This window comes from Genypterus blacodes, unplaced genomic scaffold (genome assembly GCF_046128005.1).
Source record: "Genypterus blacodes isolate CSIRO-AG114 ecotype Tasmania unplaced genomic scaffold, CSIRO-AGI_Gbla_v1 ptg000195l_1, whole genome shotgun sequence".
Lineage (NCBI taxonomy): Eukaryota > Metazoa > Chordata > Actinopteri > Ophidiiformes > Ophidiidae > Genypterus > Genypterus blacodes.
In genome coordinates this window covers 460088-532176 of record NW_027466995.1, presented here as the reverse complement: position 1 = coordinate 532176, position 72089 = coordinate 460088, and the positions used below count along the sequence as shown (strand labels likewise).

The following is a 72089-nucleotide window of genomic DNA, read 5'->3' as shown; positions in this document are numbered from 1 at the left end:
CTTCTGCATCCAATCATGAGGAAATTTATTGGCATGGGGAATATAGCCTTTGTATTTTGGGCAAGATAATGAGACTTGTGTGTGCTTCAACAAGAAACATGAGAAAGATCTGGTTGTAAATTTGCGTCGGGAAAGCGGCCAGATTCTGCCTAAATGTTTAATCATCTTCAGTGATGATAACATATGCTTTAATTTTTGCTTGTGAATGTCCTTATTAGACAGATGGGTCTGTGTGTGTGCGCGCGTGTGTGTATCTCTGTGTGTATGTGTCCAAGAGGGGAGTGTAGAAGCAATTAGAGTAATTCTTTCACAACTGTAATTTGATTATTAAGCATTAGATAAATCCATTGGCTTTCTGTTCCTTCACTCTATCCTTTGAAGTTCTGGGGAGAAAAAAAATCCTACAAATGTAACAGCTGTTTATATTTGACATTATTCTTTAATTCCAGCCATGGAAATTTACGTCCACTCCAGATGATTCCCGCTATTCACATGAGAAGCGATGATGTTTTTGACAGCGCAGCTTTAAGACACATGCTAACTATCCTCACCTGCCAATGCTCACCTGGAAATGGGAACTTTTAAAAGACATTACGCACATTAAAGACGGAAGACAATTGGCTAGGGAATGTTCTTAGGAAATGCCACGGGGCAATTTGCTCCACCAGCTCGGGCTGTTTGTACATTTCAATCCCTGTGACCGTGTGCAATAACAACATGGAGCTAGCAGGGGATGTTCCTGTTAGAGACAGCTGGGTTTACACGTGCACCACTGACAACAACGCTTGAATGCCTGCCACATATGTTGGTAATTCCTCATCCCTATAGGTGATTTACTGATAAAAGTGTTCTACAGCTTGGTTGATAGTCACTGAGGCTGGTTCTCAAAGTGGGGGCCCTTGACCTGCCGCTGCTCTGCTTTGGTTTGGTTAGGTGAACAGCAGACTCGGGCCCTGAAGTCAGAGTGGATTCACGGTGATCTCAGCTAAAGCACAGTTTAGCCCTGAATGAACTCTTGACTCCTGCAAAGGTGCAGTGTACAGACTGTTACACATAGCGGCAGTTACTCCTCTGTACGGCAGTGGACGGACGGGCCAAGAACAGCCTCTTATATATGAGTTTGAAAGCATTCACTCCTTGAATAAATACTGATTAACTGTCCTTAAAATAGTCAAACAAACGCTACATGTAAATGAACTCTATGATGCAATTAATTTAGAATGAATTGAGTAGTAGTGCACTGCATCAAGATTCCTAATCATCATTCTCTACAGCATTGTTATGTACTAGGCAAAGTAAAATGAGTAGAATGTATGATACCTGTCTATTAGCTTTTAAGAGCTAACAATGGGCCACCTGATATATTAATTACAATCACATAATGAAAAAGTATTTGATAACAGCATTTAAGAAATATGTCATTAATTATATATATTATTTTATTATAATTTTATAATAATATATAATTATTATGTATAATAAAATTGTATTAAATACTTAAAATCGAAGATGTCCAATAACACTCACATTTTAACAGCATTTGCTTGCGTATAAAGAAATAGGAGCTGAAATGACAATGGCGACGTACAAGAGGCAATCAAATGAATCCAACTGCTCAACTTCGTAAAGTTTGCGCAACTGTCCCTTGGATTTTTGTCAGTATTGTGCCTTTTGAACAGGTCAGGTCAACTTTATTGCCAAAATATCACATATAGGCTCTCAGGAAGTGTGAATTCTGAGGACGTGCACAATGAGCTCACTCCTTGGCCTGGGACTTATATGAGACAACCTTATAACGCATATGGATACACTGTATATTATTGGCTTAAAAGAAGGGCACTGCATCTAAGTTTAAAAACGGCACTGTAGGCCAAGTGCAGCCTCGCTGTGGTGGAAAAGTAAGATTCAGACACTTTCCGCTCCGCTGTCACTGCCATGATTTGTGCTCTTCCTCAGTTCCTAATAACAACTCAAAAACCAGACAAAATGACTACTGTAATAACTCTGATTCAAGATATGAAATTTAATAGCAGTGCGTGGCTCTGGTTTTCTTCCCCCGCTGGACATGGTGGAGGAAACGGCGCTGGTTATGGGCTCGTCAGGACACGGCAGCGGTTGTTGGCAAATTCCACTGAGGTATGAGCACAAAAATAAGAGCTTCTAAAAGGCTCTTTAAAGCGATCAGAGTCAGACATCCAGAGCTCTCTTCAACTTAAATAGTCTGTCTAGCAGGTTTATGAATTATGGAAAGTGTAGCTGGGAAAAACCTGATTGTAGGCCAGGTATTAAACTCAAAGCTCAGCAATCTTGAGCTCAGCTCTGGCGAAGCTTGTTCCAGCAGTGGCTGGTCGGTCGGCTCTGTTTCTCCTCTTGGATTCTCCGCCGGTGGCACATCAAAGAAGACACAGGCTGCACTGAAATCAGTAGCGGTCCTCTTTGTTACACGGAAGAGGCCTATTCAGCCATCAAGGCATATTTTGCTCCATCACTTCATTGTTCAAGACTCAAATCCACATTTAAATCCTCTCGCCTTTGTCTTCCAAGTCACGTGGTTTGCCTCCCACTCTGAAGGCTGTCATCCATTCCAGCTAACCGGCCTCGGCGGAGTGCACCGGGTTTTACGCTGGCCCCTTGCTGTGCCCAAAGCGCCCACAAAAAGCATCCACGTGCCTCACGGCGAATCGTTTGCTCCGGCACACTGCACCGTTGGCATCATGTCATTAAGCTTCACTAACAATTATCTATAAAATACTAGAACTCCTGAGGAAATTGTTTTGATCTTATTGTGCATTTTATTTGACTTAACATTGCAGCAGAGGCAATGGTTCTTTATGGGTTTCAAATTAAATGTAGGGAAGTATTTAAAATATTGCTGAAACAAAACGTGAACGAACCAATGTTTTCGATAATTTGCCATATCCGTGATTGCATTTTTAAATTATTCTTTATTTACATTTGCCCCAATATTCTATATGTCAAATACTTGCATAAAAATACTTGCGTATCTCTATAAGTTGCTAGTGTGATTTGTATAGAAGTAAATCTGATGGAATACCAAGACAAATGACCTCTGTTTGACCTTTTTGTGTTCTCTGCTCTCACTGGTAGCCGTTTGCTTTCACTTTCACAGGGACAGACACACGAGCACAAATCTCAGCCGTATTTTGTTCCAATCCCTATTTACGTCAAAATAAGACCTGCGTGATAAAGAAATAAAGACAATCACTCTCCCGTCTTTTTCATGTGTTAAGAGTTAAAACGTGTGTGTGAGACGCAGACCTCCAGACTATGGATTTCTTCAAAAAGTGAAGGTGTGTGATTTGTGGTTAGATGCGAGACAGATAATGCTTCCAAAATTACAATTAATTCTAAGTTAAGGCATTACATCAGCTACAGCTCTCCTCACAATTGCCATCTGGTGGTTGACAGTGACTAAGGGGAACATAATATTTATTTGGTTATGTCATGGTGGAGGACTTTTAGAGTTCACACAATCTATAGCCAAAGGAGTCGTAGTGGTGTTAATACATGAAACATCACAGAATCTCTATACGGCGCTCAAGACGTAAGCCTAATGTTTACAATACTTATGAGCATTGTAAAACATGAGATGATGAAGTGTTGTCTCCGGTTGGCCTCTGTTTTAAAAGCTTAATGGAGAGATCAGTTTGAGAGTGATAGCAGGTTCTCATCCTGTGTCCTGGTGTTTGGTAATGGGCGGCCCTGTTCTTGGCATTGAGATCACAGATTATAGATGGATATCATTTCATGTACATGTTTGTGATTTTAACAGATGGCTGACTTGGTGGCTAATAACAAATATCAGTGTTGCAGAGATACTTGGCTTGATAATATCAGGAAGGTTACAGCGTTAAGTCACAGACGCCTTCTAATAAAATTTGCTTTTACTGGAACGAGCTGAAGTGAACAGAAGCCAAAGTTAATTAAACCCACAAACAAATAAAACTGCTTGTAAAGAACGTCGCATTTAGTTCTTATGGTGGGATCAATGACGGTCACGTCTCCTCGCTCACATTCTACTGAGGCCCTCGAGTGGTTCCTTTAAATGCTCAATTTAACACAATGAAAGCAGCACCTCAACCACCTGGATGCTTCCTACGGGAGGAAACCAGGCAGAGGATCAAACTCTTCATCCTGGTAACTTAAACTGTCACGCACCTCCCTTCCAAATTTAATCTGATATGCATGCTTACTTATGATATCTCTCAACCCGTCGCTGGAGCTTTAAGGTGATTTGGACATCTGAGGGCCGACACACCAAATGCTGCCAACTATTCTTCTTAACGAAAGCGATCTAACCTAAATGCAGCTTATTGACAGGCAAAGAGGAGAGAGGAAACACAGTTAATGAGCACAAAATGGTTGTAACTGTGAGCTAAATATGCACCGTTTGGATAATTGCTCACTCAGTCTCTGTCTCTAGTTTTAAAAAGTACATAAATACTTGGTCATATTCTCAATCTGCCCCCAGAGGCAGAGAGCGGACATTTCTCCTTTGGTATTTGTGCTCATATGCACGGCTCCTTCTCCCTGGGTTATGTCAACCAGAACTAAAGATCTTGTTAATAAGGGCCAATTTCCATGTTATCTATAAATCCCTAATAATAGGGCAAGGGTAAAAAAAAAAGATGAAAAAGGGACACGGGGCTTAAAATCAAATAAATCACACCTGGATCCCTGGTCCAAACTGGCAGAGCACTCCTTTTATTACACTCAAATTACTCCATTTGTTCCCTCAGATATTTTAATCCTGACTGACCTCAAACTTCCCATGAACCAGGGCCTGAACAAAATGCCGCCCACTGTCCTCGCAGTAAATCTGTTGTCTCCCTTCTGGGCCCTCAACGGGGGATCATAGATCAGCACCGCTCTGCAGCTTGCTTCAATTTACTCAATTAACTCTGCTAAAGCACTTGTAAGTTCTGCAGATGTTTGGTTTATTATCGGGGCCTAAAATGTACAAGTGAGTTCAGGAGCCCGGGGTTGTGGCAAGGTTCACCAAAGGGGGGAAGGGCAAACTATTTTCAGCTCTACGCTGCAGAGGTTTGTGACAATAAAGGCGCCCGGCATCGGCACATATTGGATTGTGTACAGTGCTGTGTGCGCTATGAGGTCACAGTTACACAACAGCCGGATTCAGACTTTATTTGCTTAATTTTGCATCTTAAGTGACCCAAATCTAACGGCTGTGTTTATATAGTTCAGACTAGAAGTAAAAGGTGTGACTAAATACAATGTGATGCAATGATTTCATTACATTTTAAAGGTAGAAACTAAGGATTAGAACTTGTAGCTTGTATGCGTGTGTCAAGACATGTGTATGCATTTGAGAACATCGAGTTCCATGCTTGTACATGAGTCCTGCACAATTTATAGTTTGACCTGATTTGTGATCTAAAATGCTTGTTGTGATCCTACAAAGAGGCAGGGTGCTTCAGAGTTGCAGCGTCGCTCGTGAAGAAGCTCTAGAAGAGCTCTAGAAGCTTCATCGCAATCGCCCCAGAGCGCTGAAGTAAATGGTTTATAGCCGGTGGCGTACATGTAGCATAAGAGACTTGTCACTGAGCCTTCCAAAGGTGGTGATGAACAGATGTTTAAATTGAGGCAGTGGAGGGACAGAGACGCGCTACAGACGAGCACATAAACGACGATGTCAAACTATTTCCTCCGCTGCAGCTGCGAGACGATCAACCCCGACGTCTGCGAATGAAGTTCTCTCTCTCCTCTGAAGCTCTCGGCCACATGAAATGGCTCCGTCCTCTTAGCTTGAATCATTTGCAGATGACAAACCTCAAGAGGTTCGCCGTAAATCACGATCACAATATTATTGCAGCGCTAACAGTTGTCTCACAAATGACCTCGCGCCTGAATAATTTATGAAATGTTTTACATATTTATCTACTTAACCCTACTTATTATCAGAGGATCTGATTTGATAAACATGAAACTCTTTTTTTTATCCGCTTCTAACCTCTGGTGGATAAATCAAACTAAAGCTGACACGAGGAATGTAAAGTATACAGTTAGGAGGATGCTAATATTAACCAGCTGCGGTTACCATCACCATAAAACATTCTGCCGACACCATCCGTGCGTGCCCCTATATTTCCTCGCTCGGCCAACTACATTTCAATTAAGAGCGGCAACACAGGATGACATTCATAGCGCTCTAAAATAAGGTTGTGACAAATTATTTTCCTCCGTCAGGCTAATATGCTAACTGCAGGCTGGGCTCTGCTGGACCGGCTCTTATCTCGCGTGCGGTTGTTGAGTCACAGCTACTCTGGGAGGCTCTGCGCCCTGTTGAAACGGTTGATTTGGATGCTCTTACACAGGTTCTGCGCATATTTCTAATAACCTCACTCCTCATAAACACGTCAGACGCAGATCCTGGCGGCGATATTCCCTCGCCCGGACCGTTTAACGTCTCTTTTAAAAGGTCGAGTTTTCTTCGCCGCCGTCTCTGCAACCCTCAGGAATCCTGAGCTTATTACTGAGTTTGCTGAAAATGAGCTTAGTGCAGGTAGTTTGATAGAATGTGATCGTTTCAATGATCCATAATTTGACTTTAACCATAACAATCATTTTGCATTATAAGGCCTTTGTAGCCCGCCATGTCAATATGTATTAATTGTCTCCTTCTTCCTTCCTTCTACTCTCCTTGCTTCTTTCCTCCTCTTTCTCCTTTTTATCCTCCCCCTCTTCTCCCAAAATCTTTTCTCTCCTCTTCTTCCTCCTTCTCCTTTTTATAATTTTGAAGCAATGATCAGGAAATAATTGCCAACAAAATCCTGACACAGTAATAAAATATCATAGAATTTATTATAATTTGAATTTGAGTTGACTTTTGTAATATTTTCTTAGGGTGTTTGATCTCAACATAAAGGGGTTATGCGTTCACTACTCATCTACTGTAAAACTGATTAGTTCTATGCACATAAACCTGCACAATATCACCAGAGAGAGAAAGAGAGACGAGTATTAATGTAGATATTTTCCTCCATTGAAACTGTGAAACGTGAGTCTTTTGGGAGGCGATGAGAAGGAATTCCCTGCTAATGATATTCCCTGTGGGAAGAATCTAATTTATTCTGGCTAATGCGTCTTAGTTTCTGTTCAAGGTGTATAACACGGTATTACCAAACAAATTTAATTGTTAATCCATCTGCTTTGCAACAACCAAAGATCTTGTTCAATAAGCTCTGAGTCAGCTTGATCCAATTATGCTAGAACGGAGACATTTGTAATCATTTGCCATCACACCACCCCTGCAACCTACGCAGATACGCACACACACAAAACCCAGCTTAAGCTGTTTGGATGAAAGCATGAAAGTTGCGCTCGGTGAGCTCAAAGTAACACAAGTGTTGGAAATGAAGCGGTGACCCCGGAGAGTTTGAGGTCAAGAGTGTCTGGGTAAGAATTGTAAATGGCGTGTTCACCCTGGGGCTCCTTCTAATAACTTTTTGAGGAGAGGATGAGGCCCTCCCCATTTCTCCACCGTCCTCATTGACAGGTCTTTGGGGAGTGATATGCAAGTATGGAAGTGTAATGAACTTGTTTTCCTTCTCTAAACCCCCTCGCTGTCTCCTAAATCACTTGTGCAGCATATTAGCCGCGATGCTCTTCCCCACAGCTGCACGTGAAGCCGTGCTGCTCAAAGTGCTGCTGATTGTACACAGATACCGTCAGAAAGAATCATAGCGTACTTTTCAAGAACAGAGAAGTACTCGTGCTTGTATGCAGCTCTTTAGTTGGAAGATTGTGGAGACTGTGAGGGGAAGTGAGTGTTTCCACGTGGAGTTCATTTGGTAGAGAGGATTGGGAACACTGAGATTTGACACATCATTGATCCCAAATGTGTCATTAAGCACCACTGACAAATCGGTCAATTCATTCTGTGGTGTAAAGCGTTTTATGCTTAAAAGCTGAAGTTTCTTGGCCAGTCGGGGCGAACAAACTATGCTAACAACTTGAATTCTTCTCAGCGAGGCTTGTGAGGGACATGAGGTTGCCGTGTCCATGTCCGTGTCCGTGTCCGTGTCGTATCCTGCACAGGCTGCAGGTCTGCTCTTGGTTAGCATGACAGATCTTAATCTTCTGGGTGGAATGAGTCCAGCATCTGTGGTATCCTCAGAGGATTGATGGGCAGCATTCCTTGATTGTTCCCTCTTGCCCTTCCATGTGCCCCTCCCATGATGTAATGACAATATCAATTAGCCCTCATTAATTTACCAAAAACAAACACGCACCTCTGTCACCCCCCCTTCAACCATGTGGTTCTGATTTCCTGAATGTTTGTCAATGGCCGCTGTTTGGTTAATCCTTTGGCCGAGGTTGTGCAGCCAGAGGAGGTCAGGCCTTCCTCCTCCCTCCACTCCTCTTCCTCCCTGTCCTGTGAAGGATATCTCCAGCTCTTGAATCACATGGCACAACTCTTCATCCCTTTCCCTGAGTCCCTCACAGTTCCTGTAGCTGCAGGAGGCCGAAAGCCACAATTCTGTCAAACGCTAATTGGACACTTAATGAGGTTTTCGATTATTTATTTCAAACTTTATCATTTGTAAGCACATTGCGATGCAGCTGTAAGAGCATTTGTCAGGGGCAGAGCTGACACGGGCGCTGTTGCCAAGTGTACAGTAATCATATTTGTACTACACCTTTATACTTCACCTCTTCATGTTGCGTGTGATCTATAGTTCTGTAGTAGAGTCTGATATAAAACTGTCAACACAGCAGTATTTGAGAATCGTGTGGAGCGCATTCATCGGTAACGTAGTTAGGGAAAATCCATCCTGCATCTCCTGTAATTATCCTGTCATTCCTTCACATGGACGCTAACTATGACGCTACCCATCGGAAAATGTGTACAGAGGGAAGACGCCTTTTGGCCACATTATGTCAAACAGACAGGGAAATTCCAAATTGGAGACTGAATCCACAGACGTTGATTTAATAATAACATTATACGATGGAACACACATTTAGGACCTAAAGTTTCCTCTAACATCCCTGGACAAGGTAGACCTGAACCTCAAAATGACAATATAATAGTATGGATTTGTTATTATTTATAGGGAGTTTACGTTAAGCTAAAACACATTAAAAAGAGTGATGAGTAGCGAACAAGAGGAAGGGTTCACACATTAATACTCAGCCCCTGCAGGAGGTCGGGGCTTCCTCCCCCCGCCCGTATCTCCGTCAAACATATTCCACCCAGACAAAGGCGATGGAAAGTAGCCGGCTTTTTTTTCCTCCATATTAATAACAACGCTCGTAGATTAGACTACAATGTCTGCGGTTGTACAAAGACAAGAAAGGGAGAGAACAAAGAGAGAAGAGGTTCAGCTCGTTCGCGTTGTGACTGCCGCTGAAACAAACACGGTGTTTTGACCGTCGCTTCATTGCCCAAAAAGAGATTGGTGTTTTTTTTTGTTAATTACACTACAGCTTTAATTAGATAAGGAATAAAATCCAGAGATTGTGGAAGGAAGGAATGTGAATCGTCTCCCTGCAGCAGGAACAACATTTCCTCAGGAGTATGAAAGAAGAGTTGGATAATGAGCGTCAACATCTGAAAATGTTCTGCCTATACAAACCTGAACAAGGCGGCATTCAGAGAGCGTAATACCTCCAGCAAGGCCGACTAGCCTTCCAGTCGTAGACTATGATCAGCCCAACTGACAAGCCAACAACTGTTTTGATTCTAAAATGTCCTGTTCCAAAGTCATCAGATCGATTGATGTTTAATTTGTTGCACAGGTCCACCGATTTTCATTAATGGCAGCCGATTACAGCAAAAGGGTAACGAGAGATAAATGGCTTCCCCTCTGGATCACGTCCAACCAAGCCCATGAGTTTCAATTAAACATATCGATCGCATTCAGAATAAGAACGTTTAGAAAATGTGATTCATTGCTTCAAAATCGGAGGTTTAGCTGCTCTCTGGTTGGCCGTGGCGCTCCTCTCTGTTTTTACTCCAGAGCTCTGTTGTCTGCCTGCACGGTGTCGCACCGCCTCACTGAGACACTTTTTGGACGCCTCTTCAACTCGCAAGGCTCATTTACTAATGGAGACCGACTTTATTCTTTCACAGGACGCGGGTGCAGAAGTGGCGACGTGCTCAATACGTTGCTCCTAATGAAACTTCAAGTTATCGCTCTGGCACCATCAGGGGTTGGAAGAAGTTACGGGGTGGGGGTTATCTGGGCACAGATTAAATTAAAGAGCGGCAATTTTGGTTATGACAAAATCTTAATCTAGACTCCTGTGTTTTCATGATAGCGCCGCGCGTGTTGGTTGTGTGATTGCTTCCCCTGCCTGTCCTATTTACTTTAGACTGAAAGGAACAAATCTCCAGCCTCTCCTGCCCGGCTGCCACAAAGTAATTCCTGAAGAGAAATCAAGGACCTTGAAGCGTGTTAATGCTCACATATTGAAGTCTTACAGCATGGTTAAAGATACAGTACCTGAGAGGGAACACAGATAAGGAGGTGTGGACAGTGATGCGAAGTTTGTGTGCAGCATGTTTGTGTAATGTTTCATCTAAACACTTCAAAAAGGTGGTGGGACTCATGGCTGGACTTTGCTCTCTGGAGGGGAAGTATAGAGGAGATTTACGTATCACAAAGTCACGTTTGTGTTTGTTACTTGAGTAAATTACTACACACACCTGTGGTCGCGCTGTTCGGTTTTACAGAGATAAAAATGTAAGTGAAACAAAACACAATCACTCACTCATTGGTCAGGAGAAAGTCAGGGGGCGGGAGGAGGAAAAATGGAAAATCACGTATTAGTTTACGTGACGTGAAGAAGACGAGCCTCCTTCATACAACACGCCGACCTCAACAAGACGTTCGTATAAAAATCCTGTTACGTAAGCTTGATATATTACAATCGTTTCAGGTGTAGTTTAGTTTAACGGTAACCACATGCACCTCGCCCTGTCAATCTGCTTCCACATCAATCAACAGACCAATAGATCGCCTCGCCTTCATTCTGAACTCAAATTATGTTCTGCTCCTCCTTTGGTCAGCGTCTATGAGCGTAGGTGCTGCGTTCAAAACTGCCCGATTCAAAGGCTTGTACGTGTGAAAACATCTTAAATCTATCTGATCATTCGCTACAATATCACAACAAAACTTTGACTTCTGTGTATTGGTTTGGCTTTGCTTCGTTGCATCTACACACGTTCCAAACTTTTCAGCTTGTCCATTGCTGTGGAGGCCAGCACAGCAGATTCAGGCGTCATAGCCACATCACGCAATTATGCAACATGAGATGCATTAACCTATTAAATACATCCATGTATGTGTCTTACTAAATCTTAATACATCAAATATAGTGATGGACATTAAAACATGATTGATGCCCAACATTAACATTAATAATGTCCTTCTCCTGCTGCTGTAGTGGTAAAACCTTTCCTGTGTGTCAGTGATGCTAAAGTCCCTCAGACCCTTGTGGTCCTCGGCCTGTAATCACAGTACGGATCCCTTTCTCAGGCCTTACCGCTGTAATATCTGCCCCCTTTTTTTCCTCCTTCCTCTCACGTATCCACAGCTGCACATATGTATCGTCAGGGGGATAGGAGAGAAAGGAATTTCTCCTTTGATTTATAGGACGGACCTGCTTTTGACCCAGTCCCACTCCTGGAAGCTTGCCATCAGCCCATTCAGTTATCAGTAAGCTCTTGAAAGTGACCAGACAACGTTTTACACCACGTTGGGGTCATTCTGGGCAGGTTGGGCATTTAAGGAGTGGAATGTCTTGTCAGGTGTATGAATAAATATGTCAAGCGTACATGTGCTCGCAGCTTCATTCACTAAGTTTGATTTAAATGGCCAAAGTGCACTGAAATATGTACCAAAAAATGACAAAACCTGTTTCCAGTGAAGTACTTGATGTTCAACAGTATGATTGTAAACCTCCATGTGGAAACCATTCTGTGAGCAAGGCTACAGCCGATGAAGACTCACAGAAAGTGAAGAGTATACGGCAGCTCCGGTAATCTCACAAGGAGATTGGTTGAAACCTCCCAATGAGCACTTGTAAAATGTCTGTTGGTAAACTGAAAAAGGAAACAGGAAACCTAGAAATAAATCAAGTGGATTATATCCTCTCAAAGCTCCATCTCTGCCCTACAGCCGACCGGGTACCTCTCCTCTCTGCATCATAATGCTTTTGTCAAGGCTTGTGACCCACTTGATACAAAGCGGGGAAATTACGCCATTTGTAAATGTGCTTTTATTGCATGATAGTGTATAATTGTACAAATGAAATGGGATTATCTCTGTGGTCCTCCACAAACAGCCATCCAGCTCTATGGGTGGGGGGGATTGGAAAAGACTGATAATTTGCCACAAAACCCATGGCGTGGAAGCATGTACTCAACCTTGGGCCCAGGTTATTTTAAGGGAAGCCAATCTTTGATCAGCCAAGCTGAAATGGCTAAGATAAGTGGGAGCTACATCTCGCGGCAGGACCACGCACCAGTCTGATATTGCTATTTCCTCCCCGGTTTCTCAAGAGCGGTAAATAGCTGCTTGCCCCCACCTCTCCCCTCCGCCCGCGCCTCCTCCCCTCCCCCCTTATCTGCTCCCCACTTTCTTCTGGAGATCTCTGTCACTTTAATCCACAGAGTCTGCCGCTGGTTAACAAGGAAATCCTGTGTCAATTATCACCAACCACTTCCTGCTGGGAGAGCAGTGGGGAATCAAAGGGGCCTGAGAGTCTTTCACACCAGAGAGGAGCAGTAGGCCTAATTAAATGGCCCTTGTGTCCTGCTGGCGGCTGGTGGCCGAGTGACAGATAGCCCAGGCCGGCGATAACCTCCTTCAGCTGATGATTGTTTTGATAGGGGCGATAGGAGACACTTTGGGTGCCCTAAGGGTGTCAGATTATGATCCAGGGGTCTAAATTAACTCCCATCCTGGACACTGAGTTTTATGGTGCAAAATGACAGATAAATTCTTTAAAATGTGTGTAATCATAATGTTGAACGTATGAGATGTGACAGATTTGCGTTATTCTGCTGGAACTGACAGCCGTGGCGTCAGAGCTCCATTCTGCAACGCCAGCTCTCGACTTTCACTTCAAGAAAATAAGCACAAGCCTTCACACAAGATCATACGTCGCAATGACTATGAACCCTCCAAAAGAAATTGGTATTTGCATTTGTATTCTGCTGTCATATATCTGGAAATCCATGATACGTCATTTGCACAGTAGTAGGTGAGGCGTGCATATTCAGATTTGCTACGCCATATTTTATCTCCGTCCTCAAACCTCTGTTTGGGGGAAGAGGGGAGGTTATTTGAAACCCACATATGCAACACTGTAAAATGACAATCCCGGACCACTTTCAGATGGAGGGGCTGTGAAAGCGCAACCTGCAGCTCACACCGCTTTATATCAACCCAGAGCATCGTATGGGGTCAGCAAATCGCCGGCCTGCTTGCCTTGTAGTTTCATTCCGCTCTTAACAGTCACTTACAGGTATCTTCTGTCGCCTGCATAATGTCAGATTAAGCTATCACCAACAGTGGCTGCCAAAAGTGCCTCTTTCTGTTCATTAAAAAGTTCCCTTCTAAAAACTCACTGGAATTATCATTTCAAATAGTGCCTGTGGTCTATGAAATACGTTTCCCAGGGATTGGATATGGACGGTGCATGATTGATAGAATAGGTAATTTAAGGCTCGGAATGAACTGAATGTGAATAATGTGTCAAACTTTGTAGAATATTTAGCATTTAAACAGCCTAAATATGGTGCTAAAATTTACATTGCGACCAGGAACAAAAATAGAGAGTGTGAGAAAAAAAAAGGACATCTGGATGAAGTTCATCACAGCTTCGTCGTCCTCCCCTCCGCCTCGCCCCGCCTGCACTCCTGCTGGAGACAGCCGCAACCCCCAGTGCCTTGTCCACCTTTAAATTTTCATATGGAGGAGAGGGGCTGCAGAAAAACCAATTTACTAACAGAGCGACATCATCTGTTTGGCCGTTTATCTCTGACACACCACCCCTCAGTCCAGTGTTGACAGTACATGATATTCCATTAATCTGCCTAATGAAAATTTAACCAGTGTTATAAACAAATAATTGGCCATTATCCTCTCAAAGATCCCGAATAAATTACTTGGGCGTTTTTCATGGCTTCTGAAAGAAGAAGAAGCCGGCCCCTCCTGATTGATGTTGGAATAAATGCGGGGCCGGCTCCGATGCTGCGAGTGGGTCTCGGCTAAGCCTGTGATTGACTTAATGAGAGTCTTTGGGGTGAGTAAATGTTCCAAATTGCTCAGTCATTAGCTTTTGCTCGGCTGTCTGAAGATACCCCCGGATCTGCAGCGCGGGTCTCTCCTCTTGTACCATTCCGCCTGCAATTACATTTTCATTTAGAGCAAACCTCTGAAGTCCGATAGGCAGGCCCCTTTTCATTATGCTGGCCTCCTTTTTCTTTTTTATCTAAATGGTGTGAAATGTCTCTTCATTTAGACCAATTAAAGTTGAAAAAGACTGCGCTGTAATGAATTATCATACAAATTATTTACTTAATGCCACAATCTCTCGCCCGCTCTCCCTCTCCTCCTCCCTCATCCTCCTCTCTCTGGCACTGCAGAGGAACAGAGTGCGGGCGGATGGGGAATACGGTGTGAGAGGAGACGTGGTGGGAGTCCACAATGGATCTTCTTTGAAATTGAAACTTCCTTCAAAACGATACGCATATATATTTTGCTGAGGTTACGTCTCTCCTTGGCGTTTATCTGCGTCTTGCATGAACCGAGAGCTGCGTGCGGACAATCTAGCCTAATGGAGGAGGACGGGGAGCCTGGCGTCTGAACAAAGGGAATAGTATGTCAATATAAGTCATTTCACATATTTCATTTCAGGAGATGTCTAAGCTCTTCTTAATTAAGGACAAGCTTATGGTTTCAAATTAACTCATTTAATTGAGGGGAGCCGTTCTTGTCTGCAATGGCGGCGTGGAGAATGTCTCCAGTCTCCTTCTGGAGGCTGTTGGCTGACACATCAACACTGGGAGAGTTCACAACTATCACAGCAGCTCCATCCATACCTCTGGGACAGCCTCTCTCTATCCCTCCTCAATGAGACGTGCGCTGGCAGATTCCTCCTGTAGCTCTTCACCCACAGAACAGCCATTCAGCGCACATTCTCCAGCCAATGCGGCACATTAGGCGTGTTTATCCACCCGCCGAGATAATAGGGAGCGGAATGAAACGGTATATTTCTCTGAATGTTTTGTCTTTTCTTTTTTTTTAAGTGAGTCAATTCACAGCCTGGTCGCGCTGGGTAAAGCTGGTGGAGCTGAAGTGACTCGTCACCATGGAGACAGCAGCTTCTACTTCATGCCAGAGCAGTTTCAGCTAAAACCCCCAAAAAGAGGGGGCACGTTGGTCCCCAGCCTGGTCTGCCTTTGCCTCCCAAAAACAAGGGGTGAGAGAGAGAGAGAGGAACCTGCTCGACCTGAGATGGAGCCCAGATTCGTGACTGGAGGCCTTTTTTTCTCCCACAAAACCAACCTGGTGAAACGAAAAGCCTCAGCCTCGATAAATTACTTTTAGCTCTGGTGTAGAAGTCTGAAATCTACGGGGGAAAATAAACCGGAGAGGGGTCAGTTTCAGAGGAGGTGTCAAAGTGTTGTTAAACTCAATGGGCAATAATCTTAAGTACTCCATGATTTGCGCTAATTGGTATGAAATCACCCACGGTGCTTAAGTGCAGCTACCGCTTTGCTTTGCTGCCTCTGCTCTGTGTCAGGGCCGATTCCTTCTGACAGCCTGGAAATACAACATTGCCACACGGGTCGCCCACTTTTGAGCTTAAGTCACAGGTACAAAGAGGGAATGGATTTGCACCGGAAAATGTTCCCTCTTGCTTTTTCCGCCTTATCAGCGGCAAAGAATGCAAGTGTTATTTGCTCTTATTATCACTGAACACATAAAAGGTGCAGATTTTCTCTCTTACTAAATATTTTGACATGAAATGATTTAAACACAATACAAGGATCGCCGCTCGCCGACTTAGAAAAGAAGTTACAACCGCAGAGGTGACGGAAGGTGTCACAATATTTGCCGATATTTCCATGCTGCAGAGACAGCTTTTCCTTTGTACGGGAGAAAAGTGTGTGTAACATTAACAAAACACCGCCGCAGAGGGATGATAGTGTATGAAGCTCAGTGTCAAAACACCGCAATGCGATGTGCCATGGGACAGTGAGAGTGTCCCATTACCACATATGGTTCCACCAGGCTATTTGCTCACTCAAACATCAAGCTGTCTGAGTAATCATACCCAAGTGCTCATTATGTATGTCACGCACTCTAATGCATGCTAATGGCTGCTTACTAACCTGATGCTTCCATGATCGGAGCAATGAAGGAAGACATCTCTATGATTTTACGATTCATTTTTAGGCAAGAATGTCTCATTATAAATGATCAAAAGTCCCCTGATGCAGATTAGAAACTGGTTTATTGTCTCCACCAAGGACGTCTGTTGGTTTGTTTGTTTGTTTGTTGCTTTGTTTGTTGGCAGCCTTACTCATAGAAGCTATGAACTGAATTCAGGGAAGGATCCAGTTTCTTATTTTGATGATTTTAAAACATTGAGGGATATTTTTCTTTATTTCTAGAAAACGAATCCACCGATCCAGATGAAAAACAGGAATATATCCAGTATAAATTGAAAAATAGACAAAGGAGACAAAAATACATTCTCACGCAATGAAGGGAATGAGAGAGAAATAGGACGGAGACATGCAACAACCCCAGTGGTGCTGAATCAGCAGCATGCAAACTGATGTGGACAGGTTCATTTGAAATACTCTGGTGAAGAGTTGGATCTTGCTCGAGGAACAAACGTGTAAGTTGTAAATGATGACTCAGAGCGTCATCAAGTGTTTCATTGTGTCACGTGTGAAGTAATTGGGTGTCATGGCTGGATATTCTTCATAAAACTGCAGGCTAACATTACCTCCCTGTTACCGACACAAAAGGGGGCCGTTTCTTCAGTATTAATAACCAAGTCTCACCTAAAAATTAATTTTAAACTGTGCATACATGAATAGCAGAGGGTAAAACTATTAATTAAAAGTGGAACAGGTTCTTATTTTAGTGGAAAGTGGAAAAATTACAGGCCTTTGTTGGGAAAGGCCCAGGAGCAAAGCTTTCATTAGCCTACATGCATGGCAAAAGCAATTCATCAACTGTAATTTTGCCTCAATGGGCAAAAAAAGAGGGATCAACCTCAGCATGCTATTTATGGAGATTTATGGAAGTCTGGGAAATGCTAATGTGATTAACATTTATCTACAACATGTTTAGAAATGGCCTTGGTGTCCACGTTTTGCCTTTAAGATTAAGTTCTTGCACACACTCGTGGAAAAAAAAGGGGAAAATACGGAGAGATACAGAATCGACTTTGCAGCTCACAAGCACACTGATGATTTTTGGGGTGTGTGTGTGTGGGGGGGGGGAATTCTCTGTCACATTAGTGGAGGATTTCTTCGCCACCAATCCCCTCCCCTCTCTCTAAATATCTCTCTTTATGTGTCTGTCCCCAGATGAAGGCGCGGCGAGCAGAGCCGCGCTTTTGTCCTACCGGAGTGTCTCTTTCGAAAATGTGAACTGTTCCACGGATTAGCCGAGCAGAGATTTATTTAATGCATCCTCATAGAGTATTGTTGAAATCTATTTTGGGATACGGAGCTTGCCAAGCTCTAAGCCTGGTAATATATGCCTGCTACAGTTTAAGAGAGAGGGTTCACAGACCCTCTTTATGCCGGGATCATATGGATCATACGGAGTCATTGAATATGAAAATATTGCGGGCTGGTAGCACATTTATTGTTTTCACACAGGGCCAACAAAAGGCTTGTTTCCATGCCCTCTCTCCTGTCTCTTGTTTGTATGGCCTGTTTAAATATTTGATGTCCCAGAGAATGATTGTGATATTCACCAGATAAGATACTGCACATGCATATGCCATGAGAGGCCCCTATTTAAGATACCGGCTTAAGGTTTCTGAGAGGCCAACAAAGCCACGGATGGAAAAGACTGGAGTGCATTTGCATTTAAGCTGTGGATTTAGGAACAGCTAGGGCAGAATGAATACTAATAATGTATCTCATTTAAAATGCTAAGTATTTACCTCAGAATTTCTTAAACCATAAAACCTTAGATATGAAAAAGAAAGACGTTTTATTCAATATCTAGAATTGTGTGTTTACATCAAAAGAGTCATCACCATGTCCCAGAAAGTATCAGAAAAAACATAATCCTTTTTCACTTTGAATATTCACTCAGACTTATGGAAGAGATTGAACTTGCTGATAAAGGCCTTTATCAGGTCCTTCAACTGTGACTCTAACTACACTTCCCAGCATGCCTCTGGGGAATAAGGTTTGGGCTGCTTCTCCTCTGCCTCTGCCGTGAACGGGTTGCAATGCGACAGAGAGTGACACAAAAGAGGAAAGCCAGGGGGTGTGCAGGAGTGGGGGAGCGGGAGCCGGACAAAAGAGAAGACATGGGCTTTGCACGGAGGACATGATAAAGCCAGGAGCATTATCGTCACTGTGAAAGACGGGGGCCATACTTCAAACGGGATTTTCTCTCCATGACAGGATACTCCGCTGACGCAGAGCAAATAGCTCTCTGCGGCAGTATATAGCCCCAGGGCTCCCGGGCTCCTTTGTAAATTCAACAAACTACAATGGCGTGATAGGATCTCTGACAGAGAAACCAGACAGCTCCACGCCAAAATTACAGATAAACCGTAATGTCAGTGAGGAGAATCTGGAAATGCACCAGTCAAGACTTTATACATATGTTTTATTTTATGTGATTGTATGCACGGCTCGCTTGAGTGGACAAGCACCGCTTGAAGAGATGACAAGAAAGTTATATTGGCATCCAGCGCATTACTCCAGCTGGTTATAGTGGAGGCATTAAGCTTTACAAATATGACTCTCAAGGAAGCCACGGGGTTCAATCAATTAGTCTGTGATTATTATTACTTCTGTTGTTATTACTAGTCCCACCAGCCAGTCTGTTATGGTAACCCTAGACGCGGCCCACGGTACTAATCCCTGCCCCTTCCCTAACCCCAACCTTTACTCTCTTAATCAACATCATATTCCGAGCAAGTGGGCAAAATATTTACATGTTATCTCTCGCCGCGTTCAGTGAGAATTTGCTTTCGCTCTGGGAAGTCTCTGCTCAGTTTGTTTGCTTGCATGCATACGTGCGTTTGTGTGTGTGTGTGTGTGTGTGTGTGTCGGTGTGTGTGTTGGCTCTGTTGTGGGTTTTTCATCTTTAGTCTGAGTTGAAAGTCACAAGGACATTAGGGCGACAATAAATTAGAGGAAGAAAGGCTTTTGTAGCTGGGCTGTGGTGGGTGGTGTCTTTTTATAGCTCTGTCTCCTACATTATGGCCTCGCCGACAAATGAGAGTTTGGACTTGGTCTTAGAAGTTGTGGTAAAATACAACATAGTGTGAGTTAATAAACACACAAAAGACAGCAGCGCACCAACCGCAGTGAGACAAGTTTATATCCCAGACTGGTAGAAAAGCTTTTCTTTAATTTTGGTCAATATTCATCCCATCTGGCCTCAATCCTGAAAAAGAAAAAAAGACGATTGAGAAGTTTGATCCAACAGCAAATACGAACTGGACGGCAAGATAAAGGAAAAGCACGGAGGACATGGAAGCAGGCAAACATCACAGCGAGACAAAGATATTTCCTATGCAAAGCTCGCGCACAATGTCATGTGTGATAGCGACGAATCCCGTCCAAGTCGCACGCAGGGGGGTTGGTGGGGAGACAGAAACGAGGTCGACCGCCTGCATCTTCCCAATGATTCCCCCTCTCAAGCTTTGATTCCGCAGATCCAGTATCTCCCCATATAGCAAAGGACACAAAGCAGATTTCAGCTTTGGGCTTAATCTCATTAAGAAACTCTAACCACCCCGATGAGTATGAGTGGGGGGAGGGGGGGGGTGGTGGAAAAAAAGCAACTCATTCTGCACCATGCCAGAGCCCAGGCTCAGGGAGGCAGGTGTAATGTTACATAATTAGCCTCTAAACGGTAAAAAGGAGATTATTGCAAATGGCCTACTAGCCAGCACATGCAGGCAGTGGACCTGGTCCCCGAAGACTCGCCCAGTGTAGTGAAGCTGAAAACGTCCCTGAGGAATCCATGTGTGAAAAAGGAAAAACAGGTTATTTGTAGAGAGTGTGTGTGTGTACGGGGCCAGGTTCACGGTCAGGACCTTCAGTAGAATGGTCCAATGTAGCGAGCAGGACGTTAGTAGAGTTGTATCAAACATATAACAAAGTTGTTGGTTGTAGATACCTGAACCAACACGCAGGTCCCCCCCCCTATCTTTTTCCCTCTCTCTAAATGTGTGGAAATGTTACTTTTTTTAAACGTCTTTTGAACGAGTCCGTGCTCCTGCTGAGATCTCCTGTCAAACACGAGCGCTGCAGACAGAAGAATTGATGGAGTCTGCTATGATCCGGGGAGCCCACACCTAGTCGCTCAGAACCTCAAGACTGGATTACCATGTCAGATTGTTGCCATATGTGGCACGGCGCACCGTTCCTATAGTGACAGTGATCAACTACTACTGTTCACCATCGCCATCCAACACACAGTTCAAACGCAGAACTCCTAATAAAGGATTCTGCTCCGTGATGACACAGGGAAAGCCCGGGCCAACATGTTGTCCACCAAGTGCACTAATTAAAGAAACAGATGATCCGATCGTCTCGGCCCTGGTTAGGACAAAGGAGGAGCGACGGCGCTCCTTTGTTGTCTCTTCAGACACGCCGAAGCATCGGCTCGCTCTTACATAAACTTGTATAACAAATGAGCCGGCGCTCTTTGAACTGGCTGACCACACGGGCCTGGAAGAGCCACTATAGGAGCCCAACATGTGGCAGCAATAAGATGGCCCCACCCTTCACAAGGCATGTGGGAGACACTGCATTCCAGTGGTGCTCATTAAAGCTAAAAAACAAATCTGACAAACACCGGCCCCCGTCTCTGAGGAGGACGGTGGACTCTGCGGGACAGGACCGGACAAATCTGCTGCTGCCATCTATTTATCATTCATTTTACCTATTATTTACACATTATATTTTCTCCCTATTGCGTGAATACATCAACACCAGCGCCTCATAACTGTTAATTCCATTTGCACAGCATCTCAGTCACTGCAACGAGTCACTGTGATTGACAGCTGAAATTTTTAGACGTGTTTTACAGACGGTGACATGCACCAGGGCTTTTACGTGGCGCACAGATGTGGTTTAGCATTTAAAACCTGTCATTGCATTTGGCTTATTTATTATGCTGTTTGCTCCACCAGTCTGCCCAGTTAAGCTATGTGTTGTGTGTTTAACTCGGCTATAAACAGACAACCGCTAACTGCGTTTTCGACTCCTCCTTGCGCATTCGCATGAGCAAAGGGTCTGTGTGTGTGTGTGTATTGAAACTATTATTGTCAAAATGTGACATGATATTCAGTTTGCGTACATGACTTCACAGCGTGAGGCGTTGCATTACGAGGATCCCAGAGTGTATTCACTTAAGACTTGATAAAAACTCAAAAATCAAGAGCCCACAGGGGAGGCATCTCTCTCTCTCTCTCTCTCTTGCTCGCTGTAGAAGACATCTGGCATGATTATTCTCAGCTCTTCCGCTAATCCTCTCTAAATGTAAACGGAGGGAGAAATGTGCCAAATGGCTTCAGAGCAAGACTGAATTTTGGACTTGTGGAAGATTTAAATGAGTTTCATAGAAATGTTAGAGGCATTATTGGAAAACACAGTGAGACAATTGTAATTAGTTTTCAGCCTGTCACATTTATAATCATTATCCTACTTTTTAGACATGCCAATTTTTGACTCCTGTTAACCGTTGCGGCTGTGACGCAACATAACAAACAGCAGTTTTTTTTTTCCTCCATGTCCTGATGTGCTTTCATCTGTGTCGCGGGGTGTTAGATGTTTGATATGTCGCGTTATGACTGGAGATGTTGGAGTCGTGTGCGTGCCATTCAGAGGTGGCCCACTAAGAGCTAATCTACTTGTCAGGGTTGACTGCCAAGCATATCAGCCCACACACTTTACAATATGACTTTATTCATATTGTAGATCTGGGACATTGACTGTCTCTGCCCAGTGCAACACGTACACCCACCGTTTCCACTCAAAGCAGCCGACATAAGCTTCTGCAACTGATTAAAAGAATCATCCACATCCTCTGCACAAGTCTTAACTCCTGTCACCTTCACAGTGTAATCTAACCTGAGCCGCGCGAGATACACGCTTCAGTCAAAATGTCACCGTAACAATAAGCCAGACTGGTTCGGTTTTAATATAAGGAATCAAAAACACCTGTGCGTGGCTTAATGTCACACAATAGACCTCGTTAGACGACAAAACTGACAGCAGCATGTTCAGGGGAGGAACGATAGAGAGAGAACTTTGTATTCTCCATCCCTCTTCCTAACCTACCTTCTCCTTTGCCTTATTTTTATCACTAAATGAGCCGTAGTCACTGCTGACTCCTGGCTCACCGCCGACTCTCTTGACCGTTCATCGCCATCATGGAGTGGCACAAAAAAAGGGCCACTTCTGAAAGCTTCACGTCTATTGAAGTATCCCGGGGCCTTTAGAAGCTATACCAGGGCTCCAGCATCAACTCAATGCCATAAACGCTTTGATCGAATGTATCAAACAAACAGACGATGGCGTGCGATAACAAGCACATCATCTGTACATATTTTCAACAGGGGGGAAAACATGCACATCGTTTCCAACCTGGACTATCGAGACGCATTTAAGGGAGCTGAAGGTGCTTGGTACCATAATGCAAGTGGTTGGCATGATTGATTGAGCTTGAATAACGGTGCCTCATGGCCATTTCATAAATCTCTAATAGGGCGCTGACCTCAGTCGCCAGCACTTCATAAATCCATATCAGCAAAATTGGAACTTCAAAAAACACATAATACAGCAAATATGTCTAATATGTTTGCTTCAATTAAAAAAATTGAGAAAAGGTCAAATGGGCAAGGTTCACATGTACACTCAGCAACCCGTTGAGCAATTATTTAGAAAGTAATAACTCCTTGATGAAGCAGAGAGGACACACAGACATCTGCAGTTGATAAAAGTCTCACGAATTTACAATGAGGAGGAAGAGACATGTCAAGTTTTCACACTAATTTAATACGGGGTCGTCCTGACCCAGCTATTTACAAGAGGATTCTTTTGCATAACATGCTGTGATGTTAATTTTAAATCCAAGCCGTGAAGCAAAAAACCTGTCGCAGAGAGAGAGCCATGGCCAGACGGAAGAAAACAAGGACAGACGCCCTGTGCCGTTTTGTAGCAGGGCAAAAAGAAACAAAATAAGAAATGCATCCAAAGTTCACAGCAGCAAAGCTTTTCAACTTAACCAACAAATAAATGAGTGTGCAAATATGGAGCCTCGGGGCAGAGACGCGCTCTCACTGCCAAGTTACAAACTCCACCTCAGGTTGGAGTTCACCACAAGGGGCAGTGTGCAAAATTAGGACAACAGTGCCACTACACACACACACACAGACACGCACACAACTCACTGGAGTTATTTAAGACCATCGAATGATCATGCTTTCATATTTGTTGTCGGATTCAAATTCAGGATCAAGCTAAACAAATAGCAATAGTCCATGAACACCAAAATGGCAAACTATTACATTTCAATAGGCCACTAAAATATGCTGAAATGAAGGTTGTATATTTTATATGCAATTAACAGCTTCTTAGTGGGAGGATTCTATTTGAATTAGCAGACCGTCTCACTGTCCTTTTTTTAATTTGCCTGATTAGATTGTTTCAAAGGAGACGAAATAGGTTTTTGCAAGGACTGACAAAGGGACAGTGAATTTACAGTATGGACAGTGTGTGTGTGTGTGTGTGTGTGTGTGTGTGTGTGTCTGTGTGTGTGTGCATTTTTAAAATAAAAAATCTGCATGATATTATTGCAGCACTATATACAAGAACAAAATTATATTTGATCATACATATTTTTCATGGAAAACGATACAACTGCCCACTACAATAACACGGGTGAATGCAGGTCGACATAACCAATGCAGCATTCAAAATACTAGTCATTAAAAAAAATACTTCTAGTTCTGACAGTGCACTATATGTGATAAACTAATTATTTATTCATCCAAAATATATACTTCATATCTGTATTTACATTTTTATTTCTATGTATTATTAATCATCTATTTACTTTTTCATTTTGCTTATTGTGATGGGGTAATGCATCTTAAACAGCCTTCTCTTGTCGCATGTAGGATGTAGCGCGCCGGCTCGTGTTTCGCTCGTCTGCTGTAGGTTGGTGTATTGTTTGGTCATTTACGGTGAAGGATTGGGGGCGCGTCTACTTTTCATCAGTGCTGCCAGCCGTGCCACTGAGGGGGCTGCAGGTTGGGGGCCGGGGGGACTGTAAGCTTATGGAACTTGAGAGCTCAACCTGAATCACTTTCAATCTGTGTACTAAATTGATGGCGATGAAAATAAGACTCTGAGACACAAAAAACACTTGTTTGCAGATTACTGTCCTGAATGGAGGCCTGTGAGGGCTCTTTGCGCTCTTTGTGGTTGGCCTCACATGTTGTGCCTCGGTCCTCACCTGAAACTAAAGCTCACAGGAGCCTCAAACCACACCGGGCTGAGAGAGGCACAAATGGGACAAATTAAACCTGAGCTACTTTACTATGAAGACTCACACTGTACACACTGCAGTTATTAATAAAGGGGTAAAGGACTCATCGCACCTGCACCCATTTGGGTTTTCTGCCCCCACAATGTCACATTTAGGCTCTAATATTCTTGGTGAGAATGAATATATTTGTTGACTAACAGCGAGGATAAAACTCTTAAATATTCTGAAATTTTAATCTGGTTTAATATTTCCACCCGTTTTATGCAAATTGCCATCTATTAGCATAATCTCATTTGAGAACACATCCTTTTAAAGTAAAAGATTATAACCTATTTTTTTTTAAAAACACATATGAACCAAATGTTACATTGAAATGGTAATGTTTTAAAGTCTGCACGCAATGCAAAAAGAGCTACATTTGCATATATACTGCTTTTTTGGTGGCTCAGAATGTGCATGAGGGAAAACGTCCAACAGCTTAAATATGTTGGCAAACATGAAAATCCATCGAAGGAATCTGAATAAATAACTGCAAGTATTCTCGGTATGCTACTCATGCAACATATATATATATACACACACACACGGTATATTTGTGGGACATTTCCACCTGGTTACTTGTAGCACAGCTGACTGTACTGATACTGTACTTGACAGGTAGAAATAAGGTTTCCAAGAAGCGCGGAGAGAGGGAGAGAGAGAGAGCGAGGTAGGACATTACCTCCAGGCATTTAAGTGGAAACAGGGTCTGTAAAAGCTTGAGTGAGATATTGAGGTGGATAAAGACGTAAGAAAGGGCCATTATGCTGCTGGGGGCGTGGGTGGGGGGGCTCTATCTCTCTCCATCCCCTCCTCCTCGCCTCTTTACGTCTGCCTTGAACTTGTAAGGAGTTCAGCGGGTCTGAGCCTACAGCCCAGACAGGCCTGTGGAATGCAAGCGTGGCCACTCAAGCCCGTCTGACCTGCCACCAAGGCGGCTCCATTTCACCGGGCTAACTTACCTACTCATTTACAATGGGACTTCAACTTTATCTCCCCTCGTAACACAACATTAACTGCCAAAGAGCTGGAAATGCATTATCAGCCCGCCCCAAAGCTTGGATTGCTTCCCTCATAAATAAGATCATTATACGAGTGGTAATCCCATTAAATAGATCATTTTGCAAATATCTAAATCCAATTAATAAAATGTTTTCACAGGGGGTGCAGCAAACAGTGCTCTTTACAGCGCTGACATGCTGTGACTCCGGCTCTTTGTTCCTCTCTGCCTCAGTGGCAGAGGGTGACGTTAATAAATAGACACCAGCGTCTGAATCACACTTGAAAAGAAAACTGGGATTTAGCTTTGGCTTATTCTGGTAAAATACTGACTGGATCACTCACAAACTCTTTAATAGTCATCATAGAAAATTATTTGAAATAAATCTTTATTAAGGTCTTGGAGAACTCATTCATTTTAACATAACCTTCTATGCCATTGGATGTCCTTGTGCTGTAATCCTCTCTAAACGCTCCACCGGACTGAGCCACACGATCTCAAACCACTTAAATTATTGCCAGATGGTTTAACAAATTAGCAATTTATGGAATCAATGCAAACTCCTTTCTTGAAACATTACCAACTGCTTTGACTTTGTGCATGGTGGCTCATTCTGTAAAACCTTTAGCCAGATTATTAGAAAGACAGAAAACTGTTTTGCTAATTAATTGCCCTTGCATTAACTCTCCATATGTGAGCAAAGAGGCATTTTAATCCTAAAGTAGATGCCCCTCAAGTGCTTGTGTTTGTTCCACTAAACTAATAAAGTGCATAATCCGATAAAGGGTGATATCCTAAGCTTTGATTGCGCCTGCAGTGGTTGTTTTACCTTTGTGGAAAGTGCGTCTGGCATGGTAAGAATGTTTTCGTATCTTTTCATGGTTTTTAATTGCCAGCTGAGGCTGTTGGGAAAACATTGCTGTGGTTAAATGAATTAGAGCACACCGCCCCTGGGTGATGTTAACACGTTGCACTCTCTCATGCAAAGCGTATGTAAGTCAGCTGCCAGTGAATGATCTATGTGTCATTTATACTGTACAGAGTGAGGGAGACCACAGCTCTAATTATGGTTTCGAGTGGCATTTGCACCATTGAGACAATTCCTTTGTCCTGGCAGGTTTACCCTAATAACTACGTCACAACAGTATGGAAGTCAAACACGAGCCTGTGTCGCTACATGTGATTCCGATCAAAACTCCAGTGATCTCCATGTGTTTTCAGATCGGCAGGAAAGGCTCGTAGCGCTGGAGCAGACCACAACCATCGGCATCCTAATGACAACATCATCAGAAGTATCATTGCAGTAATTATTCTCTTCATCCGAGGGGAAGCCCACAAAGAGGGCCGGTGAAAAACCCAGAGTGAGGCCGGGACCACGTTCCCCCTCTCTACGACCTGCTTCCCCCCCCCCGTCTAATCTGTCTTTTTCTAATGAAGAGAGGGAAAGCGAGAACAGTGGAAAGAAAGAGATGTCAAGATTGAGGTCGGCCGCCCCCCTCGCAGGGTCAAACTCGAGGGGTTAATACCTGGTGTCCGACACTGCACATAAACTCCGCTGAGCTCATCACACTAATTAAACAGACACACATCCTCTTGGAGCTCCGATGGCCAATCGCTGCCAGCTAAAAAAGCAGTCCATTCATGGGGGCTGGCAGGGTGTGCGTGCGGGGTGGGCTCGGGAAATGCTACCTGCCCTTCCTCAGTTTGATTAATGTGAAGAACAATGGCGCTCTTGTGGCCCGCGAGCCTCACTCCACTTGGTTCTGGTTCAGCGCTCCAGGAGAGGGGACTGCATGTTCCAAACTCGTACCCCGAGATGAACCACCACCTAGCTTAACGACTCCGGCGACTGCAGCCTCCTCAAAAACACCCCGTCCGGCGTTCTTGGTTTTGTCATGGCGAGCGCGGTGCAAACAAAAAGCACATTTCTTCGGGGCGCGGGTGAAAAAACGCTGCTTTGTCTGTTCAGCCCTGGTGGCTATCGCTGCTTGGGCTAACTGCTCGGCTTGGTTTTTCCATTTATCCCAAACAAACCGCTGCCGCTCCTCATCCTAACAGAAAACACCTCGCCTCCTGCTTGCCAGGAGATTTTCCCCCCGCAAATCCACACAGAGCGCCGCCATTGGCCGTGTCACAACTGTGTTACATCAATTGTGTCAGAGAGCAACAAGCCGGACATTTATTTATATGAAAATGTCACAGATTATTACTTTAATGTCTGGTTTGCTTATCTTTCCGCAGACTTAACAGCCCTTAAGTGGATGCATCACTTGACTTCTCTTAATACACACACACACACATTCAAGAAAGTCAAGCTCTTTATTTTTGTGGTTCGGTGATGTATTAAACTACTATTTTGCTGAGGCCTGATCTAGGTTTAATCTCACATATCTGACTCTCCTTTCTCCCCGCTGGGCATAAGCAGACAGACAGACAGCCGGCAATTACCTCCGAGGGATAAGATGTCAACGTCATCCCTGCCGGTGAGTGACAGCATAATGTTGTGCGTGTCAAAACTTGGGAGACGTAATTAATTGCAGCACTCCCTTGGCACACAAAGGCTCGTAGAGCTTTACCAACACTTAATGCCGGCCGCTTGGGCTGTATCAAAACAGGGAGACAAATTGAGCCACCTGCACGAGTCCCCCAAGCTTGACAACTCATCTCGCTTGCAAATTGCCAGAGTTTCCCCGCCAGAAGAAGGGAGCCCACAAGAGGCTGGCGAGGTCCTCACCCGCCGAAGGCTCGATGGGTCTTCATGCAGCTATGCGACACTGAAAACAGTGGAAGACATTCCATCACGGCGGAGGCTGGAAAAAGAGCACGCAGCGTTTCGGGAGAAGTGTTTCACAATTATTTGCGCTGAACTTAAGATCTGCAAAATGGTTATTGAGCCATTGTGAGCTAGTTAGCCACATTTAGCAGCGATGGATTCAAGGCAGAAAAGGGCTCTTGCTCTTCTCTGCAGAAGAAACCGACGCAAAGAGGGTCAGAGTCGAACACGGCTGAAGTTTGAGCGCAGCGGCCAGGGGGAGGATCTATGCTGCATCAAAATGGGACGCCTTTTCGAATTACCCGAGTGTCTGCAATCCCCTTTGCGACTGAGATGCTGGTTGCACAGTGACCGCCAATGCTCGACAGTCACGCCCAATACATGCAGCGACTGGCTGGGTGTGAGGTGTGGAAGTAGGTGGGGTTTTTAATTAGTTTCTCACGCTCTGGCTCTTGTCTTTCAGTCATGTTACGCCACGAGTATGTCTCTATGACAACAGGCATCATCCTTCACAGGCAAACAATCTGCTCTAAAGACAGTTATTTCATAATTTTTAGAGGTCAGATTTGTATGTTGTAAGTGTTGCGCAATGAATATTAATACAGTCGGTCAACCCACATCTGCACATTTTAAGAATACATGGTGATAAATAAGGATTTCCTGAGGGAAAATATGAAGGACAGAATGATACTCAGACTCCCTTCAACAAAAAATATTACTTTGTGTTTTATGATATTGCAGTGCGCTCTGTAACAGCATAAACCGTTATTTATTTCAGATTTGCTTGATGAAAGGCCTCTTAAATCTCGTCTGCTCCAGAATGCCAGCGCTTCTCTTTTTTTTACAAGGAAGAGACACCAAACAAACAGCCCTTTCCAGGCCAGTCGCTATTGAAGATTAGAGGGTTGTAATTAATTGGTCAATTGCCGAAATGTTCCGTCTCTTGATTAAGGAATAATTGCCGTTGTTTGGCGATGCACTTGTCACTGTGGTACGGCTTTATTGGTGCTTTTGGAAAGAAGAAAAAAAACACAGATCAGGCCGAAATACAGAGTGAAGGTAACAGAATTAACTAAAACTGCAACTCGAACATGCAAGTAGTTAATAAAGGGTATGATTAATAACGAAACTTTTACCATAGATGACAGTGGATCAAAGCTACCCTATAGCATATTAACCCTGTCAGAATGTGAACCCTGTGAATGTGAATCTCCATACTCAAGAGTAAACCTCTGTGGTGTTGCGTAATACAAAATCACAACTGTAAACACGCCACTGATGCACTAACTATAGGGTGCAGCGAGTTTTTAAAGGCCACAATCCAACAGCTGCCAGCCAGAGAACCAGTCAAACCAAATAACCCCGTGTCTGCCCGCGACGTGTGTGAGGAGTGTTACTGCAGACACTGCTGCACACTAAAACGGCACCAAACAGAGGTGTATTTTTCTCTCCCTCTTGGTTGCATTCAACATGTTAAGTCGTGGAAAAATGGCTGTTGGCTTAGTGGGTAATTAGAGCAGAAAGAAGTATTATTATTATTGTGCCATAAAATAATTGCCCACAACTAATTGGTAGTTGGAGTCAGGTTAGTTAGATTATAATTCATTTAAGCTTTATTATAATGCATTTGTATAATAATGTGTTGAAGACAGATGCAAAAACTAGTCAAACCAACTTATTAAGACCTTCAACAAACTATGACAAAACTCCTGCAAAATACCATCAACAAGCGGGTTAAGTACTGTGTGATAATTATATCTACACACCAAAGCCCTGTAGCGCAAAACTAAGAGAGATATATCTGCAATACAGAATATATGGGAGATTTTATGATGGGATCTGTTAATATTTGCCACACTTCTACCAAAAGGGTTTATACAGATGAGGACACCCAGAGAGACTTTGAGGGGTCCACGTCTCTGACTAGATCACAATAATCGTCACCTGCACTCATCTCTATCGTGGGGTTTGTATGCAAACGAGGAACCTGCTGAAGGAACCCCACTGTTCCTGCTCCGGATCGTTTTGGGTAAAAATTGTTCCTAATTTAGCCCCAAACTCTGTGAAAGCGCCGTGCAGTGATGTCATATCCTGCTGGGCTGTGCCTCTTACTGTAAACTCTCCTGTGCCATCATCTGTAAGTTGACTGGAGAGCTCTGTGTGAGCGACCGTGAAGCCAGACGCTCAAAGACATTGGCAGACGTCAGCCCACACACACACCCCCACACCCACACCCACACACACACACACACACACACACACACGACACTCTCCCCTCAAACCTGGACTTGTTTAGCTGCTGGCACCCGAAGGCGTCAGTAAGATGTGTGCCAGCTGAGGCTGAAGTGTGCCCACAGAATACACAGTGAAACATCACTAGTGGCTCTCGTGCCCTCACCTTGTCTACCTTGGCACTTTTAATGAGTTTGATGGGGGGAAAAAATGGCACATTGCAAACGACAAGTCAAGTGCCAGACAGCATATTTATACATCTTAATTAGCAATAATGAGAGCGAGTACCTGCCAACTATCTGATGCCAGTGGTTACTGTGTGGTGTTGACCAGACTTTCTGTCCGTTGTTTACCTGCTACTTACATGAGAGTTCTACAAATAAACCACCTGAAAGAATCCTCTGTTTCGCAAAATACCATTACATCTGACGACAAACAAGTAATGATAATGGAAATTTACCAGCAGATAACCCCTCCAATGAAAATGGCTGCAGTTTAAACACGATTGTGGCTATGGCGATGTAGTTTAAATCAATCTGGAGCTATAAAGCCCTGCAGGTAACAGCAAGCTAGGCCTCATATTAACAGAAGAGGGAGATGATTGTTGGTTAGGATGGTTTTCTCCTCTCAGACCTGTCAGGACACGGCGAAGATCATACTGTTTCCTTCTAAGGTCCCTGTGATTTTAGGCCGCGTTTGGATGCAAACGTGTTTAGATCTGCTAACAGTGATATATATACGTTGGAGCTCCGTGCACGGTGAGACATGCAGGTAATAGAAACAAGTTGCACGTATTTTTTTTTCTCTTTTTACCGTGAAATAGGCTGCAGCCATCCTCATGACATCTGGATTTATGGCCTGGTAATTCCCCTCTGGAGTAATTTGGCTGGTACATCTGCAGCTTAGCAGCATTCCAGCAGAGCTCTCCTGTGCTGTGAAGTCAGGAGATGACTGATTGATTGATTGTATTACTCTAGTTTTAACGTGGCTTTTACTGAGCTATTGCACCGCACTTCTAATGTGATCTACGCGGTGTAAACTACGCCTAAGCAGCGAGCGGCCTTGCCTGCCGCTGGGTTAACCCGCTGTGACGATCGCAAATCATTGTGAAAAAGTGAAGTGCACATAATAACTCAGTGGAAGAACATTTAGCTGCATTCCGCAAAGCAAAAACATTAGGCTGCATTCAAATGCGCAGCTACAGTTCAACACTATCTTCTTACTATCTGCTGGATCGTGATTACATGTAATTATTCAGCACTGATGATGACAAAATGAGATCAGTTAGACTCCATTTGGCTTTGACTGCTTCCACACTACAACAAACCATCCGTGAGCCCTTTGTGGTGCCAATTACAGGCACACACACACACAAAACAGACTAAATACAAACCTGAGGTCTGCTGACAGCTCATGTGTCTGAGCTTTTAGGTGATAAGTCCTTGGCACGTGCTGGTCAGACGGTGATAATGAGAGCCTCGCTCACCAGCCTGCTGCAGGACGCCTCCACACAAAAGAGGCGGCTGGTCACACAGGCACGACAAGCTCCCCTAAAGTGCCTGAGGTAATGGCAATAACAATATCCCAGTTAAGGAGAAAGACCTAGAAATTACCAGGCTACTGTCACTTTAATACTAGCTGTTTAGAATTAAATGTAATGGATACAATATCTAAAACCCTACAAGTGATGAATGTTCAGAACCAAAATGCTTAAAAAATAAAGTGTACAGTAAAAAAAATTGTGTAAGGATTTAGAAACTAATGTCACTATTTTTTCACTAATGTTGCTCCTAAATGCCTAACAAGCAAGATTAGCAAAGTTAAGCTAGAGAGCTAAAGTGACAGCAGCCGTCAAAACAATGCAACTCAATCAACAATGAAACAACATTAAGCTCCTGTCAAAGTCATTTTACCTCCATATGATGGGATGAGTTTGGTGTCATTTACAGTCATTACTCTTACAGCGAATGTGAGGAGTTTTAGTTAAGTAAGACGCTACAAACGTTTGCAGTTAGCACACAGGTGATATGAATTAGTGCTGATTAGAACCCTGTCAGGTTGAAAGGTGGGCCGGTTAAACTGGGTCAACTAACCCATCAGAGCACTCGGTGAGATATGGACTTACTTATGTAACCAAAACGCTTTACAATGACCTCATATGATTTATATTTATAAAAAATAAAATGTCCTTCGAGCCGGATTTGAACCAGCGACCTAAGGATTTCCATTTCCACTCTACAGTCCTCCGCTCTACCAACTGAGCTATCGAAGGGACACGCTACTGCAGCACCAGGCGCGGTATTGTTTCGCCCCCACCTGTATTCCGACAAACAGGAAGTTCGATTGGTATCACGTCACCACAAAATGTCGAACTTCTTTCTCAGTTTTGTTCCCATATGACTGCACAGTTATAATTTCAGGCTAAAGTGTGTAACTCTGCCGCTAACCCTAAGCATAAAGCTAAACGCGTACATTCTGAATATTCGTACAATTTCTGTACTTACGGTTAGTGATGTGGTACTTCCGTCCCAAACGCGAGCGGCACAGGTGTATTTTACTTTTTACTATTTACCAAAAACAAAACAAAAACAACGTTAAATGTAAAACTCAACTCAAGATGGGTTTCGAAATCGTAATTATTATAATTATTGCTGCAACCCACAAGCACACACAATTTGAAACAGCACATAAGGGTGGGATTAGATTAATAAATAGGCTCAGTTTATTCAATTGTTACAGCCTGTGTGTTAACAAATAATTGTTTTCTTGGCTTCGTGGAAATCATTAAGCGGTAGCCATACAATTTTTGAGCTGAAGAAGAAAACAAACAAAAAAAGCGGCATTGTTGGATTGTAATTCTGTGTAGGTTTTTTTCCTAGATGGTTTTGGAGAGTGAAAATGCTGTTTCCATGTATAGGACAAGCTTCATTTATTTATACATTCATTCATTCTGTAGTTCAGTGTGTTCTACCCTGTATCTTCCGCCTCTTGTTTGCTTTTTCACTGTTGACAGATTCTCTTTCCTCTGGTTGTCATCTGGCTTTGTTCACCTGATACCAGACGCGTGGCAGCTATCAGAGGGAGACAATGAGATGTACAATGTACAATGCACAATGCCGCGTCCTGCAGCACCTTTGACACCTGATTTATCTCGAGCACCTATTCAGATCAGTGAAGCAGGCGTCGGAGGAGTGGCTGAGGCCCTGATCCTCCGGGGAGTTGGAGGAGGGGGGTTAACCTTGACATCTGGCCCCCGATCATCCAACAAGTTCAGGCCAGCTGCCCAAATACGTCTGCTTTTTCCCCTAAAAACACCTCATCCATCTGCCCAATTTCTCCTCATATAAGATTCTCTCTGGTTGCCTCAGGCTCTTCCATTCACAGACGCGTGCAGGGTGACACCGATCCTGCCTATGACGCCCATCCATTTTTAAAGGGGAGTGCAGGTGACCTGTGGGTGGCCCTCTCTGGCACGCCCGTCCACACGCTTGGGCTCTTGTATGCGCCACGCAGAATCTTACACAACACATTTGTTAGATATTTCCTCAAATTACAGCAATATGATATAAAGAACAATGAAGGCAATGGGCTGTAATCCACCAGGCTTTCAGGCGACACGTGCCGCCGCCATACAAAAGCTGGGATCTGTGAAATTCAATCCGTTGGTGAACGTGTAAGGACGACAATGAGTTTACCAATTAGCTTATGAATACAACAGGTGACACCTACATAAAGCCCAATTACACACTTATTTGTGTTCGCCGTCTTCCAGGGCAGATATAACTTAACACAGGAGGATGAAAAATTAATCATGACGGCGTGCTGCTGTTACCGATAATGTGGTTAAAGTCATATTTTAATTGCTTCTGCTGTTTCCTCTGGATAATCTGAAGAAGAAGAAGCACAACACAGAGAGGATATAAAGAACACTGAAGCAGGATGGGAAACTGATATGTTGTGGTAATTGTGCTTAACGGGAGTATTTCCATCTTGTAGTGTTTCATCTCTATTTTCTGGAATACTGTAATTTGTACACCAATATATTTACACTGTTTGATGGCTGCATGTATTACTTATTTGTTGTATATGTTGGGTTAAAAATGGCTCAATGCATTTTAAACATTAACAGGTGAGAGAATTGAATTTACCTGAAACAATTCCAGTTTTCCCCCACCTGTCTGGTAGATGAAAAGTTGTTATATTTGTTTTGTTTTGTTTGTTTTTTTCATTGTTTCTCCAACTTTGGGGGGATTTCTATACTGATGCATTAACATGGACCAGATACATTTAAATTTCTGAGCACGGTCACTTTAGAAATGCCATTTCCCTGCTATAATTACTCTTATTTAAAGTGCAACATACAATTTTCTTCATTATATGACATCTGAACTACATGTCACTGATATTGTTTTTGCAAATTGGAGCATTTTACAGATAGTTAGCATTTATTTAGTCTGTAGAACTCAACTTATTGGATCCTGTCTTTTTCCAATAGCCAAAAAGATATTTATGCATGCTACAATAAAAGCTTAATGCATCTTCTGATTCCATATGAGTACATTCTGTGGCCTAATATGGTCCAAAGTACTACAGATCACAATAAAATGTCGAAAACTTTACAGAAAGCCATTACATTTTGTAGAATAGCTACAGTTTCACTTAAAGTGAAAATGTGAATCTGAGTCTTTAAAGTGTAAAGGTGAATTTTTGCATGTTTGCAATGAACGATTTTAATAGAACTTCAACAAGTAACAGTCAAGACTTTAACACATTCAGTTGTATTTAAATCCATTTTTGTGCTCTATAAACAGAAAATGTCACCACCTTCTGTCATCAACACAGGCATCTTTGTGTCACCAACTTGTAGCAGTGAAAGAATCAAATCGTGTTGCGAGCAAAGGTTTTAAACTGGTGTCCATGGTTACCAGTGCCATGCGTCCTCTATGTGGCGCCGTGCTGTGCTGTGCCCTGCCAGCTGCTGTGCTGTGAGACGCACCTCCTCTGGGATTAGACTGAGGTGGCAGGGGAGAGGTCATGTTTTAACCTGCTATGTGGAGGAAGCAAACCAACCCACAAAAGCGCCGGCGAGTAAACAACACAAGTGTTTCAGGTCCCAAATGATTTCACACACACTTCTCGCACACATAGGCAAATTAGAGTGGAGTTTTAACAAGCAATCTCGCTACTCGGTTGTCAAACGATGCCACTTCTCTCTTTTAGCGAGCAGGCATGGGAATTTCTCAACAACAAAAGGAAGAACTGCTTTGAGCGAGAAGGAAAACAAAAAGCTGGGCACAATTAGCAACTCAAATCATGGTTTAACTGCCAGTGAGATCAGAGTTTTGTTAATTGAGAGTGGCTTTTAATTTCTCCATAAGGACGAGGACAGGTGTTAAACGAAAGGAACGCACCGAGCTTAGCCACCCACTTTACAGGAGATTTGCATCAGGGTTTACATTGCCACGCTTGATTAACTTAGACCAGCTGCAACATATAGGAAGACGCATTATACATTTCTAATTTAAAATCACAATCTCTTATTTGCATCTTCAACAAAATCTAGTGGAGCATTGGAATTTATCATGAGAGATTATTATATGGTAGAGAAAATCAAATCATCCACTCATCTAATAACTTTAGTCTCACAATAACTCTTGCATATTGTCCATTATTTTGTCTGTTTAGATTTCTGATTCTAGCAGAACTAATTCTCAGTAAAACTCCATAAACAGCCATCATTTCCCTCCAAACTGTGTGTAACATTACAAACAGCATCAGGGGGGTTTAGCTGGAGCTTAAGACTCTGTGTCAGGCAGCATCACATTATGAGCAGAGGACTTACAGACTCTCAGAGCAGCATTGTGAGATCTTCAAGCTTTTTTTTGTATCATCTTTATCAATATTGCAACAACGTGTCAAAATCCTCAATGTGTTAATGTTATGGAATGAGGTGAATGTTCCAATGACAGCATACAAAGTTAAACAATGTTATAAATGAGACACCTGTGTCCATGTGAGTGCTGTGCATGAACAAACTGGATGACTAATGTGAAGAGAAGGCAAGAAATTGTCTATTATATAATAACATTTGTAATATTCAAAGCTAAATAACTGTAATTGAGCTAAAAGAAAGGCTAAACTAGTTTCAATTGGGATAAAATAACATTAAAGCACCTGTATAACTCCAGGGAACACTTTTCATTGCTGTACCGACCATAATAAATAATCAAGAATAAGGCAAATTGTCAAATATTTTATGGCACAACAAAATGTGTAAGAAGTCATATGAGGTGAGGGGACATCACAAAGTGAGCGTACAGTTTTTGTAAAGTGGAGAATAGCAAGATCCATAAACTGGCCAACTAGCTGTTCCAACTAGTTAAAGCAGTTTAATACTAGAAGACAAGAGTTTACACAGAAGTCAAAGCAGATTCTCATCACTAAATGCAAACGATATGTAAAAGAAAGGGGGTCAGATATGCTTTGCTGATGTGAAGGAATTTACTCCAGTTTCTGTTACATCAATGCACAAAATGTATGCACGGAGGAAATCACATGCTGATAATCAAGCTGTTTAAAAAAAGCATAAACCATGTGTGTGTCTGTGTGTGTGTCAGGGGGTGTAAGGGTCAACGAAACGATACCTTTCAATCCACCAAATACTTAAAAGGCGAGTGAGGTTCGGCGGACCCGTTGGTGTTCGGCGCTACACATTCATGAGTATTTCAAAGCAGAGCAGAATACATTCAGCTGCACGTTTTGGCTTGAAAAACAGTCCAAAAAGAGAGTGTGTGCGCACCTTCAGATGAAAAAGTGTTGTAACATTCCACACACACGTACTTGAGCACTTTGTCTCACCTAGAATTTTGGTATCGTACAGTGTAAAGGTCAAATACTTGTAAGAGCCTGGACTAGAATTAATTGCAAATAATACATTCTACAAAACAAGCACGGGAACAAAGGTGATTGGATAATGTGATTGATCACTAAACATGATGTGCAAAAGTCAGTATGTAAATACAAAAGCACATTTAAACACTCTACATTACATAGGAAGGACAATCAAAATGTAAACCTAAACATTAGTGACTGTAGCGTTGTTTAAACATGTCGAACGCAGGCGATGTGCAACTAAAGTGAGCGTGTAACCTTCAGGTGACCGTCCATAATGTAACCGCGCCTGTTCGTTCCTGTCAAAGCATTTAGCGTTTGTTCGGTAAAAACTGATCAATTAACAGATGATCAGCAAGCTGTTTGACAAACAACAGGTGTTGTTATGACCTAATGAGGTGATAAACGAGTTGACAATCAATTAAACCGAGAGCGTTGAGCTTTTGATTGGCTGTCAAACACTTATTTAGTTAGTTTGAGTTTTCAGTGATACTTCGTCGTAACATATCTCATATCTTAAAGTTCAAATTGTAAACCAGTAACAATATGGCACCAATGGACGCCAATACAAAGAGGGAGGAGGTGCTGTAGAGTGAGGTATCACTCTATAGAGTGCATAACCAGGCTGTGACTAGTGTTTCATTAGAGGTGAGAATATACAACCAGATCAGTATTTGTCCTTCATACATAAATACTTCTGTATAGTGTTCATACAATGGGAGAGGTTTGGGATCCAGTAGCCTTTTACCATAGAGAGTACCTTAAAATGCATAAAAAGAATATCCATATGCAAATGAGCATTGTATAAATATAAATAAAGGTTGTCCAGCATACAGGTACCATAACACATAATACAATCTTCAGCCAACACGGTATTTAAAGAAGATCAATCACTCAATAATAAATCAATCTGCAGTGGAAGCTGTAACAAGGAATCACTTCACTCACTCACTCAGGGGGAGGAGAGATGGTTTCAACTCAGGAATGTGACAAAATGTAAACAAGAACAGCAGAGCACAAAGCAAGATGCTTAAATAAGGATTATTGCACCAATTCAAGGGGAATTATAACCACATATACAGTATTTATACTATATGGCCGGTGAGTCAGTACGTTTACATGCACTGTAAACTCCTGACTCTATTGTCTGTGCTGCGATTAAGGCAGAAATGCAGAGCGACGCGTTGAGCTGCATGACATGAATATGATTCATTCACTCGGAGTGCAGTACAGGAGAGGAACACCGGGTCAGGAAGTTGCTGATGATGTTGGATCACTTACACGCTCCAGCAAACTGACTTATAAATGCATAGGTCCTTAACTCAGGAGTCCAACGTGACGAGTACAATGATGTTTGTACTGTGAGACGTGCATGTAAACGTGCTGACTGCCCCACAGCCTTAAATGATAGTCATCACAAATGTCATAAAGGAAAAAAGATTTGATAAAAGGAATGTCCACAAAACCAGCGACTGCGTGACTGTGCGGCACCTCGGTACTGGAACGCTGTTCTGGCCTTTTGCAGAACACGGGCGACCCGCGGAGTTCAGAGGCTGAGGAGGAAGAGGAGGAAGAAGAAGAAGAAGCAGCAGCACGGGGCTGAAGCTGATACTGCCTGGCTAAGTGTGTTTGGTTGTTTTTGGGGGGGGTGCCGACGTGAAGACTTGTGCTCCGAGTGTAAACACGTTAAACACGACAGCTCCATCTTATCAACCCCGCTTGACCGCTGACATCTTTCCGCAAACACGCTACTGCCAGGCCGGGCGTCTGGTAAACATGAATTTGGCGGCGTTCTCACCTCTGGGCTGAACACGAGGCGGCAGCTGCGTTTTTGCCAAGCCGGGGCATTTATGAGTTCGCCGGCTCTTAAGAGTTCTGATTTGACAATGAAATTTGTTTATCTTGTACCGTTATCTAGAAAAATGGCAATGAGAGATTTCTGACCAAAAAAAGGTGTAAACCAAGAAATAACAGCAACAGAAAACCTAGAAAAACTACATCCACTGAATCAAACTCTTTGAAGGTATAATCAATCAGAAATTTGGCTTTGATTTATCCCATTTGTTCCCAATGTGTCCTACTGATACACGAGATACCGCTAAACCTTTATTATTAACCGTTTGTGTTCCAGGTGTCTTATTCTTTGTACCTTTTTTTTTTTCTTCACTTTTTCTTTATTTTACCCGCCTTCTTTTTTGGCTCGTAGGGCGTCCGTAGAATGCTGGGCGTCTCCTCCATGACGCGCACCAGCAGGTTATCGATGTAGTCCTCCAGCTCGCGGATGTGGGCGTCTTTCTTTCTCACCACCTCTTTCTGCTTAATGAGTTCTTGGGCGACCTCCTCGAAGGATAAGTTGCTGTACGCAGCCACCGTTTCCCGCGGTGCCACCTATAAAAAACAACGGTAAACAGTCAATTTAAGGTGATTCCATTTTGCATACACATATTCCACAACAGGATATTAGGAGTAAACACTACAATGGCAGCCATACAGTGAGGAGGACAGACTTCCTTTCAGTTCACTCACTTACAAGGCGACAAAGACAATCGACTAATTAGACGCGTTGGCTTCATGTGACATTAAACTGTCATGTGTTTATCATTTGTTCCCTGTTGCTAATCAGGGCTAATTGAGAGTTGTTGATATGAAGCGGCGGTTCTGAGGATTTAGCTGCGCGACGTGTCACGAAATTCAGCGGCAGATGTTATGATCTAATGATGTCGAACAGTGTTTATGACAAACCCGGCACCACTGAAGCGCTCTAATGAGACTTGACTCTGACACAACAATAAGGAGTCAACATCTTGGAGAAGTTGTTCTCCTTTTCTCCTTTACTTGGCGCGCGATCGCCGTCACTACAGAGAGTTCAGGCCAAAGCTCCGGCCAGACTGCCAGCGCTTTGATAACGACTGATAGTTGCCAAAAAGGAAAAAAGAAAACAAGAGTCTCTGTTCGGAGGGGAAATGCCAGAATGCATATTTGCTTCCTCTAAGGACGTCATGTGTCCACCTGTGTGTGTTGGTTTGTTTGTTTGCAGGATTACTCGGATAATTATGGACAGATTGTGGTTAAACTTGGTGAAAGGTTGTAGCGTGGTGAAGGGAGCAGGGAAAAATTCAATTTCACAACCGATCTAGATCCTGGGGCAAATTTTGGCTGATGAACTGATGTGAGAGAAAGAATCCACATGTCTAAGGGTAAAATCTCACTGGAAAAAGCTTTGAGGCAATGGTGAACATATTTTTTATCTTAGTAAATATAGCAAACCATAAGGTTCCATTCAAAGGCCCACAGACCAGGTTAGTGAATGCCAAAGATCTCCAGAAGGCTACAGCTTAACAACAAACATTATCAGTGACCTAATTCTGAAGGAGATGATGAAAGTATTGCCAGATAGGCCGTTAATGGATGGATGGACTTCAATAGTAACACACCACATAGACACAAATAAGACAAGCACAATTTGTTCCAAGCTCCAAAACATCTTCTTGGACACGTGAGAAATAGAAGTAAAAACATTCAACCAACTAATGTGTAGCTGAGATGTGGCCGATACAGCAGCATGCAAACACTTCAACACAAAGAAGCAGAAAGATATTATTGACTACATTTGTTTCTGTGTCTTTAGGGCTACATGTAACATATATATTACTACAACCAGGCAGATTGTGTCTGGCATGGTTCAGCCTTGGCAGAGGTTTGGGCTCTAATGAGATGCCCTTCTACTTTTTGCAATTAAAAGGTTGGGCTATTAAATACCAAAATAAGGCTGAAATCCAAGCCCCGGCGTTGGACGGAGCGGCGTGTTACGGTATGCGGAGATCATATTGCGCAGGTACAAGCGCAGCTGTAATCGTTTTTAATGAGAGCCCACTTTATCGCTCCAGTGCTGGGCGTCCTCCCTCAAACGGATGGCGCAGCAAAGCCTTTGCCCTGTTTAAAATACCACACTTATCAGCTTCCACTCCCATGCACTATTCAGGCCTCCGTTGCTACGTAAAGACAATGCAAAACGACCTGGAGCGGGGCCCGCTTACCAGGTATCTTATCGCTCTCGGCGCAGCATAGAGGCTACTGCGGGGATGCCGACCAAAATGAAATATTTGCCACCGAGATTAAATGTCTAATGTGAGGAGGGTTTCAGATACAGAGCGCGGTAACCTCACAAACAGCCAGTCGGCCTCGAAAGATACGGCACTTAAGCCATTTGAGAGGGAATAAGAGAACCGACAGACAAAGGAAGTAGATGCTGGTTTAAAATACAAGCTTGTACACACACCCTCCCTTTCTCCCGCTCTCTCTCTCTCTCTCACACACACACACAGACAGACAGACACACAGCATTACAATCAGCCGCTTTAGTGGCTGGTGACAAAGGCCTGAAAATGACCATGAACTGGCAAAGTAATGATGACCATTTTTCTGCGATCAGTAGTGAGGAGAAGATAAGGCGCACACTTGGCATTCTCCAGTTGTCTCATTACAGTTTCTAATGAGCTCAGCTTTGAGAATCTAAAAGCTCAGTCCTTTGAAATCTTTCACTGTCCTCCCCACTCCCACCCCCCCCACCCGCGTGTGGTTAATTAGGGCCTTGAAGCCGAGGAAATGGGAGCTGCCATTTCTGCGAGGCACTGCAGCAAACACAGGGGCACATGTGCGGCTACTGACAACCCTCAACACCCACAAAGGAAGGTGAGGAAAGCTATTATCAGCATTCCCTTTCTCATTTAGCCATCATTTCAGCTACGGCTCCTGCGGCTACCATGTAAACACCAATTTTGCTGCGTAATGGTCGACAAATTTTAGGTGTCCGACGAACGCGGATAAAGAAAAAGGTTTTTTTTTTTTAAACAGAGCCTAAACTACAAAGTGGAACACCTTCAGTGCAAATAAAGGAGTAATCATTAAAAGGAGAAGGAAAAACATGGTGACAGCTCCATGCCTCCGCTCGACAAAAACCTCCAATTACAGAATCTGTGCAGTACAGCGCAACTGCTGACCTTACACACCGAAATTTCACACCGCTTCAAATTATGATCGGATCAGAGATGATGACCGATGTGTGCAGCTGCTAATTAGTTGAATGGCACATCTGAATTTTCAGAGGCCTCTGGGATCAATGTCAGCAGCTGCTATCTCAAATAAAACTCAAAGTTCTCAATTAGGGATTGGCGCCGATGACACATGCGGGCGAACGCACAGTTCCAACGGAGGTGATTTTCCTTTCCTTTCTGCATTTCAGTCACTGTCGGGTAAAAACGACAACCTGCGACAACATCACCTGACAAGTCGTCTGCTTTATAATGACAGCTCTCCCTTCTTACATTTTTCTTGCCGTAGCCGTCTCGGGGTTTCAGGCCAAATGTGAGGCTCTCATTCCCCGTCTTCTTATCACTGCAAGGCAATCAAACACAAGTTGCATTATTCACATGAGGACATCCGACATGTTGCAGGTCTGATCATCGACTTACTAACACATCAGTGCACCTGAGGCTCCTCTCTCCTTGTGTCTTGTGCGTTAAAGACAATGAAGTGGGTTTATGTTTATGAATAAACATTATGAATTAAACTATCCTCTTGGATTTATGCACTGCGTTACAAATGACCACTGTGTTGCTGTATGACAAAGGAAACAGTAAAGATGATGAACTAATGCCTACAGAGAGATAAGTGGTTAATTGGGTGGTCTATCTCTGCAGAAGATCTCATTACTGCAGCTCAGAGGGCTCTGTTATCAAGCCCAAGCTCTCTAAAGAGCCACTAATGACACCTTCTATTCTGATAAAAACAGAATGTAGCCACAGTGCTCATCAACTCTTTAGGAAACAAAGGAAGAAGATGTAACCGGCTTGGTAGGAATGCAACGACTCTGTCCAACAGACGCAGCTCCTGACAAATAATAATTACCAACATTGTGTGAAAATAAATACCTGGCTTTGTAGTTGAAGAAGGGGTTAGTGTCTGCTTGTGAGTCACTGCTGAAGGGATTGGGCGAACGCAGGTCTCCAGAACTCCCCGAACGCCCCCCGTTGCCGGTCTTGCGGCCTTCCTTCTTTCCCGTCACGCGTTCCAGTAGACTGACCTTCTCCTTTTTCTCCTTCCTGTCCGCTCGGTCCCACAGCTGCCCTTGCTCCCCCTCAAACGGGTTGCGGTTGCGTGGGAGCGTGGCATACTTCTGTGGCAGGGTGTCACTGATATCAGTGAAAGGGTCACCGTGTCCCCCGCTGTCCTGGTAGCCTGGCACCTCGCTCTGAGAACGCCTGTGAGGAGCAGCTGGAGAAGAGAAGAGAAGAGAAGCCAAGAACTGATGACAATGGGGGAAAAAAAACAAACCGTGGAGAAGAAGAATCATTCATGTTACAAATGGAAAAAGTTGAAAAAGTAACGCTTGTTTTTGTGCGTGGCAAAAGTTTGGGACTTTTGTAGATAAGGACCTTCATGATCATTATTATAATGTTATAATGATCTCTTTGGTGTGTTAACCATAATATTTTCAAACTTTCTACCTTACTACCAGTTGCATATTACAAACTATATATTTTCAAAAGTAACAACCACACGACTGTACAACAAGGGAGGCTGTAACAATAATCATGATAGACTGATTTCTTTGAAAGACCCCCTGACCCCTGTCTGCATCTATAGTGTGTGTAGCTTATTGTTTTTCTGCTCCAAACTCTTTCCCTTCATAATCGCAGACAGGAAACCACTTACGAACCTCAACTGGATGTAATGTCCCCCTACCGACGCTGCATTCAGAGATTTTGTTTGCATAAGCGATCCAATTTCAACCTGTGCCACAAACTCCAGGATGGCGACAATCATTAGAAATCAGATCTCTAATACAAAACACAAATCGGTCAACTCCACATAAACTGCAGATATATTTAGCTGTCAATCAGAGATATTTGGGCATCTACATTTGTTACCAACACAAAGGTTCACCTGGGCAGTGAATGTTCTGTTCAGAATATTCCAGACTGGTGACTCATCACATTGCTGGGGTTCTGCTGTGTAGGTTTACATTTTGGTCTGCTGGCCCTTTTTTTTTTTATGTTGACTTATTACATTTGTGAGTTTGTTGCAGAAAAGCCTGCAGTAAGTCGTTGTGTGCAGCTTTGCTACTGCATAAAAAAGAAACACAAAAGTCTGAAGCGCCGTGTCATTAACTCATACCTGACTGGAACGTCATTAGTCATGTCTGGTGGTTGGTCGTTTACAAAACATTCACTCCAGCAGGTTATGAGCTTTATCGTCGGAGTAAGAGTAAGATCTTGATAAGGGAGGAAACTATGTAATTAGGGGAGATGCAAAATGAAAACGTTGCTTCCAATCATTCCTGAGTGCAAAGTAAAGGAGGTCACAGGGGGAGGAGTGCAAAATAAGGGAATTAAAAGGAGTCTGGTGCCAAAATGAGGACCATCAGCTCAGTAAAGTCACGCTGGTCACAAATGGCATGAATGAAAGTTTATATGGGACAAATAACAGATTCTCCTGCTGCAGTTGGAGAAAAAGTCACTATTATTGATCAATAACCCCACAATTCCCTTCTGATATATTAGAGCAGATTCCCGTTGCCTGTTTATACCGGAAATGTGATGATTCCACAAACTATTAATACAAAATCATGCAGCTATTACAAATGAAAAGAAAATGAAAATCAAAGTCCTCACCACTCTCTTCTATGGAGTTCATAGAGTCCAGTTTTGGGCGGAAGTGGGTCCCAATGAGATCTGACATGGAATGGGCAGCAGAGAGCTTATGGGAACCAGCAAGCAGCGACCTCTTGGCTTTGGCCTCGGGCTGGGGTTGTGGCTGCGGTTCCAGAGCGGAAGACTGGTGGCTGGGCTCGGAGTCGCACGCGGCGGAGCGGGGCAGGATGGCCGAAGACGTGTCGGAATAGCCGCTGTCGTGCTTGCGACCTTTCATTTTGTCCTTGAGTTTGGAGAACGGCGAGCGAGGCTTTTCCTTCATGGACAGGTCGAACATGCTGGCCGTCATGTTGTTCCTCATGAACTGGATGCTGACTTGGATGCGCCCGCGTTCTTTCTTCTTCTTCCCCCCCGGCCTGGACTCCAAGGAATACCAGCTGAGCAAAAAAATTCAACAAAGACGGGATTTACAAAACTCTTTGTGAGTCGACACACACTTCATTTAGTATAATTTAGGAAGACATGTACACACAACTCAGAATGTAGTAGAAGTACATACAATATGACAGATGGAAATATAGTCCACATGCCTTTAAATGTGCTCTAAGTTCTTCTTTGGATAGCAGAGAAAAGGCCAATTTGAGCAGACAGATCCAAAAGCTGTGCACAACAAATGCAGAGGCTCAAATGATGTGAACTTTTACAACATAAGCGAGAATACACTTAATCATTCAGAGGATAAACATTATTCTTTGTAAACTGAACATAAGAAAGCCTGCTGCTGAATAATACAGACAATTTCATGCTGCTTTTGGCCTCTTATTTGTTTAACTTCTTTGCTTTGTCAACCCCAAGTAATGGGATTTATGCCTTTACGCCCAGGCAAAATAAAAGTGGCATTTGCACAAATCTGCCCTTTGTTCAGCGATGCGGCGGCGAGCGACTGGGAAACTGCAACGCCACTTTGCCACGGGATAACAGTTCATACATGCTAATGAAACATGACCTCTTTGTTACAGGGGCTATTAAAAAATGATGTGGGATAATAAAACTGAATTGGGATTAATAGACTATTCAAACATTAACCTGGATTGATTTTTATGGATACACAGTACGACCAGGCTGAATCCCTGAGTCCGCTTCGAGTGTAAGTACATCAACAGGACTGAAAAGGACATACATGTACTTCGCCCTCGATGTCCCAGCAATGCAATACTAAGCCAAACTGTATTATTTTACAGGAAATATGCAGCTGTTCACCATAGATGGGTAATAAGCGTTGTAAGCGGTCTCTATTCTGAGGCGATCTGGGGGAGCGCTGGTGTTGGGAGCGTGCAGTAGAGACGCATTATCACACACTGCTTGTGCCGCACGCCAACAGTAGCTTCTGCTCCAGTCCTTATCATTGAACACAGGGACATAAAAAACAGTGGGAGGGGTCAGCGTGAATTTATGTTTGGATGTGTGAAGCAAATCTAGCTCACTGACACAAAATGATTTATCTTACTAAATGATATGCACCAGTATGCAACCACATCTACTCCAGAGAGGCACTGTGACTGAGAACATGTTATGGAATATATTACAGGGATTCCTTCACCCTAGAAAGGGTGGAAATTTTAAACAACTTCCTTTATCAATACTTAGGGGGTCTTATCAATCAATAATCGCTCAACCCTCAACACCACTAGGGGGCAGCAATCAAAACAACAACCCATTAAGGCAGGGCGAGGTTACAGTCATTAGTAGTTTAGATTGGTAAAGACTCACAACTCAGATCTACAATGATGCTGTGGACTTCAATTCTTTGGAGTTTTAGGGGTATAAAGTCTCAACAGAATAATTATCTGAAGCCAAAGCAGACACAAACACATTTTCCCTTTACTGATAACTTTATTTATGCACGACATCTTTGTGACACAACACGGTTAACGAGATCCTCGGTGCTAAGTCTAACTCTGAATAAGAAATACAAACCCTGATCTCCAGACAGACCTTAGTCTTTACTGATTGTTGTATAAGAATACAACCTCAGTGTGCACGCTACTAATTAAGTTTACCAGATCGAATGGAGCGAATATACAGGGATAAACAACATATATGAAATATTTTGGCATTAAGGGTCCAACACAAAGCTGTAATTACAAGTTAAGAGTTCTCCATGTGGCTTTCTGTGAGTCTGAGCTGCTGTCCTGAAAATAGTCCATTGTTCCTATAAAAACCCCCGGGCAGAGCCGATTCATTTAATGAAACAAAACCACATCCCCCCCTTTTCCAAGTACATAAAGCCAGCGACTTTTATGTTGCCGTTTTATATCTGTATTTTACACAAACGTTGACAGATTAAACGCTCCGAGCAAGGACAACTAGCTTAGCATGACAACTTCTGTAACAAAGTTTTAGAAACCTGCTACAGCTCAACATGGACTAGTGTCAGCATCCAAACAAAAAAGCTCATCTGGCATAATCAAGGTTAAGAACCCATATGAACAACAATGTATTCTAGTATAATAATTCACAAGATCACAACAAAACATACAGTATATGTCAGTTTGAGTGACATGTACTTACACCAATCGGAGGTAAGATGAGAGCTGCCATTACCCATTATAATTATGATTATTATTGTTACCATAGCCACAGTGGTTAGCACTATTGCTTAGGAGCAAACAGGGTTAAATCCTGTGTGTTCTCATGATTCTAGTTATTAACATTAATCAGATGGAGAAGAAGAATTTCACAGCCCAAGTGTGGGATTAAAGAAATATTATTATAATAACATAATAACATTAATTTTGTCTAAGCTTGCTCAGCCTTGGTGGAGGTATGCACTCCTAATGAGCGGCCTTCTATTTTCTTTCCTAGATTGAAATTCAGAGTTGAGGCGTTGGACCCCTGATTTTAGCATGAAATATCAGTTATTAATTGAAACCAAAGCGTGTTGGTGTTGGCCTGTTAGGAGCTTTTCTGAACCGTCTGCTCTGTGGACCAGCAGCTCGGCCGTGAAAGGCCTGCCCGGGTTTATTCCCATGCGGTGTGCCTCGCTCTGTCCGACCAGCAGCCACAGCACAGCGCTGCCGTGGGGCCGGGGCCCTGCGCCTCACGTGTGTCTCAAGGCCAAGATAAACCTCCCGTGCTTGGAACCACAATCCTCCCACTCGGCCCCGGACCGCTGGGAAACTCCTCACAATCAACAAACACAGGTGTGCGATAATTATGGGCTGCCTGCTCAGATATCAAGACGGGCTTTCCTCCTCAATATGTCAGTTCAAAAACATTGCGGATGGGCCGCGGCGAACACAGGCCCACTGTGGAGCGTGGATACGGTATCCAGGGTCTCATCGTCACTGTCAAGCACGCCTGCAGTGTGGGATTAGGCCAAGGAGCTATGTGGACGTATCCATTACAGACCCCCGACTGGAAACGTGCACAGCCCCAAGGTGCATCGCCTCAGGCCCCTAAAACAAACACAACCCATCCACACTGATTATGACATATTGTGAGTCTCCCAAATGATGGGCAGGGAGGAAGTGTGCTAATGTCTTTCCATGTTCAAATCTACAGTGAGCTAATTAACACCAGGACGAATTTGGTTACTCTGTTTCTGTTTGCTTAATGAAACGCAACTGCATGTGTGTGTACGTGTGTGTGTATACTGGTCACTGTGCTCGACTACACCTAACCAACAGTGTCCATTCATAGGAGGGTGAAGGATAGTTTACACTCTTTTCCTTCATTCGTTTTTCTCTACACACTGAAGCTTTTTTATCCTCGCAGGAGGGAGGATGCAGACTATCCCAGCATGCAACTGGGCAGAAGGCAGAAGGAGCTGTCGGTCAATTAAATGGCTATTAGTGTTAAGCAACCACTCACACTCTTATTCATACCTATGGGAACTTTTGAAGTGACTCTGGACAGCGCAAAGGAAACGGCAACACTGAGAGGAAATCCAGGAGAACACAAGTAGAGGAGAATATGCAAACTTCACAAGGAATGAGAGCAAAAAGGCCACCGAGCCCGTTTGCCAGTCGACTACATCCCCACCACTGGAAACCACGAAGCATTGCTTTAACGGGAGTGACTAACAAGACATGTTTGGCAAGCGCCACTCCTTTCTGTTTGGCCAAGTGCTCTTCACTGTGTCAGCGCTCCGACTACAAGTCACATCCACGCCGTCTCTCAGCAAGTTAGCGTTGTCAAATAACGTCAAACATTATACGGCCGCGAATAAGGCGGATAAATCTCAGTTTCTCCTGGCACACTGAATAATTTTATCACGTCATCCGTCATAGTTGCATTTGCTTGTCTGGATTAAAAGAAAATAAATCTGGCGTGTGTGTGTTAGACCGGTTCACTGTGGAACCAGGCTACACCCACTTCAATCTCTATTACAGAGCTATGAACTGAACATAATAGTCCTGAGTACAGTATACAAGAGTAAAACGTATTTCTAAAAGGAGCAAACCTGGAACATCTTGTGTACAAACGCAATTTAAATTTATCCGACGCGACGAGTCACAGCTCATTCATCCCTGCCGTCATACACTTGTGACTGGAATAACTGTAAATACATTTTCCACTTCCACCATAATGTCAGTTCTTCAGCCAGCAGCAGCAGCAGCAGCAGCATGTGTGCAGCTACAAAGTCATCACAACACTCTTAAACACAATATGACTCAGTATCCATTGTGCTTGATTATTAAAATGTTAAGGTTCATGCAGGACAAGAAATACTATAATGTGGTTTAATATAAAAACGTAAATAGATGAAGGTGCAAACTTGTCTCTGTTAATAACCTTTGTTGTTGTTTGTTATTCTTGTTTTGCCTTAATTGCTTCCTAGAATCCTTTGTATCCGTCAGTTGTTCACCATCTAAGTTTGGACTGATGGTTTGCACCTTTAACAAGTTTCATTCACGGGCCTAAAGCTTTACAAATGTATTTCTATGATCGTTTGGAGAAACGTGACACTTACTCTGTTTTCTTCCGCTCCTTATTATCAAAGATCTCGTTGAGGTTGACCGTCCTCTGACCCAGGAACTTGTCCATCCCGACCAGGGAGCGGTGCATCACTATGAGGCAGAGCTCGTACGTCTCCGGGTTTCCCTCTAGGAGGAGACCGGGCAGCTCAAAGGAGGCTTCTTCTCTCCAGACGGGGTTGAGCGTCTTCTCTGCCACCGACGTGGAGTACTTCTCTTTGCCCAGCTGGATGATGGTGTAGGCGTCGTTGGTGCCATTTTTGCCTTTAGGCTGTAAACCTGAAGCTTGGAGAACAGTGGCTTGGACATGGGTAGGAAACCACTTTTGAGACTGCTCGCCCAGTGACATGGTCAATGGTTGATTACTTCTTGTTAGCCATTCAAATTAAACTGAATGAGAACTGAATGTGGGTTTGTTTTTATAGAATGTTTGATGTGGCAAAAGCAACATGTCTTACTATCGTCTACCGTCCATATCTGTGCGTTTTATGTTCCTACAGCAGCAAGGCGTACAAACTGAGCAAGCCTCATCGTCTGTGAATCATCAGATGTCCAAGCCACTGATGAGTCATCTGAAAATTACAGAAAGAAAGAAAGAAAATAGTATCAGAGCCCTTCCCAGTATAACAGGTGACTCATGCAGGTACAGGAAGCAATGATGTGTTCTTAACACCGCAGTAAGTCACCACAATGCACAACCTTTAAGTATGTTCTTTATAATACCCTCATAATTTTAAACAGTGAACAATCACCAGCTACAACAACAGGGATTTGTCTGTATCTGATAAAATCTGACGTACCAAAGCCCTGTTATTACCAGATGACTATTTTTGGAGTTTGGCCATTGATACTGAATCAGAGACTGTTGTTGTACATAGTACTTCCAAATGAGCTTCAAATGAAAGTAACCAATATGTCTGGATTTAGTTTGTAGCTCTAGGTTTAGTCTCTAAATGACACAATGTCCTCAGTCTGTCTAAACCATTTATCTAAACTATCACTGTACTTAAAAGAATAAGATAACACAGCTGCGGTCATTATCTAAGCTGGGTTTTACCTTTAGTGCGAGCATTTGTACAAGTTTATCATCATAAATTCAACTAAACAGGCACGAAAAAGCTCATTGTGGGTTGAAGCTACTTTAACCAGCGCCAGGCGTTACGACATATTACGACAATATTGTTTCAAGCAGCTTATGCAGCAAGGTAGCGTTAGCAATATGTGGCTATGAGCTAGCAAACACACTGCACACACACACAGACACTCACACAGAGCTACTTACCTCGGTGTCATTTTCACCGATACTAAGAAGACATCCTGCCGCTCAGAACAGCGCAGACTGGCGACGCAAATACATTCAGCGGCCGAGTAATGACCAAAACTTATGTTACTTTAAGTTAACGTTGCTACAAGACATTGCTGTACACTGGCCAGCCAGAGGCGAGCTTTACTTCCGGGCGTGACGTCACTTCCGCCTTTAGGTGGTAACGTGACGTTCACGCACGCGCTGGAAGGAAGGAAGGAAGGAAGGAAGGAAGGAAGGAAGGAAGGAAAGAAAGAAAGAAAGAAAGAAAGAAAATTAATTGTTGGAAGCACAAGTTGTGAAAAAAACATGTTTTTGCAGAGAATTTTGATCCAGGATTAAGCACAGGATCAACTGAAGAAGGAGAGGATTATGGAAACCAAAAATTATGAAAGAAAGAAAGAAAGGAGCAAAGCATAATTTGTTACATGACATCTTGTGTTGATTCCTAATTCCTTATTCTAAACTGTATCAAAATGGTTTTACTTATATTCTCCTTGTAGATGAGTATGCCTGTGTGTGTGTGTCTCTCTCTCTCTCTCTCTCTCTCTCTCTCTCTCTCTCTCTCTCTCTCTCTCTGTGTGTGTGTGTGTGTGTGTGTGTTTGTGTGTGTGTGTGTGTGTGTGTGTGCTAGGGGCACACTTTACTTGAGAGAGGTAAATCATACAAACATGGGAAGTGCTTTTGTCTCATGAGTGGGACATGGAGGTGCAGATAAAGGGTTCACTTGAATGAACATAGACATGCTTGTCACCCCACTTGACAAGTGCATCTTAACCAAACACACCTGCCTGTGTTGGTTTTATCATTCCGCTGCAACTGATGCAGTATGTACACACACCACAGGCCCCAGGCTGCGGCTGGGCCATCCATCAAATGGAGATTATTGCTCTTATCTAGAGAACATCTCTGAATGAAATAGTGTGGCTTAGTGAAATATTAGACTTTCCAAAAAACACCAGTCAGATAGCACTGAATACATTTGTGCATCTTCACCGTTATGTTGTGTATTAAACGTTACACACTTACAGTAAAATGGATTAAATGTGTTTCCAAACGTGCAGACGGAGCAAAGTCACATATGGCAATCAGTGTTCTGCAATTATTAGTTTACAGGCAATGTGCTGTTAAACTAAAAACTAAAAAGTCATAGAAGTAAGAATCATATCTACAAGCCAAATAATCAAAACATTTTTTTAATGATTTGTGAGCACTGCACATTTTCCAATATTTCTTTTTCCTATTAAATACAAAAGGTAATTTTCCAGAGAAGTTATTATTTCTGTTATTTTTAGAACCAGAAAAATATTGCCCAGACTTGACCAGTCCTAACGGAGGTATGCTCTCTAAAAAACACCCTTGTGGTTCTATGTGACCCAGCCAGTGAATCATGTGATGGTCATTATTGTATCCTCCATCTTTGGCACGTGATGATTTCAGGCCCAATTTGTAAGTTGAGGACAAATTAAAGTCTAATGCTGTCATATGCTCAAACTGGAAACAGAACAGAAAATGGAAGTATTCACACTGCAGCTCCTGGTTGCCTGCCAAGTGTTTGTGATTTATTCCACCCCACCGCTCACATTTCTTTTCAGGAATATTTGACTATCTGCTGTGGTTAGCAGCGTTAGCCTGAGCTCGGCAAAAAAACGACAGAAAGCCAGCATTCACACCGCCGGGGTCACGACACTCCTCCATAATTTGCCAATAAGTCAAACACGTTCCCATATTGCCCCTCTGTAGGAACATAATACCACAGAACACGACTCCTTTGTGAGATATACATTCCAACATCCACTGTATCCTTTTATTACTCTCCTCAACTCCAAAATACACTGGTGCGTTTCAAAACAAAACATCACGCCATAAATTATCCAGCAGTAACATGTGGACTCGGCAGACTTTCCAGAAGAAAAGCCGCTGACAGTCATAAACCGTCCAATATGTAAGTGAACCTGCCCTCCATGGCATCCGAGTCCACATGTTGAACCACATTAGACATGGCCCTTAACGGCCACCATCCACTCCAGGTCTGCCCCTGCTGCCCTGCACATGGTTCTGGTTTAGAGCTCTTTCTTCAACCCTATATAGGTTGTATTACATTTATTAAACACTCTCTGGCTGCAAGATTGTCCATCTGTTGAGGACAACAGGAAAATATATGAAAGAGGCATGAGGTGTGTTGGGGAGAAGGGAAACAGTTGTGATGTCAGTGCTGGGCTTAATGTGGTGCAGGTCTAAGTTCAGGATGGATGACTGATTTAAAAGGCCTAGCTTTTAGCTGAGCGAACAGTTAGATCACAGATGAAATTTAATAAAAAAAGAAGGAGAAAGGCACACAAATCACCCCTGCTTTGCTCTCAGGAATGTTTTTGTGCACAGCTTTGATATATAGGTGCAGATGTGCGACTGCCGCGTGACGAGCAGAGCTAAAAAGGCCTGCTAAGCTGGGGTAACATGTCCACCCAGTGACTCCCTAAAGGCCTCCATTTCTACCTCCTAACCTCAAAAAATGGAATCTAACTGAACGTGTGGCTGTTTTCTCCTTCGCTAATATGGAGCCTGTGTGTGGTTGTTCAATTTATGTTTCACACTTATTGGAACACCCAATAAAACAAGTGCAGAATGGGAAACAGCAGACAAACAACAAGCAAATGTGAAGCTGTAACCACCGCTGTGTTGTTATTTGGTGAATTCGAAATGCATGTTTAGCTACTGGGCTATGCAAGATCAGTGTATCGTCAGCTTTCTCACACTCACACTCCTTGCATTCTGCAGTTTGGAGTGTGTTGACAGCAGGCAGTCTTAGCCGGTCCCTCATAGCTAATTGAGCCACTGGCGTCCTCTGTCAACATGCTCACCCGCTAATTACATGACAGCCACCTCCAGACACATGAGACCGGTGCAAAGATCTGCACTTGACCAGCTTAAAGGGCTAAAGCTTTTTTGGTACTTCTCTCTAATAAGGCTCCAATAACTGATGGCAGGTTAAACCCAAATCTAAGCTCCAGGAAGCTATGAATGATGTCATAGATGTAATGTTTTTCTAAGTTTCTCTATCGTCAGTGGTTTTCTCAGATTTACTTGCAGCAGCTTTAATGCACCCATGTGATATGACAGTTATGTTTATCAATGCTTCTGTTTTGTCATTTCCACTGAATGTGCTTTAACAATGTGACTTTAAAGTGATTCAATCATTCATCCAGTGATTTGTTTTGACAATATGTCCAATAAGCCCATATCAGGACGGGTTGTATCCATTGTATATGCATAAATGTAATCCAGGACCTTCACAAATGTTCATTCTTTACAAAAACTGTTGCAAAATGGTAAATTCTTCCCAAATGTTTCTCACAAGTGGCACAACCATAACTGATCATCTCCTGCTTGCGGCAGTGAAGGGGCTCATCTTCATGTGCTGCCAGCCGGGCGGAGCTATGCCTCACACATTTCTTGCACTCGTTGTTATATGAAATTGAGTGAAAACAACAAACAAATGCACCTCCTTAAACTTCGCATCAATTCATGAATTCATGCAACAGTCCTGCATCTTAAATGAATACCGTGTTTATACTGTATGTACGTATGTGTCTGCAACCATCTGCTCATAACATCATTTCTGTGTTAAAAGTCTTGATCAGATGTTTCTAATCAATAGAAAATGCTTTGCAGTGGTCCAGATATAACACCGATGCAGTGTCAATCCATTGATAGATTTGAGATCAAGAAATTGTCTGAAAAACATTAAGTTTGTTTTTCATGCCGTTTCCTTTCATCACATTTACTGGAGTGTAGAAATAACTTCCACTGTGGGATGTTTAGACTGTGATGTTCCACTTTTTTAATACTTTTTAAGCAAATGTGTGGTTTAAAACAAAACAGAGGTTGAGCATTGTTTACAGGGAAAAACTGGTTTTACTTTCCCCCCCAAAAAAGACCACAAATCGTATCCATCCTATCTCCCTTTAGGCATCCAAATGTCAGCGGCTCAGTTTGAGGTCATGTGTAGTGGAGCAGGGAACAGGTGTCGGCCCTGCACCGGGCTGAAAGGACTCGGCCCGGGCCTGGAGGAAGCACCCACATGTGTATGCCCTGCAGTCTCTCCCAGCCCTCTACAGGATGAAATAATTCATCAGAACAGTTCAGAAGAGACATTGTGAAGTAAAGTTCAGAGGCATGCTAATGATAAGAGCATGTTCCTACAGAGAGGGAAACCTGTCAGCTCTGAATTAATTGAGAACGGCAGAACAGAGGTTAGACCAAACTCCTTATATCTTCATACAATCCGTGTAGAGAGCTTGCAAATGTCCAGAAATTGGTGGTTTTGTAGCACACGGTGCATGCATGATGTTATGCTCTCATGGCTTTTGTGGATTTCTGCTACAGCGCGGCCTGTTGGATAATCTAAGACAGTGGCTCTGTCCATGTGTGCTGTGCTTGAAACAGTGCTGTGTTTTACACAAATGTTTCTGACGTTCACATAGAATTACATAGTGTACGCACAGGCCATTTACAGCTAAAATGTCAATTCAGATACTTAAGTAAATGAGAAAACTTCCTTTTTAGCAGTAAATTGTCCTTAAATTTCAATTGTTTTTATTCTGATACATTCATGTGTGGTTCTGTGGTTGTGTGGTGAACCACCAGGGGGAGATTCAAAGAACCACTACTGGTACACGTACCCCAGTCTGAGAACCACTGTTCTAAATGGAAAATACACACATAAATAAACACATTGCTCATATGAATCACTGCAATCATTTAGTAATAAAGTAATGAATCTTAATCATGCTGTAAACGAAGCAGTCCCCAGTACACACTGTGCATTTGCATAGCCAGTATGAAATGTAAAGGAAGCACTGCATTTACAAATACTACTCATTTAAAACATACAAAGATAACTAAGTATTACTTAAGCCCTACAGAAAAAAAAGAGTGGGATGCATCATTGCATTTCTCAGTGTTCAAAGCTGGAAGCAGGTTTGAATCAGCTTATTACCACTTTCTACATGGATAAACGTCCCACACAGCTACTCAGTCTGTACAGTTTTATACCAATTTGCCTATATTAAGCAACACATTAACATTTCCTTCTACACCAAAAGACACATTTACCACAACATATCAAATTCAGGCCTGGTTATAGATGAGATGAAATTTTAATGATCCCTGCAGGGAATCAGGAGCAGTGCAGCATAAAATAGAAAAAGGTGAGAAGAAAGACAAATACAGAATAATTGGTGCAACAATGGCTACAACACTTTGAGCAGTGGAGGCTGAAAATGTGAAGTATATGAAATGTGTCATAAAACAAATGATAAAACAAATGAGGAATTACAAAAGAATTTCTTTCTCTAAAAAAACAAAATTGATTAAAATCACACATAATCGATTATTTGGAAAAAGCTTCAGATTTCGTCTTCAGTCTTCTTCATGGTAACAACAACAACTAGAGGACAACCAGGTGGAAACAGCAAAGTTGTATTGCACCATGTGGCTCCTTCATTCTCCCTGGTGCTTGATGTGTTTTGTGAATAATTAACAGTCCTCATGCCAGGTTCATGCATGCTCTTTCATAGTAAGAGACAAGCTTTGATGGACTAATCGATTTTCATTTTGTAATTATACACATAACATTTGGAGCAATTGATGCCAAAATGAGTGAGGTCTAGTGCCAAAGAGTTGTGTGGCAGCAGAATATCAGGAAGGTCATGAATGATAAGATAATGAGTAAAACCACGATGACCTTTGTATTCACTCTGTTGAAGGCCATGACACGGTGCACACATGGGGGCAGGCAACAAACTGCCCCGATGGCCTCATTCAACGGCGGTGATGAGCGTAAATCAAAGATTGTAAGTAAGTCCACATCTGTAAAACCATACAGAAGCAAGAAGTGTGCGCGTGTGTGTGTGTGTGTGTGTGTGTGTGTGTGTTTCTTTCAGTCACCATAGATGTCTCAGTGTCTACTAAAGATGTCTGGTTGTTGGTCCCTGGAGTGGTTCCTTGCACGGGTCAGACGGACCAGCCTGTCAACATCCCTCTTACTCTCCTTTTCTAGGAACGCATCACCTGCGCTTCCTAATCTCTGCGCACTATACAGTATCTTCACATGGGGTAACATGTCTTCCAGATGTTGCAATCGTGTCACCATGAAGTTTCCTTCCTACCATCTTCACCGCTGCTGTTGCCGTTTGATTTTTATGGAAGTTTATCTCTCGATATTAGGCTCCAGCGAGGTGATGACATATTGATAATTGGAAAATCGTTTTTATATCGTCAATGTGACAACAAAGGTCAAGGTCTGTGATGGAGAAATGCTGAAGTATTGTCTAATTTTTGTCTTATATCAACCACAAAAGGTTACCCAGATGACATTAAGCAGAGCTGACATCTCTGACTGGCAACCTGAGGCTCCTGACCTTTTGTGATATACAAAATGTGTACTGTGCAACCAATCCACACCCATCACACACACTGTGGGGAGGTGTGATGTCTTAAAGTTAAATAATTTCTTTTAGTAGGTCTTATTCTATACAACACAATTTTATTCTTTCTCTAGCCACTACCCACTCTGCCCCTGGAAAGCTCCTCCACCCAAACTCTCCCTTCTGGACTCAATACTCACCTCCCCACTGACTTATCACACCTTCCACCCCATCACACTACATGTGAAATTGAATTTCTATTCATATTTCCTCACCCTTTATTAAATGTATATCGTGTCACACATTTTTTTTTAGTATTTCCTGTACATTTGTTTTACTCATTCCTTTTGTTTTGTTTTCCCCATTGTACTCTTTTCTATATCTGCAATCTTTTGTAAATTCATCTTCTCGTGTTTTAAATGTAAATCTGTTTTAACCTTTTAAATTGCTATTAGGCCTTAAGTTCTAGAAGAAAACATCATATGTATTTTTGAGGAATCCTGCTCATAAACAAACACACACAAACCAACAAACCAATAGTTGTGGTTGAAAACACAACACAGGGAAATTTATACTCCAAAACTACTCGAAAACACATGAAACACAGCGTGGTGGCATACCTGAATATTAAATTACCTCTGATACTGAGGTTGTGCTCTCTGCGCCTTTCCATTTTCAATTATGAATAAATTAAAAGCTTCATTCTAATGCTTGCAAAAAAAGTCACATTCAAACGTGGCTTTTACCACAAATAAGCTATTTTTCAGCAGAAAGGCCAATTTGATGCTCATCATGTGCCCTGCTGCACCCAAGAGCTGCTTAAAGAACATCACTGCAAAACGGGATTAAATATTCCTGTATTTTGCTAATCATTTAGGAAATGCATAATTATCACTGCTGCTTGTTGAGTGGATTAGGAGTCATTGATTCTCTCTCCCAGCGTATATATAGTGTCTACCCAAGCCTTTCACACTAACCAATAGGAAGACGCTACAGTATAATACCGACGTATATCGCTGGCAGAGCTGCACTCGGGTTCATATTTCATGCAACGTGAATAACTAATCCATGAAACGTGTGGGTGGGATGATTAACACAGACACCAGAACTGAAAATATGTTTGCTTTGAAACTCCGATTGTGATAGGAACATGAAACTATGAATAATTGGCAGAGAATAGGAGCCTGTCTACATTTAGAAGTCAGAAATGCAGTTAACGGCTAATTGTTTTAAGTGGAAAGAAAGTGTGCTAATGAGCTTTGTTAACGTTGCAGCGGCTCTCCTGGGCTGCTCTGCTTCTGGAGTGAGCCCTCTAGCTCTCCCAAGAGGGAGCGGCGCCCGTTACAGGCAACCTACAGGCCGGAGGAGCACTGATTACTCCTCCACTACAACGCAACACACTGACCAAGAGAAACATTACAGTATCATTTCCATACTTCACTGATTTAACTAAAAAGAGTGGTGGGAAGTTACTGAGTACATTTACCCAAGTGTTGTATTTAAAAACACGTTTGAGCTTACTTTGCAGTTTATAGTGGGAATCCAACCAATTTTGCAGATCAAATTCAGTTTATTGTCCATGAGGAGCACAGTTCGGCATGTGAAAAGTGTCAGGGTAACTGTCAGTGCTGAATACGGCTGAAGAAAAACACTAAAGAGCCACCAAAGGAACTCTAAGAAGCCTTTATAAATTTGTGGTGGCTTTAGTTTTCAAACTCTTGTGACGCCATAAGGGTGAGATTCCACAACTTTTCATGTCTCCCTTGTGTTTCCTTTGCTTGGAAATCTCACACATCAGCTTTTAAATGCTTTTATTTGGCATTCCTTCCCATGTAAACCAGCCTTGTAGCTGTTTTTAAAAATCGGATTGAATCAAATCTGAGCTTAGGTCTATTTGCATGAGGTGTTTACATGATTTTGTGGAAGTATTTGCAAGTTTGCCATTACACTCCCACTTCACTTTGAAAAAAAAAGATTCAGGGCCAGGACCGGCGTGTTACTCTGGCGACCGCTGGCGTAGCATCGGGTAATTAGAATCAGTTATTGAAAACATCTCTGAATGCAGCTTAAATCGGGGGGGTTTATTCACGTAGAACGATTAAAGAGGTCTCGGGAGGGGAGGAGGAGCAGGAGGAGGGAAATGGCGGTTTGAGAAAGAGGAGGATTTGGGAAAAGAAGAAGACAAAATAGGTGGCGGTGGGGAGAGAGGGACGGAGTAATTACTCCATGTAAAGGCCACAAACAGAACTCCTGCTGTCGCTGAAAAATCAAATCTGTCAGCAATTAGACGGAGGCCAAGCGGCACTTGTCAGCGGACAATAGGGCCAGAGGAGAGGGGGTTAGTAATTATTAGAGCTGATAGAGTACCTTTATTTATCTAAACAGCAGGTTAGTTGCCCAATCCCCTCTTTTGTCACTTGTTGCCTATGTGAAAGGGGCACCACTTAATCCGAATAGAGTTCCTTGTGAGTATTATGCTTTGGCCAGGAGCTGGAGAGGGGCTGCCTTTCAGCAACGGGCAGAATAATCCAGGGGTTGATCTCATGCTCTTGCAATGCTTCCTTCCCTCAAAGAGCTGATCAGGATCCTTTACGTTTATTAGAAGTTTGGAGAGGGAGGGGGGGTTGGTCTCCATCAAAGACTTTCACTCTTTAAAAGGGCAAAAAGCTCCACGGCGTCTCGGGAAAGGAAAGAGCTTCTGAGTTTTTTGGTGCTGGTATCTTTTGTACCGAGCAGATAAGTCTCACAGTGAGGAATAAAGTAGCAAAGATAGTCTGTTTCAGAGTTAACGAAGGCTTTGAGAAGCTTAAACGGTGGCTATGTATCACAGCGGTCAGAGGGCTTTTATTAGTAGTAGTTTACAATGCAAAGCTCAATTAGTAAATGATTGTGTGTTGTGACTTTGTGAGGGAAAAATATTTCTCACCTGGAGGTTTCGACACTGCGGCAAAAAAACATGTTATGATATTATAATGATACAACTAAACATTGTATCTATGGTTTTATTCTAAGAAGCGTTACACCACCCTCGTCTTCATTATTGCAAATTACTAAGGCCGTGACATTACAGCGCCTTCATACATGTTAATATTTATTACTGTAAACGCTCTGCGCCTGTTTGCTACCTATTTATTTTCCTATCTTCGCTAAAAATACTGCGTCACAGAGGAAAGTTGCTTGTTCTTTGTGAAGTTTAATGAGTGCAAAAGAGTTTGATGAGTTCGTGGGAACGGTGATATACCAAATTAATATCTTAATGTTTTCTGGCCGTGTTTATCAAAAAGGTAAAAAAAATGTGTTCATGCAGTTAATTGCATCAGTATCAGCCAGGTGCAGAATGCAGAAACCTCACCGGAGCTTCACATCCAGCAGCAGGAATAATCACATTTGACAGAGTCAGCAGTGCTATGATGAAAAGCACAGGGAGGAGTAACCGTCATTTATTAGATAAATGGTAAAATGAAGGAAAAAAAAGCTCTTTAATTTGCTGATGTTGTAAATTCTCTCCATTAATGACCTATATTTGTAATTGACTCAGGCCTCTTCAGAGCGAGAAACATCAACTCGGTATCTCGTAATGTTTCTAGATAATTCTTGTGCTGACACAGACTCATTTCCTCAAACATCTTTAACTGGAGCAGAAATTAATATCAACTTCACTCTCAAGTGCGCTGCTGCATCGGCGCTTCAATTAAAATCCAAATTGGAAATTTCATTAATAACGTTTCAACTAACTTTAAAGAATAACAAGATTTGGTGGAGTTTATTTGAAGTAGCATTTTGGCGCATTCGACTGTATGAAACAGTTTTCCTGGAGAGATGAGGCTAATCCGCGCGGTGTTTAGGCTGAATTAGAGCATTTCTGGGCTTTTTTCCCCCCATTATTGTTGCTTCCTCAGAAGCACCTGGACTTTCTATCTTCCACATTCTTCCTCTGAGCAGCCCTCTTCATCTCCTCAATCGTGAAAGAGGAGGATATTGCCTTGAAGAATACTTGTGCGTACTCTCAGATTGTCAACAAAGTATGCAGAGTCTAGTAAAGTGCCGCCTTAAATATTCCTCTATATATGGAATCCAGATGTGAGAAATATGAAATGCCATAAATTACTACAGGCTGATTATCTTAGAACGCTCGGTCGGTGAAAAAAAGGCATAAACACATTACTCATGGCTTAAAGCAAATTGCAGGCTCGGATGTTTTCTGAAGTTTTAATGTGGTTTACAGGGAATTTAGATGAAATAACACAGGCAGAAAGCTTAATAAACTTCATAAAGCTGTGTGGACGTTGAGGTATCTGCCTGTCTCTCACACGTATAAACACGTGCTCCTGAAATCCATCACTGCCATGACACACACCACGTGAAGAATCATTTGCACATATTGCAAGATGTGAACTTTCTCCCTCTCGGCGATATCTTTGAGGGAAAAGAAAGAATCTATTCATTTGGAAATGCAATTATGCAATGCGTTCGCTTTTTCGAGTGGAAAAACTGAAGCTTGACACTTTCAGCCGTAATTTGAAGAAAACTTGTCTGATTGGGGAACTTTGTGGAGGAAGATTGGTTGCGATGAAGAACACATGAAGAACATTGTTGTTGTTTTCTTTCCGTCAAAATGCTTTCACAGCTTAAACAAATTTAATAAGACTGCTTTGATTGACAGGAGAGCGCTCTCCCACAATGTCTTCTTTTTGCTCTCACATTCCTCGTCAGCAGCTGTGCGCCGTTTCTGAATGAGATGAAGGCTGAAAATCTGCACAGCGCGCACACACACACACACACACACACACACACACACACACACACTATCAGCTCGGAAACAAGTGAGACTTTTATACGAGTCTCGGCGGGCCTGAATGTGCTACTCATGACACGTTTCTCAAGCGTCATTGAGACATTTTTATGAATTTAATCTGCGTACAGTACGAGCCGCAGTCACATCACAGCCGTCATCCTTTTGAAAGTGAAGTACAGCGTGTTTTTATGTCACAAATAATTAGGCACACGATGTACACAGAATCCTGAGGAAGAAGTAAAGATCAAGTCAGGCATTAACTGCTTACTCATGAATAATTTATGAGAGATTCTTGAAAAAATCTGAATCATGGATTATATGTAACTTCAGCACAAAATGCTAGATTCTGTGTATCACCCTGTACACTCCTATCATCTAACTTACTGTTCTGGCTCATTACCTCCTTTTTTTGTGTCCCTTCACTTTTTGCTGGTAATTTATGAGGAAGTCATAACAACTTACTGGTGAGACGTCGAGTAGGAGCTGTAATTACAACAATTTGTGAAGTAAATGGTTGAGTATTCAGATTTACAGATATCTAGTGAACACATCACGGCACACATCATTACATAGAAGCTCTACACCTCTGATTTTACTCATTTTTGCTTGATAATTTATTGGTTTTACAGGCAGGATTACTCAAAGTACAAATACATATTAAATAATAATATCATTTAATATAAATATATACTATAATATATTTAATATGTAAATATATTGTTTATATTTTATGTAATGATATAAAATACACATCATATTTACATTTATATAAATATTAATAAAAATGTCCAATTACTCTAAAGTCATATTCACTTTGCGACTTTACTCTATTACAGAATAGAATTTATCATTATGATTAAATTGTCTTATTAATATAGTAGTTGGTTCTACATATTTAGGTCACAATATTATTACGACAGGATGAATTTTGTCCAGACTTGTTCCTCAGTGGAGCTCTTATAATTTGCATAATATTTTATATTATTTATCTGTCTGTTCTTAAATAGCTTATCATTGTTTATTATCTCATCATTGATTTACAGTTATTTTATTATAAATTGCACTTTAAAAAAATGTAATTGTATTATTTTTATTTGTTATTTTCTTAATTTTCCCTTACTTGCTCCTTGTTTACAGCACAGGGTTTTGTTTTAAAGTGCAAATCAATCAATCAGTTTCGAATCAACTTTTTAAAAAAAATGTTTCCAGTCCAAAATGCTTGTGTGTTTTTAGTGGACAACATGGCTGAACATACAACACATACTGAGTTGTATACAGAGAACACTGTAGTATGTATTAATTGCAAAACTAAACTTATATTCTACCAGGAAATGGAACCAGAAGAACTCAGTTAGAACCCCTTCGTAGCATGCAAATGGGGTAGAGAGCGCCACCTGCAGAAAGTCAAACTTAGTCAGCAGTTGCCAACTGATTTCTGGGAAGCTCAGTGTAAAAACACAGAACTGACAGGTGAAGATGCTTCAAAAAACAAAAGCAGAGATTGAGGGGGTCACACTGAGGATTTGCTGCGTTTTCCAGGGCAGTGTTAGGTGTGAGTGTGTGTGTGTGTGTGTTTATGAGTGCTGGCTCTGTTTGTCAGTGAGTCAGAGGCACAGTGGAGGTCTGTGCAGGTGGCATGGCTGTAGAGCCCGGCGGGGGTTTTCTGCTCCCTCTCCCCTTCTCCACAGGTGCTTATTAGCACATGTGAGCTGCCACATGTTCCCAGCTTGGCCGTCGCCTGAGGGGGCAAAATCAGTCTTCACCCATAATCTTCGCAGCCTGACCAGGCGCTCGATCCCGCTAACGGGGGCACATGGCGTAGCGTTTATGAAGCACAGCGTTTTCCTTCCTATTCCTTCTCTCCGCTCCATGAACTGCAGCATAACCTCTCTGAGCATCACTGCTTTATTTCCATATTGCTGTGCGTTGGAGTTTAAGGTCAGGATGAAAAGAGGAACGGATGTCCAGAATACATACGTGTATGGTATGTAAGAGATATCTATTCTCAAAGGCAAAGAGTAATTCAGTTTCAGACGTTCCATTGCGATTGTTCTTTAAACAGATATCAAACAGTTTTAGATCTTGGGCGGCAGTTGAAATGTTTTGCACCTGGTCGGCATGACAGAAACTCATTGTCATCTTAAGAGCCCCCCACTCCGTGAGACATGTGAATGGTTCCGCTGTGTGTATGTGAGAGGGCAGGAGGGAGGAGGAGGAGGAGGTGGGGGCTGGATAGGAGCTGTCCGTGTTTGAAGTGGGCATATGGTCGTTGCATTTGCATTTAATGCCCTTCAGATTACTTGTTTTAACTCGTGCTAAACACCTCACTCGGTTGGGGCTAATTTGATGAGGTCATGCTGTGACCCCTTGACCTCCTCTCTCCATGTTCTCTAAGTGAAACCAGCTGAGTCACAGAGCCGGAGAGGGGGAGTGGGGGTCCCTGCATTCTGGCTGGATTGCCCCTGACAATCACTGAGCTTCACCTACCCATCAATCTGGAGCTGCTTGTTCATTTCTCAGCGAACACTTTGCAGCACAGCAGGCTGGTGTTTTTGTGTGTGTGTGTGTGTGTGTGTGTGTGTGTGTGTGTGTGTGTGTGTGTGTGTGTGTGTGTGTGTGTGTGTGTGTGTGTGTGTGTGTGTGTGTGTATCCTGCCTCGACCCACTCCCAACCGCTCCACAACCCTCTCCCTAGCTAAGCTACCAGTCAAAACACATTGAATAGACCTGCAAAGAATAATAAATGCCCCAGCTCCTTATCGCTCCACTCTCCACTTTGAAGATGTTTGCAAGGGAGGATTGCGCCAATATACATTCAGCCCAGGATGTGTGTGTGTGACCTGCAAGACCCCTATTAGGACATTTATTTTCCTTTGCATGCATACAGTTTCTTACATTTCAAAACTTTTAATAAGAGCAATAACTACACTTCAGAAATCAGTTTTTTAGACATTTTCCTCTATAAAATGAAGTGAAGTTATTCATTGAAGTTTCAGTTGTAGATTGTTTCAAGTGTTTTCTAAGTAGGATCCCAAAACAAGACAAAATAAGATAAATCACTGATCAGGAATCCACAAATGATCCATTACTGTATTGGTAACAGGTTGATTCTTTTTGTAAGATGTAAGAAACATGACTCATTTTAAGCTCAGTCACAATAATAATAACCACAAATTTAAAAAAGTTGCAATCTGACTATCCTAAATTCCTTTTGAATAAATGAAACATGTTAAGCATTGACTGACATCTGTAGCTCTATTTATTATCATACATAATAGTATTAATGTATTTAAAACAACAGGGCCTCAAGCATGCATAGATATGTGTAACACACACAGACGCGCACACACGCGAGCACACACACACACACACACACACACATACACACACACACACACACACACACACACACACATACACACTCAACAACATACACTCCTCTCCACATGAAAGGCCGCACATAGGCATATTAAAAGCCCTCTCATGGAATGTTAGTGAGGCCAGATGAAGTACTGATACACAGGCGCAAACCCCGGCTCTTTTCTATTGCTGCACTCAAGTGTTGTCCAGACTCCAGAGAATAGTCCCGTATGGTCTGAGGGGCTACATTTTCCTAACCTCCAAGGCCACCGCCGCGAAGGCGCCTCAAGAGAGCCTCTTTCGTGTCAAAGGGGGGAAAACCATTCAACTTGAGAACGGCCTCTAGCTTTTGATCAGTTCACAAGTTACAGTTTTGCAGGGGAGCTTTTTTCATGCAAATGGGAAATTTTCAAACGCCGTGCGGAAATACATCTCTTTCGGATGTACCTTAATAGGTAGTGCTTTTAACATGGGAACTTTCACAGCCAAGGACGTGCTTGAAAGCCTCCTCAGAGCACTGAAAAAGCGCGATGAAAACGCTCAGCATCCAGGTGGAGACGGCCGGTCCCCTTTAAGAGCGTCTCTCTCCGTCCAGCCAGAGGCTTTGCATGTTCACTGGAGACCACATTGACTCCCAATTAAGGGATTAGGACAAAGATTATCAGAACCATTTTCAAAACACATAACATTTACCGGCTTTCCCACAGCACTTTGGATATCCACTCTAGTTTTGGCAAACATTAACTTTATTGTTACAGATGGAACAGCTGTTTCACACTGTAAAATGTTGCTTACATTTTTTGCCGTTTGATACTTTCTGCTTCCAGCATCGTGGATAAGTGGGCTGCCATCTACTTTGACACAGTTTTGTTTGTGAATGCAAAATATATTCTACTCTACGCGTCTCAAATCCATGAATAACACACATTTTAAGAGGCTATTTGTGATGTGGGTTCAGCTAAACATGTAAATGCAGCACAGACCCTATTCTTAGAGGTCCGTCCCAAGTGGTTTCAAGTTCATAGGTGATAGAATGTCAGGTTTTATTTGGGATGGCTCTGTGTTTCGGGTTTCTCTTGGCACTGGAGCTCCTCCCATTATGCTCCTATTAAAGTTGCTGGAATATTGGGACGGGGGGTGTGTGTGGGGTTGAACCAAACTCTTGTCAAGGTCATATTCCAATGGAAAGAGCCAACAATGCCAGTGCTAATCCCTCCCCCTCCACCGCGCTCTGACCCCATCCCCTGGTTTGTAGGGCTCAATGGTGGGAGAGGACAAGAGGGCCTGCTTCTTCCTACAGTCAGCCTAGCATGAGGCAGCCCACAGCTCCTGGATTATCTGCCAATTAGCACCAATTGTGCCGGACGGTATTAGTATAATGTTCCATATTTCTTTAATACCGCTTAATTTTTGCTTCTCTTCTGTCCCTGCCTTCTCTTTGGCATAATCAAGATTGTCAGCCCTCTCTTTTGCCTTTTCTCATTTAAAATAAAAGAGTTGGGGTTTAATTTGGCATTAAGGAGCGTAGAATATGCCTTGCCAGCAGAGCATTTGTTAGAGGGAGAGAGTTAGCAGGGATGGGGCGAGAGAAAGAAGAGAGAAAATCATTTTAGGGGAAGATACTGTGAAGGACTTGTATGAACAGGCCGCGAGCCTCAGTGTCCTGCTACATTAGCGGGTAAGTCAGCTTTGTGCCAGAAGAACGTGTTGCCTCACTATTGTGCCCCCTACGGTGGAAGAGTTTGGTGGGTTTGGATTAGGAGACTCCATTACATTACCCTAATAACTGGATAAAGCCGCCTCATCCAGTGCAACTGATCCTCAAGTATTAGTGCTCCGGGCTCGTTACAGCATTGCAGCAGCTGATCTGCAGACAGTGATTTCTCATTATAACACTGATAAAAACACACAGCTGCACAGTCGCCAGCTCTCGTCCATGTTTATCGGGACCTAGGTAACACCTCTGCTTCGCAACGGGCGATGCCCCAGCATGCCGTGATACGCAACTTTCATCTCAAGGCAAATGTGTAATTTCTAAAAGAATTCCAAGAGGTTATTACAGTATTTTCCCACTGATTGGCATGCAATAAACAAAGTCAACAAACCTCCCCTCAATTTAAGAGGCTAAATGATAATCTTTAGTCTGCTATGGGGGAATTTCCACATAGGGAGATTTTTATTACCTTAAAAAAATGTTTTATCCTTTACAGATAATTGACTCTGTACCATCCACAAAAGAAGCTAAACATTACCAATGCTGGCAGTTAAATTATACTGTATGTGTGTTGCAGGTGTTAGGACATGTCACAGGCTGCATTATGAGGCTCACACTGTATTTTATTGTTGTGATCTTTTTTCAAATAGCCTCATTTGCCTTATATAAGCTGTAAAGGTTGTTTTCACACGGAAAAAAAGTAAAGATGAGAGACAGAGAGAGAGAGAGAACTTTTATAAAAAATGCCTAATTTGGACGTTTTAGGGTCAAATGATGGGAAATGACCTTCATTAGAATGTCGAAACATATAAAAGGTGCCAGTGTGGTGGAGGAAGGAATGGATTAAACCTAAAGCTCAGCGGCTTTGATGTGAACTGCCCAGACTAATTACACGTGACGATGGGTGTGAATGACGCTTTTATGGGCGATTCATGTTCGGCTCTGTAACCACAGCAAATAATCCTAAAATGAAATCACAGTTTCAAATATAATTCAGTTAGACATGAAATTATTATAATCATAATTATTAATGCTAGTAGTTGCAGTGGTGGTAGAAGTTATAAAAGCTGAGGCAGCAGCGGTACTGACGACCTTTACTAGAGTTCACTAGAGCTAATGTTGTAAAATGTGTCTGATACCTGATAGTGCCTGAGAAATAAAACAATCCTCTTTCACCCATTTACCATGCAGAAGGAAAAACTGTGTATTTCTAATTTTGAATAATATAGAATAAACTAAAGGTAATTTTGGAATGAATTGATAAGAATTTGAGATACAAGGTTCAAAAGTTGTAAAACAGGTTTTTATCACTGTCTGGTAAAAGCTCTTGTCTATAACAGACTGTGTTATGTGCCAAAACAAGGCTGAGATACAAGGTTTTTACCTGACAGCAATGATATTTCATGAGTTTAAGTGACTTGTAACATGCACAAAATGGAAATACTCTAATAATACTAAGTACTAGAACTCACCTTAGAACTGTACTTTGATAAATGTACTCTGCAGTAGTAGTATGTGTAGCAGCAGTACCATTACTAGCAGCAGTATCAACAGTAAAGGGGATGATAGTCCAATTGTCAGTAGTTAAACAAACGGTGTGACTGATTATCTAAGTACAAAGTGCATTATAATATTGACATTATAGAAGCAGAATACAAATTTGACGCTACTCAGCTGTAAACAAATAGGTGTAAATCTCCTTACATCCACTCCTAATGTGTCCAGACTGCAGTATGGGAGGAGCTCAGGTGAGGCCAGAGGCCAGTGGTCATTAGCAATCCAGCTTCCCTTCATAGTGTTAATATGGGGTCAGACTGTGGACTAGAAATCCACAACCACAGCTGGCACATTCAGTGTCTCCACGCTTGCTGTTTTCACTAGTGGAGTGAAAACAATCCGCCTGCTGTTCCCCCCGCTCCGCCGAGCTGACCTTGCCCTTGGGCCACACCACCGTACACCGGCCCAGCTGTTGTCACTCTGCAGCCGGGGGAAAAGCCTGCCACTTTGGCCCCTCTCGCTGGGACCTTTTCTCCGCTGTGGGCCCTTCCTGCAGGTGTGCTAAGGTTCGAGCTCCACTGTTTGATTACCTCGCAGGCCAAACACCAGGGCTTGCCTCCACCCCGGTCCTGCGGGTTTGATTCAGGGCCTCCAAATGCCTTTTAGATCCCTAATCCTAAACACTTAAGCCCTTCCTGATGGGTTCAGCTCCAGGTCCCAGCGATTTAACCAATCCAAATGGGGAGAGCACTGAGGGGTCGCGAACGGCCAAACAGCTTTTTGCCCTTTTTGCTTTTAATTCTATGATTTAACCCTTTGCCATTGAATGAAGATCCATAATTGCAGTTGTAAAAACATAACTGTTGTCATACATTTTAACAAACACAACTCAGTACCAAACAGTGCTACTTCATTCTTTCTTACACTTGCACATTACTTCTCCCTAACACACCTCTCCCTTACATTTAAATCCCCCTAATCCAGTCAGAGAAGGCATCTTTACTGTAGAAAGTGTGAAAAAGCCATGAATGAAACACAGATTTGAGGATAGTGACAAGATGAGGCGTCTGAATCCTGAATAGAATCAGTGTCAGTTACAGTGCCACGCATACACACGGCTTTACCACGCTGAATCCCTCCCCTTTTCCCCACCCAGTTTAAGTAAACAGGTCTGTCCGGGCCTCCACCTGTTTTAGGGTGCTTGAGAAATGAACTTTTCCTGAAAAGTCTGTGACCCCTGACCCCACTGAGCAGAAAGGGGTTGCCAGGAGGCAAATGCCCTCCTGTGTGGCCAACTGCCATTTAACCCCATAATTGTTACAAGGCAGCTCCTGGCCGTGCAAAACTTGGTTTCCGGAAATCGCTCTTAAACAATCAAATAAACGCACATGCAGGGAATTTGCCATGCCCAAGGCCTGAAATGGAGCTTGTGAAGCGACGTGCACACATTCAGTGGTTTGACTTTGACACTTTTTAAAATATATAAAGCATTGAGGAGATGTACAGTATGTTTGGGTCAACTAGCATAACAGAGGAAATATTTTGACGTTATTTCCACTAACACATCAGCCCTTAAAAATACACCCTCACTATTACAGTAATAATGATCTTAATTGTCATAAGGGATCATAGTAATTCCAGGCTGAACATAGTTACATTTTTGTTTGCTGTGGAATCGCAGTGGGCCTCAGGCTGTGTTGTAGATACAGTATCCACTTTACCTTTATCATTCAGTGCCGTGGCCCATCAGGCTTTCTATGTGGTTGGCTGCACTTGGTTATTTTTTCCATCCCTGCACATTTGCTTTTTGCTTGGTGCTCACCTCCACACTCGGGCTTAGAGTGTTTCCCCAGCAGCCTTTCTGATAGCGGTACTCTCGCTGATTGCTTCCCAGGATCAGAGCGGCATACAGCACGAGCAGGCGGCTCAGCATACCACACATGCTGCAAGATCAAAGGTCATTCTTGGAAGCCTGGGATTATGGGGGAGGTAAAATTATATTTTTTATCCTTCTGCTTTGTTTTCGATCACCCTGTCTGACCTAGCTCCACCCGCACTCCCACGCCACCTCTTACTACCACCGACACTCATGTGTTAGGTTTCAACAGGGGCTTGCGGGTGAAGGAGGGTCGGGGTTTGTTAATGTAAAAAAACAACAGATTCAATGTAACCTTGAGCGGAACGTTTGGAGAGAGCTCTGAAGTGACTTCAAGGTCAGTGGATGTGGGAACTGCTGCTGTCTGCAGCGTCTGACGGAAACAGTGACTAAATCAAAGACGGCTCATGAGTGATGCGTTCACTGAGGTCACAACTATTTATTACTCTGAGGGCAGAGTATCGCATATACAGCAGTAATGATGCCTGATGTATTTCATCAGCAGGTGTGAAAGACCCTTCATCATGGAATTTATTATGCAATGACTACAGATTCTGCAGTTGTCGTGAACCCTGTTTTTAAATACATATATTTAAAATCGGTTTGCGTCTGTTCTGAAGTACACTCATAGTTCTGTTTCACTCCACTTATTGGCAAAGGGCGGCAGCAGATTTGTTTATTCAAACTTTCAACTACAGAGAGTTATGCCTCATTTGCACACAACAGGGTGTGAAATTAACACAGAAAGCATTGCATTGTATTATTATCAAAATTG

General features: G+C 42.8%; 1 protein-coding gene and 1 non-coding gene across 2 annotated transcripts; both read right to left on the bottom strand.

Annotated features, from left to right (window-relative positions):
* Positions 1–33006: 33006 nt before the first annotated feature.
* Positions 33007–33092, bottom strand: trnay-gua (transfer RNA tyrosine (anticodon GUA)). The gene is given in 2 exon segments: positions 33007–33042; positions 33056–33092. It is a non-coding gene; the product is annotated as a tRNA-Tyr (tRNA).
* Positions 33093–37059: 3967 nt separating this feature from the next.
* Positions 37060–51794, bottom strand: rab11fip2 (RAB11 family interacting protein 2 (class I)). Its single transcript, XM_076169298.1, has 6 exons — positions 51625–51794; positions 50339–50914; positions 45385–45800; positions 43642–43984; positions 43036–43105; positions 37060–40099 (listed from the first exon to the last, which is right to left on the bottom strand). The coding sequence occupies exons 2-6, from the start codon at positions 50689–50691 to the stop codon at positions 39875–39877; spliced, it is 1407 nt and encodes a 468-aa protein (XP_076025413.1). The 5' UTR covers positions 50692–50914; positions 51625–51794; the 3' UTR covers positions 37060–39874.
* Positions 51795–72089: the final 20295 nt, after the last annotated feature.

Coding starts and splice junctions, on each gene's coding strand:
- rab11fip2 (XM_076169298.1), bottom strand. CDS start 50,691: ATGTCACTGGGCGAGCAGTCTCAAAAGTGGTTTCCTACCCATGTCCAA. Junction 45,801..50,338: donor AAGGAGCGGAAGAAAACAGA/GTAAGTGTCACG, acceptor TTTTTTGCTCAG/CTGGTATTCCTTGGAGTCCA. Junction 40,100..43,035: donor ACGGCTACGGCAAGAAAAAT/GTAAGAAGGGAG, acceptor TGTTTTTTATAG/GTGGCACCGCGGGAAACGGT.